Raw genomic sequence first — 72,089 nt, 5'->3', positions numbered from 1 at the left:
ATCATGGAAGGCTCTATTGATAAACAAGCTACTCTCTGTGTGTAGGATGGAACTGCAGATGCTGGTTTAAACCGAAGATGGACACAAAAAGCTGGAGTAACTCAGCAGGTCAGGCAGCATCTCTGTAGAAAAGGAATAGTTGATGTTTCAGGTTGAGACCCTTCTTCAGTGACGAAATTCACTGGAATTTAGAAGGATGAGAGGGGTACATAAAATTCTTAAGGGACTGGACAGGCCCGATGCAGGAAAAATATTCCCGATGTTGGGGGGAATCCAGAACCAGGGGTCACAGTTTAAGAATAAGGGGTAGGCCATTTTGGACTGAGATGAGGAAAAACGTTTTCACCCAGGGAATTGTGAATCTGTGGAATTCTCTGCCACAGAAGGCAGTGGAGGCCAAGTCACTGGATGTTTTCAAGAGCGAGTTTAGATATATATTTTAGATATAATTCTTAGGGCTAACGGAATCAGGGGATATGGGGAAAAGCAGGAACGGGGTACTGATTTTGGTTGATCAGTCATGATCATATTGAATGGCGGTTCTGGCTCGAAGGGCCGAATGGTTTACGCCTGCACCTATTTTCCATGTTTCTTTGACCCAAAACATCACCAAGACATGTGGTCGTACACCAAGATATCACCAAGATATTCTCTATATTGAGAAGAAAACTTGATGGCACTCTTTTCCTTCGGGAGGGTGGAATGGGCAGTTTTGAAAGTTGTGTCAAAAGCCTTGTAGTTTCTGCTGTGTATTATACAGGTTGCACAGAATGCATTTTACAATGCGCCTTTCATCATTCAATTCTTCCAGCAATCCTCCACAGCCAAGGGTCCTGCAAATTACAGTCACACTTGTAACCCAGGCAAATCTAAATTAAACATCATTTGCCTTTTGTTAGCACTCTCAACAGCTTATGTTATGCTATAATATTTTCCTTTTGTTAGCGAAAAGCAAACATATTTGTCAAGGACCGACTGAATTAAAATGTATTCACCAGCAACTGGCACGAATTTATATATATATATATATTTTGTATTAATCCCTTTTCCACATTGTTGTACTATGGTGTGTATAAATCTATGCAATTGATTCAGTAATAGCTTCCATCCCCAAACAAAACAAAACTAATTCAAATTGCGAATGTATTGTGATTGAGAAACAGTACCAGGGGTATTCTGATCGCTGCTGGCAGCCACAGAACGTGACAAGGTAATAGCTGATGAGAAAGGGAAAGAGATTTTAGGATTGCACTTTGTAAGCCTCGAAGGAAGATCTTAAACAAGAGAGGGAAGTGGACAAAGATGGAGAGGTTTGTGGAGATTGTATTTCCGGAGATTGAACAAAAGAACCGAGAGACAAAAGAACAGAACTCACATACGTTCATAAATGATAGGAGCAGAATGTGGCCATTCGGCCCATCGAGTCTACTCCACCATTCAATCATGGCTGATCTACCTCCCCCTCCTAACCCCATTCTCCTGCCTTCTCCCCATAACCCCAACGGACACCTGTACAAATTAAGAATCTATCTGTGGTACACAAAAAAGCTGGAGAAACACTGTATGATTCTATGACTCTATCTGCATTTCGCTGTTTTTGCTCAAAATCTCCTTAAAGTATTTAAGAAGGAACTGCAGATGCTGGAAAATCGAAGGTAGATAAAAGTGCTGGAGAAACTCAGAGGGTATAGCAGCATCTATGGAGCGAAGGAAATAGGCAACGTTTCGGGCCAAAACCCTTCTTCAGACCTTCTTCAGCCCGAAACGTTGCCTATTTCCTTCGCTCCATAGATGCTGCTGCACCCGCTGTGTTTCTCCAGTTTTTTTGTGTACCTTCGATTCTCCAGCATCTGCAGTTCCTTCTTAAACAAAGAATCTATCTGTCTCTGCTTTCAAAATACTCACTGACTTGGCCTCCACAACATTCTGTGGCAATGAATTCCACAGATTCACCACCTTCTGACTAAAGAAATTCCTCCTCATTTCCTTCCTAAAAAATCATCCTTTAATTTTGAGGCTATGATCTCCAGTCCTAGACTCTCCCACTAGTGGAAACATCCTCTGCACATCCACTCTATCCAAGCCTTTCACTATTCTGTACGTTTCAATCAAGTCCCCCCTCATTCTTCTAAATTCCAGCGTGTAGAGGCCCAGTGACGACAAACGCTCATCATATGTTAACACAATCTCTGGTGGGACAATAAGAGCAGAGAAGGTTAAGAGGTTATGATATAGAACATAGAACATAGGAAAGTACTGCACAGGAACAGGCCCTTCGGCCCATAATATCTGTGCTGATCATGATGCCAAGATAAACTACTCACCACTGCACATGATCCATATCTCTCCATTCCCTTGCATATCCATGTGTGTATCTAAAAGCCCCTTAAATACACCATTGTGTCTACCTCCGAACTCCTAACATTGCGATCCAGAACTCCACCACCCTCAGTGTAAAACCTTTGCCCCACACATCGCCTTTAAACTTTAAACCCCTGTACCTTAAAGCTATGCCGTATGTCTATAACTTTCCCACCCTATCTATACCTCTCTTAGTTGTATATGCTTCTATCAAGTCTTCCCTCAATCTCTGACATTCCAGAGAAAACAACCCAAGTTTATCCAACCTCTCCGTGTGGCTAATTCCGTTTAATCCAGGCAACATTCTGGCAAACCTCCTCTTCAAAATACATGCAATACTCCAAATGTCGACTAAACAAAGTCTTATAGAGTTGCATTATGACTTGCTGACTCCTATACAATGCTTCTCAACCACTCTCTCGATTTATGTTGCCACTTTCGTGGAGACATAAACCTGGACCCCTAGCTCGGCTCGAAGGGCCGAATGGCCTACTCCTGCACCTATTTTCTATGTTTCCTTGTTTCCGTCTGTGCATCAATGTTACCATTGCTACACAGGATGTAGCATTATAGCCCGCATTTGGAGTATTGCATGCGATTCTGATCGCCCCATTATAGGAAGGATTTGGAGGCTTTGGAGAGGGTGCAGAAGAGTTTACCAGAATGTTGCCTGCATTAGAGGGTGTTAACTGGAAGGGAGTTTGGAAAAACCTGGACTGGATTCTATGGAAAGGCTGGGGTTGGCAGGAGCCATGACAGATGTATATAAGATTACAAATTACATATAGATTGGGTAGACAGTCAGAACCTTTACCTCAGGGTGGAAAAGTCAAAGATTAGAGGGCATAGCTTTAAGGTGAGAAGGGTAAAACTTAAGGGAGATGTGCGGGGCAGGTTTTTTTACACAGAGGATGGTAGGTGCCTGGGATGTGGTGCCAGGGGTGGTGGGTGGAGGCAGGTATAACAGTGGCGTTAAGAGGCTTTTGGATATGCAGGGAATGGAAGGATATGGATCATGTGCTGGAAGATGAGATTAGTTTCTCTTGGCATCATGTTCAGCACAGATGTTATGGGCCAAAGGGCCTGTCCTGTGCTATACGTTACTATGTTCTATATTTTATATTCAAAGACTATTAACATTGCTGTTATTAATTAAAAATTAAATTAAAAATAGGAAATAGAGCAAATTAAATATTCTTAGAAATAATAAACATCGTGAGACAAAATTATCGGTGTACTAAGCTCCAGGCCAGAAAACCCCATTGAAATGAATGTGGACCATGACCCGATGTTAGGGTGGGAGGGGATTTAATGATGGGTTATTATTATCAAGTTAATATGTTGCCAGGTTACAGTGAAAATCTTTGTTCTGCGTGGTATCCAGTTAAATCATCCTGACTGACATCATTACCTTAAAACCATGCAGAATAAAGGGTCACAAGTACAGAGAAAGTGCAGATAAAAAGACAGAAAGTGCAGGGGATACAGAGGTGGACAAAAATGCTGGAGAAACTCAGCGGGTGAGGCAGCTTCCATGGAGCGAAGGGATAGGTCGAGGGTCGGTAGAGTTACTGGTGGAGGCCCGTGGGGGTCAGCGGGCGAAGCATCGGAAGTCCCGGACAGTGGGCGGGCGGTGAGGCGGGGAGGGTTCGGCGGTCCCGGTGAGGCGGCGATCGTCAGAGGTACCGGTGAGGCGGCGAGGTTTGGCAGTCCTGGTGAGGCAGCGAGGATCGGCAGTCCTGGTGAGGCAGAGGGGGACGGCGTTATCGGTTTGGCAGGTGAAGGCCGGCAGCAGCGGCCACGTGGAGGTCTGCAACCTCGGAGGTCCGGGCCTGAGATCGGTCGGGGAGGCGGTGAGTGTTGGTGCTGCTCCTTGTGGCAAAGATGGCGTTGCGGGACTCGGTTTGGTGGTGTTCGGGCAGGTGGTGTTCGGGCAGGTGGTGGAGCTGGTGGTACCTGCTTTCAAGCTATTGTATCTTCTGCCCAATGGGAGGGGGGGAGAGGGGAGAAGAGAGAAGGATACGGGTGTGAATGGTCCTTGATATTGATCTCCGCTTTCCAGTACAGACGGAGTGGAGAGGTGGTGTCTGGTTTATGCGATGGACTAGGTAACTCTCTTCACCTCCTTGAGTTTTATATTGAAATGAAGCAAGATTCATCTCCTGTCCCCATTCCTCCCTCCCACTGAACTCCACATGAAGCCTGCTGGTAACCGTGGATTTCCTGCATTTAAAAGTTGGTGGTGCAGTGCACAAACACAGATTTCCTCCATTTGTGGCCGGCACAGTGCAGCTTCAAGAGACATGGGTTCGATCCTGACCACGGGTGCTGTCTGTACGGAGTTTGCACGTTCTCCCTGTGAGCGTGTGGGTTTCCTTCCATAATCTAAAGACGCGCAGGTTTGTAGATTAATTGGCTTCCGGAAATTATCCCTAGTGTGTAGGATAGAACTAGCATAGAGTCATAGAGTCTTACAACATGGAAACAGGCCCTTCGGCCCACCTTGCCCACACCGGCCAACATGTCCCATCTACACTTGTCCCACCTGCCTGCATTTGGCCCATGTCCCTCTAAACCCGTCCTATCAATGTACCTGCCTAAACGTTTCTTAAACGTTTCGATAGTACCTGTACGGAGGTCAATCGCTGGTCGGCACGGTCTCATTGGGCCGAAGGGCCTGTTTCCATGCCATATCTCTAAGCCTACGGTAACTAAATAAATGCCCCTCTCGTGACCACGTCGTGCTGCTGATGATACCCAACACATTGACATGGCCTCCCTTGTAATGAATGCAGGCATCGCTGTCTGGCTGCAGTCAGAGGTCGAGCTTACATGAAGTGTTGACAGGACGGAGGCTGGCAGTGCTGACGGTGGGAGATTATTCTGCCTTCCCGACAATCTTGAGCGAGTGGATGATTAAATGGGCAGCGAGCTCGATCCAGGAGTAGGTGGCGGAATTAGCTGTCCCCAGTGAGACGCCAGTTCGATTCACTCTCTGATATTTCATTATCTTCCAAGATCTTTTTTTGTTTTGACAGCACAAAATCCATTAGCTTGTCGGAGACGGAGAGCATGGGATTCGCAAGTGACAAAATAACCAGAGGCAAAGCAATTATTCAGTAATGTAGAAGTAAAGAAGGGAGGGGGGTGGGGGGGGAGTGGGAATCTAAAACACGCCTCATCTTATCAAAGACTTGCGTCGCCTATTTCTGCATTGTGACCATCATCGAACACTATTTCCCCGTGAATTTTTGAAGACCAAAAAATAAAGCATTGTTTATCAGTTTATCCATTTGATTTACCTCGTGTGTAAAGAATATCATTATTCCGACAGAGCAAGGCTGCCCCGAAGCCAGTCGCAGTCCAACATCAGCAGAGATTCTTTGGAAAACGGAGGCAATGATTCTGCTCTGCCGGGAGGCGTGATAATATTTGGACAGGCGCGAGTCGGTTGATTTATTAGTGGTCCATTGTTTCCTCCCTGCGTCGATGAACCGTGATGGATGGAGTTTGATGGCCTGGAACGTCTCCATGGTGGGAAGGAGCAGGGAAGAATACAAAATAGACCATCAGGAGTCCTCACAATAACACACCGCCCATCCCTCGGTATCGAACGGGATCCGTTACACTGGCGACCGTTAGTTGATTTTGTCCGTGTCAGATATGGTGACCCTGCCTTGGTGATTGATCGATTGATCGATTGATCAATTGACTCTAGACTTTAGAGATACAGTAAGGAAACAGGCCCTTCGGCCCACCGACTCCGCACCGGCCAGCGATCACAAACACTATCCCACACACAAGGGACAATTTACAAATTTACTGAAGCCAATTAACTTACAAACCCATATGTCGTTGGACTGTGGGAGGAAACCAGAGCACCCAGAGAAAACCCACATGGTCACGGGGAGAACGTACAAACTCCGTACAGACAGCACCCGTAGGCAGGATCTAAACCCGGGTCTCTGGCGCTGTAAGGCAGCAACTCTACCGCTGCGCCGCTGTGCACCATTGATTGATTGATATGAAAGCAACAGCATTGAAACAGGCCCTTCAGCCCAATGTGTCCTCGCTGGCCATCAATCACCTTTCCACAATAGCTCTGCGTTATCACACTTTCGCAGCCACTCCCTGCACATTAGGGGGAATTAACAGTGGGCCAATTAACCTACAAATCCGCATGTTTTTGGGGTGAGGCTGTAAACCGGAGCCCCCAGAGGAAACCCACGCGATCACAGGGAGAACATGCAAACTCCTCGCGTTCAGCACTCGAGGTCAGGAACCCGGGTCTTTGGCACTGTGAGTCAGCAGCACTCCCAGCTGTGCTAGTGTGTTGCCCTTTAATGAATGGCACCAAAAGCATACAAAACTGATAAGAAAGAACAATTACTAAAAGTGGAGAGAGAGGGAGAGGGGGGATGGAGAGAGAGATGCTGAGGAGAGAGAGGAAGAGAGAGGTAGAGGTAGAGGGAGAGAGAGAGAGTGAGGGAGAGGGAGAGAGGCTGAGAGAGAGGGGGGGAGAGGATGGGAGAGGGAGAGAGAGGGAGAGAGGCTGAGAGAGAGGGGGGGAGAGGAGGGGAGAGAGGGAGAGGGAGAGGAGAGGGGGGGAGAGGGAGCGGGAGCGGAGGGAGAGAGAAGTAGTGAGTGAGGGAGAGAGAGAGGAGAGAGGGGAGAGGGAGGGGGAGGGGGGGGAGGGAGAGGGGAGAGAGGGAGAGGGAGGGGATAGAGAGAGAGGGGGGGGGGAGGGGAGAGAGAGGGAAAGGGAGAGGAGAGAGGGGAGAGGGAGAGGGAGAGGGAGAGGGAGAGAGAAGTAGCGAGTGAGGGAGAGGGAGAGAGGAAGAGGGAGGGGGAGAGGGAGAGGGAGAGAGAGGGAGAGGGAGAGAGGCTGAGAGAGAGGGGGGGAGGAGGGGAGAGAGGGAGAGGGAGAGGAAGAGAGAGGTAGCAAGTGAGGGAGAGGGAGAGAGGAAGAGGGAGGGGGAGAGGGAGAGGGAGAGGAAGCTATCTCTGTCATATATAGGAATTAATGTTTTTTTTTAACATGGGGTTTTGGAGTTTAATAATATTATGGGAGCATGTTCATACGTACAGTAAGGGTGTCCCTAAGTCGGGCGATCATAATGTAGGGTTGACCTGTCTTCTGGAAAGACAATGTAACTACAGGTACGACAATTGTCTGTGGGTGGGAGAGACTTAAGGTTTTAATAGTGGGAAGATGCCTGCAAGATATTTCCACCAACGGAAAGTATCCAAAACAAAAAGACAAAAATACAGAAGCTGAGGGATAACTTATTTACACAGAGGGGGTCATAAGGTCATGTGATAGGAGCAGAATTAGGTCATTTGGCCCATCGTCAACTCCGCCATTCAATCATGGCTGATCTATCTCTCCCTCCTAACCCCATTCTCCTGCCTTCTCCCCATAACCCCTGACACCTGTACTAATCAAGAACCTTTCTACCTCTGCCTTAACTGTCTGTAACGAGCTGCCAGAGGAGGTAGTTGAGGCAGGTAGTATCGCAATGATGATGAAACATTTGGACAGGTACATGGATAGGACAGTTTAGAGGGGTATGGGTCAATGGCAGGCAGGTGAGAGTTGTGTAGATGGGACATGTTGATAGGCGTAGGCAAGTTGGGCAGACGGGCCTGTTTCCATGCTGTATGACTCGCTGACACGTGAACAGGATTCCGTGGGATTCAGTGGGCCGAGTGGCCTCCTTCAGCGCTTCAGTTCAATTATTGTAGGAACCTGGGTTGAAAAGCAGGATTATAAACCCTTATGCCCCTGTCCCACTTAGGAAACCTGAACGGAAACCTCTGGAGACTTTGCACCCCACTCAGGGTTTCCTTGCGGTTCCAGGAGGTTTTTGTCAGTCTCCTCCAGCAACCACCTACAACCGCTGGGAACCTCACGGAAACCTTGGGTGGGGCGCAAAGTCTCCAGAGGTTTCCGTTCAGGTTTCCTAAGTGGGACAGGGGCATTACAGGACGGTTAGCATGTGTACGCTGAATTGCACAGAGTGATGTATCCTGTTTGTAACTGAATCTCAGGTACTGCAGGTAAATGAAGGCACATTTTCACTGGCTCTGTGGTGATCAAAAGTATCGCTGGCATTCTGTCACCAAGCCAAGTTAATTCTCATAATTGGACACGGCCCAACGTTCATCTTCAACTGACCTGATTGCAGCCGATAACCTTCACACATTCCGTAGGTTCTGTGGAAACAGAGCTAACAATTCAGGCCAAAACCTTTCATCTGGACACAAGGGACAACCTTTCCAGCCTTTGATATGGTCCCATACAACCTTCAACATCAGGTCTGTAGAGGAACATGGTGTGTGAGAGGGGCAAAATCCAGTTATTGTCCATTTGGGATCACCAACACAGCAGAGGCATAGAGTAACAGTTCATAGCAAAAGGATTTGAGTATAGGAGCAGGGAGGTTCTACTGCAGTTGTACAGGGTCTTGGTGAGACCACACCTGGAGTATTGCGTGCAGTTTTGGTCTCCAAATCTGAGGAAGGACATTATTGCCATAGAGGGAGTGCAGAGAAGGTTCACCAGACTGATTCCTGGGATGTCAGGACTTTCATATGAAGAAAGAATGGATAGACTCGGCTTGTACTTGCTAGAATTTAGGAGATTGAGGGGGGATCTTATAGAAACTTACAAAATTCTTAAGGGGTTGGAGAGGCTAGATGCAGGAAGATTGTTCCCGATGTTGGGGAAGTCCAGGACAAGGGGTCACAGCTTAAGGATAGAGGGGAAATCCTTTAGAACCGAGATGAGAAAAACATTTTTCACACAGAGGGTGGTGAATCTCTGGAACTCTCTGCCACAGAAGGTAGTTGAGGCCAGTTCATTGGCTATTTTCACCTATTTTCTACCTGTACCTATTTTCTAAGTTTCTATGTTTCTATGTAACGTTGGCTGAAGAAGAATGAGCAACTTATAAAGGGAACAAATTTAAAAAATATGTAAGAAAGTCAACAACCTCTGGATTATTACCTGGTTGACAATGCAAATTGGCTTGGGCTGCAGAAGGAATGTTAAAGATGATAGTAGATCAAAGAGGAGAGAGCCTGAGGATTGAGCGGAGTTGGAAATATAGGAGAAGTGGGAGAAGTGGTTTCAATGCAATGGGCATTGGCACATATACTGAGGACAGAGCCAGCTATCTTATCGAACCCATGCACGAGATTAGAAGTTGATCAGCCAAAGTCACACTTCTCGGCATCTGCATACAATGGTGTCTGCCTTGTCGCTGCTTGTGCTTCCTGTACGCTGTGGTGGAAAGATTGGTGGAAACAGGGCTGCGACATGACCCCAGCTATTCTGTTGAGGCACACTTCACTTCAATCTGGCTATCACAGCAGATCAAATAACCAGGGCTGTAGATAAGGTTTTAAATTAAACAGTGGGACTGGGAGGATGATGGCACTTTCTGGTGAGAAGAGTACAGCACATATTACAAACAACACAGCGCAGGGACAGGCCCTTCGGCCCACAATGTCCATGCCGTACATGATGCCAAGTTAAATAATCTGAAGAAGGGTTTCGGCCCGAAACGTTGCCTATTTCCTTCGCTCCATAGATGCTGCCGCACCCGCTGAGTTTCTCCAGCTTTTTTGTGTACCTTCGATTTTTCAGCATCTGCAGTTCCTTCTTAAACAAATAATCTCTTTGCCTGCACTTGATCCATATCCCTCTATTCCTTGCATTTCCCTGTAACTATCCACAAAGCCTCGCCAACTATCGTATCTGCCCCCACCACCAACCCTGGCAGCGTGTTCCAGGCACCCACCACTGTCTGTGTAAAAAACTTGCATCGCTCATCCCCTTTAAACTTTAAACCTATGCCCTCTATTATTTGACATTTCCACCCTGGGATAAAGGTTCTGACTGTTTACACTGTCTGTGCCTCTCATAATATCTTAGAAATACCTCAGGAAAGCAGGCAACTTAATCAAGGACTATTTTCACCCTGGGGTCCGAGCCTCTGCTATTTCCTCCCTTGCTTTCTCAAAACGGCCAAGGAGACAATTCCCCTGAGCCTGGGGGTGTATCTACTTCCAAAAGATCACAAACTCTCAGCATCGCTCTCACAATGTTTATCTCACTCAATACTTCACATGTTTCTCCTGGACCGAAGAACTGCAGATGCTGGAAAAATTGAAGGTAGACAAAAATGCTGGAGGAACTCAGCGGGTGAGGCAGCATCTATGGAGCGAAGGAATAGGCGACGTTTCGGGTTGAGACTGAAGAAGGGTCTTGATCCGAAACGTCACCTATTCCTTCGCTCCATAGATGCTGCCTCACCCGCTGAGTTTCTCCAGCATTTTCCACTAAGTTGTCTTCTTGCTCTTGTTCTCTTTGATTTAACGTCCCAAAAAGGCAGCCGGCATCTTCGGAGACCCACACCACCCTGGCCACAAACTCATTTCATCCCTGCCATCGGGAAGAAGGTACAGGAGCCTGAAAACTATATATATATATATATACACACTGAACTTTTTTTCTCATTGATTATATTGTTTACCATGTACTATGTTTAAATATCATCGGTTCTGACCTCCCCACCATCGAGGGGATCTACCACAGTCGCTGCCTCAAAAAGACTGGCGGCATCATCAAGGACCCACACCATCCTGGCCACACACTCATCTCTCTGCTGCCTTCAGGTAGAATGTGCAGGAGTCTGAAATCTGCAACATCCAGGTTTAAGAACAGCTTCTTCCCCACAGCCATCAGACTATTAAATTCAACTCAAACGAAAATCTGAACTTTAATAGCCTACTGCACTTTATATGCTTATTTATGTGTGTGCATATATATTCAATGGTATATGGGCAAACTGATCTGTTCTGTATTTATTTATGCCTACAATATTCTGTTGTGCTGAAGCAAAGCAAGAATTTCATTGTCCTACCTGGGACACATGACAATAAACTCTATTGAATCTCCTGAATATTCTGTTTGTGCTGCTGCAAGTAAGAATGTCATTGTTATATCTGGAACATATGACAATAAAACACTCTTGACTCTTGACACATTTTTTCCCACCCTCTCACTTTACTGCCTTAATTTCAATCCAGAACTTGCACCTTTTTTTAACCATCAGCAAGCCCCTCACATCAACCACCAAACGGAGGTGGAAATATAGACCAGGATGGTGCACGGATAGGAAAGTGGCAATCAGTGCCAATGGGTTAAAAATATCAATGTCCGCGATACAATTGTGCCGGTAAGTGATTTAAGCTACTTTCATCCCTGCAAATTAATTGTTAATATACACAAAATAATCCATTAATATATACAAAATAACCCAAGAGAAGGTCACTGTGCTGTGCAGAATCCTGCTCCAGTAACGTCCAGGTAAATAAACTGCCATCAATTATATATCAACATAACCCATCCTTTGTAAAGGAGGAGCCGGAGTGGTGGGACTGCGGAGGGGGAGGGGGGGAAGAACAATGGTGGACCTGGCGGGGGGGGGGGGGGGGGGGTAGTTTGTTACTTTGTCGCCGCCCTTTGTGTAGCGAGATACAGCTCCACCAAGATGCAGGACAGAACCCCACAGGAGATCCTTCTTCCCTGTGGCTATCAGGCTTTACAACTACGCCCCTTCTGTCGTGGCGTAGACTGAGACTGAGACTGACTCCCCCACCTCCTCAATCTTTGCACATCCCCAAAGCCTTAAGGGCCTGTCCCGTTTGGGCGTCTTTGGCGCATCGTGCAGATGGCGCGTAAAGATTTTGTACATTCCAAAATCCTGGGGCGCCGCGCGCAACCGCGCGTCACTGCCCACGTCACCACGTGCGTAATGCGTAATCCATGATTGAATGGTGGAGTAGACTTGATGGGCCGAATGGCCTAATTCTACTCCTATTACTAATGACCTTATAACCATACACTAGTTCTATCCTACACATTAGAGACTGAGTTATTCCACTTTGTATCCTACACGCTGGGGGTGGGAGATTGCAACCTTCACGTGGTCCGCCCTGTTTCGACAAATGCAATCAACCTGGTGTGCACAATCAAATAAGATCAAATAGAACAAGTTGTCCGACAACTTTAGGCTGTGCACGCCATACGCAAGAAGAAGGTCCTACACACTAAGGGCAATTTACAGAAGGCAATAAACGGCAAACCTGTACATCCCTGGGGCTGTGGGGGGAAACCAGAGCATCTGGAGAAAACCCACAAGGTCACAGGATTAGCGTACTAACTGCATACAGACAGCACCCGCTGTCAGGATCGAACATGGGCCTCTGGCGCTGTAAGGCAGCAACTCTACCAAAAATGGCGGCACCAGCATGTGCAATATATGTAAAAAGAATTTAACTTTGTAGTTGCATGCGACTTCTGCAGTTGTACAGGGCCCTGGTGAGACCACACCTGGAGTATTGTGTGCAGTTTTGGGTTCCCTAATTTGAGGAAGGACATTCTTGCTATTGAGAGATCGCAGCGTAGGTTTACAAGGTTAATTCCTGGGATGGCGGGACTGTCATACGCTGAGAGAATGGAGCAGCTGGGCTTGTGCACTCTGGAGTTTGGAAGGATGAGAGGGTCTCTCATTGAAACATATAAGATTGTTAAGGGCTTGGACACGCTAGAGGCAGGAAACATGTTCCCGATGTTGGGGGAGTCTGGAACCAGGGGCCACAGTTTAAGAATAAGGAGTAAGCCATTTAGAACGGAGACGAGGAAACACTTTTTCTCACAGAGAGTGGTGAGTCTGTGGAATTCTCTGCCTCAGAGGGCGGTGGAGGCAGGTTCTCTGGACGCTTGCAAGAGAGAGCTAGATAGGGCTCTTAAAAATAGCGGAGTCAGGGGGAGAAGGCAGGAACGGGGTACTGATTGGGGATGATCAGCCATGATAACATTGAATGGCGGTGCTGGCTCGAAGGGCCGAATGGCCTACTCCTACTCCTATTGTCTATTGACAAATTGAACGGTTGAACGTGAAACATTGCAAGGTCATGACAACCAGCCTAGTGCAGGCGAAGGCCCATTAGATAGCTCTTTCAAACAGCTATCAGAAACACAGTGGGCCAAACGGCCTCCTCCTGCGCTCTTTGAAGTTCTGGCACTGGACAATTACATCAAACCCAACCTCCCCAGGAGTCTCCCCACTCTGCCTGCAGACTAGCTGCCTAATTAACCTTGTTGCAAAGTTGGACGCTGACCTTTCAGTGGAGGAGTACCCTCAGGGTCATTCCAATCACACCAAAGCAAATTACCTTTCTGAGATCGCTTCACTTATCTCAAGGATTTGATGCTGAGCCATTTTGTTTCGCAACCACCTTCCACCGGGACTCCCGAACGAACAACAGAAATCAGCACATTGCCAAAGAGAAGCCCTGAAATACCTTTGAAAAATACGTTAGTAGATCATCGAACGAACACACTGCAAGGCTCCTTCGAGCTTTGACTGTGATCGCCTCTGTAAGGGGATAATTATGTTGCTGATGTGAGTTCGTACGGTCCACAAATAGCTGCGTGCAGTTACTGTGGATCTGAACCCCGGGCTCGCTCTCGCCACGCACTCTTCATATGCTTTCATATCGGATTTCTCATTTGTGCCTCTTTTAATTTTCCGTTTTGTAGGACTCCAATTTCTTTTCCCCAATTTCCCACTGCATCGTGTTGCAGCCGTGGGTACAACAAGGTCAGATTTCATTTGCTTCAGTTTACACTGTGATACAATAGAGGGCTGAAATTCTCATCCAAAAGATTCCCCCACGACTGAACTCAATGTCACAGACGCAGTTTCATTCTCTTGTGATTGATGAGCAGTTGATGTTCACTTTCCCTGGGTGGAATGTTCTAGTTTAGCTGAGTTTCACGAATTTTAGTTTAGTGACACTTTTGTACCCAGTGAAAAGCTTTTGTTGCGTGCTAACCAGCCAGCGGAAAGACAATAAAATGAGTGGGTTTGCATATGATGAGCGTTTGACTGCCCTGGGCCTCTGCACGTTGGAGTTTAGAAGGTTGAGGGGGGACCGCATTGAAACTTACAGAATAATGAAAGGCATAGATAGAGTGGATGTGGAAAGGATGTCAGATTCAGATTCAGATTCAATCTTTATTGTCATTGTGCAGTGTACAATACAGAGACAACGAAACGCAGTTAGCATCTCACCCAGAAGAACGAACATAGAATAATGGAACATTAAAATATATATATATATGTACATACAGTAGCAGTAGTACAATTTTTCTGGGGGAAGGAGTGGCCGGGTGACTGGCAATCACCAAGGTGCAGAGTTAAGTTGTGTAACAGCCGCAGGGAAGAAGCTGTTCCTGAACCTGCTGGTCCGGCAACGGAGCGACCTGTAGCGCCTCCCGGATGGGAGGTGGGTAAACAGTCTGTGGCTGGGGTGAGAGCAGTCCTTGACGATGCTGCACGTCCTTCGCAGACATCGCTTGTTTCCACTGGTGGGGTGTGTCTGGGATCAGATGTCATAGCCTCAGAACCTAAGGGCGCTCTTTTAGAAAGTAGGTGAGGAGGAACTTATTTAGTCAGAGGGTAGTTAATCTCTTTGCCACAGAGGGCGGTGGAGGCCAAGTCAGTGGATATTTTTAAGGCAGAGATAGATAATTTTTTTTATTAGAACCAGTGTCAGGGGTTATGGGGAGAAGGCAGGAGTGTGGCAGGAAACTGGAGCACCCGGAGAAAACCCACGAGGTCACAGGGAGAACGTAAAGCTCCATACAGGCAGCACCCATGGTCAAGATTGAACCTGGGTCTCTGGCGCTGTAAGGCAGCAACTCTACTGCTGCACCACTGTGACACCCTTCTGAAGCCGAATAACCATGACGTGCTCATGGAAGGGAGTTAGGCTCTGGCAAAATGGTCTTATTGTAGAGTGATAAAATAGAGGACAGAATTCTCATCCAAAAGATTCCGCCAACCACTCAATATTTTTAATACAGTTTTGATAGTCCCCTAGAATAGAACCCTGTCCAATACTGTATCACATTGCAAACTCAAGCAAAATAAATCTGACATTATTGTACCTGTGGTGGCATAACAGTGGCAAATTGGAGAAGAAACTGGAGTCCTCAAAAAATTATAACTGCACGAAAAATTTAAATAATGAAAATTGGAATTCTATTTAGTGAGCGGCTGCTTTGAGGTATCAGTGCGACCGGTGGGTCAAAGTGTGGGCTTCAGGGAGGCATGGTGGCCCAGGGGTAGGGGTAGAGTTGCTGCCTTACAGCGCTTGTCCCCGGTTCAATACCGACTACGGGTGCTATCTGTACGGAGTTTGTACATTCTCCTCGTCTGCGATCTTTGGTTTCCTCCCACACTCCAAAGACGTATAGGTTTGTAGGCTAATTAGCTAAGTGTAAGTGTAAATTGTCCCCAATGTGTGTAGGATAGTGTTATCCCACTTAGGAAACCTGGACGGAAACCTCTGGGGACTTTGTGCCCCACCCAAGGTTTCTGTGCGGTTCCCGGAGGTTCCCGGTGGTTTTTGTCAGTCTCCCTACCTGCAACCTCCGGCAACCACCTGCAACCTCCGGGAACCACACGGAAACCTTGGGTGGGGCACAAAGTCTCCAGAGGTTTCCGTTCAGGTTTCCTAAGTGGGACAGGGGCACTGGATAGACTTGGTTTATACTCTCTAGAATTTAGGAGATTGAGAGATCTTATAGAAACATACAAAATTCTTAAGGGGTTGGACAGGCTAGATGCAGGAAGATTGTTCCCGATGTTTAAGAGGGAACTGCAGATGCTGGAGAATCGAAGGTTGCACAAAAAAAGCTGGAGAAATTCAGCGGGTGCAGCAGCATCTATGGAGCGAAGGAAATAGGCAACGTTTCGGGCCGAAACCCTTCTTCAGACTGATCGGGGGCGGGTGGTGGGTGGGGACAAGAAAGGGAAAAGGAGGAGGAGCCCGAAGGCTGGGGGATGGGAGGAGACAGCAGGGGGGCTGAGGAAGGGGAGGAGACCCCTTTTCCCTTTCTTGTCCCCACCTACCACCGCCCCCGATCAGTCTGAAGAAGGGTTTCGGCCCGAAACGTTGCCTATTTCCTTCGCTCCATAGATGCTGCTGCACCCACTGAGTTTCTCCAGATTGTTCCCGATGTTGGGGAAGTCCAGGACAAGGGGTCACAGCTTAAGGATAAGGGGGAAATCCTTTAAAACTGAGATGAGAAAAACTTTTTTCACACTGAGAGTGGCGAATCTCTGGAACTCTCTGCCACAGAGGGTAGTTGAGGCCAGACCAAAATACTGAACACCAGTGAAGAGGGCGCAGAATCGAGGTAAGAACTGGGTAAGGTGTTTAATGTCTACTACTGCTTGGTCTGCCAGATTTAGTTTATTATCACATGTACCGAGGTACAGTAAAATGCTTTTGTGACGTGCTAACCAGTCAGCGGAAATCCCGTACAGTACATGAGTACAATCGAGCAGTTTACATGTATAGATACAAGACAAGGGAATAACGTTTAGTGCAAGGTAAAGCCAGTAATGTCCGATCAAAGTTAGTCCGAGGATCAACAATGAGGTAGATAGTAGCTCAGCACTGCTACCTAATTGTGGTAGGATGGTTCCGTTGCCTGATAACAGCTGGGAAGAAACTGTTGCTGAATCTGGAGGTGTGCGTTTTCGCACTGCTATACCTTTTTGCCCGATGGGAGATGGGAGTGGCAGGGTTTCAGTGACCAGGGTTCAATCCTGATGTCGGGTGTAGTATGTATGGAGTTTGCATGTTCTCCCTAGGACCACGGTGGCTTCTTCCAGCCACTCACAAAACTATCCAGAGAGTGTCGGTGATCGAGAGAACCTGGGGGGAATGCTTAGAGAATAAAAGGGTACGAGTGTAAATGGACACTTGATGTTCAGGACAAACGGAGGGCTGTTTCTGTACTGTGTGACTCTGAAGTTCTTATTGCATTCCATGTCACACAAGCCTGTTGCATTATTCAGGTCTTGATATCCAATCCATAGCAAACTGGAGATCCACCATGGAAGAATAGAAGCTTATCTGGGTTACTGCACCAGCGCTGTTCCAGTCCATTAATCCAACGATGCGAGTTCAAACCGCACCATGGCAACTGGGGAATTTAACTTCAAGTAATTAAATAAATCTGACCGCAGTAAGTAACGTGGCAAGTTACATGTAACTAAAGGGTGGCACGGTGGCGCAGCGGTAGAATTGCTGCCTCACAGCGCCAGAGACCCGGGTTCGATCCCGACTAAGGGTGCTGACTGTACAGAGTTTATACATCCTCCCCGTGACCTGCGTGGGTTTTCTCAGAGATCTTCGGTTTCCTCACACACTCCAAAGATGCCCTGGTTTGGTTTGGCATAAATGCAAAAATTACCCCTAGTGTGTGACGGATAGTGTTAATGTACGGGGATCGCTGGTCAGTGCGGTCCCGATGGGCTGAAGGGCCTGTTACTGCGCTGTGTCTCTAAAGAGTGAACATAAATTTACTGCATTGTTGCGAAACCCCACCAGCTTCTCCAATGACCGACCCTGAGGGCTCCTTGACCTCTGACCCTGCGAGGCTGCCTCCACTTGTAGGAGAATCTAGAACGAGCAGTTATAAAAACACAAATAGTTGGGGCAGAGAAAGGCCACTCAGCCCATCAAGCCTCTCCTATAATGTAATATGATCTTGGCTATTTGCATCAGACCTCAATTACTCGTTTGTGCCAGTTCCCTCTTGCCCTCAATTAAATGATGGGACAGACTCGTGGGGCCGATGGGCCTACTCCTGTACCCAACTACTTGCGTTCTTCCATACACTCATCGACTTGGTCTTTAAATATCCTCAACGATCTAGCCTCGACAGCCCCACAGGCTTAGAACATTCTAGAAATTACACAAGCTGATTCCTGGCCACCTCAGTTGTAAATGGCCGTGCAAGTTAATCTTGTTAGTAAGTCTCCTGGTACAATGTTTCCCCACTAGTGGAAACACCAATGGACTCAGCCCAGTCTACCGTGAGCACAGTGTGTTCCTCCATCGAGAACCTGAAGTGCTTTCTCAATAAGGTGACGTCTATCATCAAGGACCCCCACAATCCATGCTCTTCTTTCACTATTAGCATTGGTATGGTATCATACTCCATTTATCACATGTACCGAGCACACTAAAGGGCCTGTCCTACGTGGACGACGTTTTAGGCGAGTGCAGGAGACTCTGCGCTTGCCTCATGATCGCCACATGTTCGCTGATGGTCTCTGGTGAGTCTCCTTCATGGTCGCGAGGAATTCCCGCATTCTTGGAACCAAAGATCCTATAGCAAGCAAGATAGCCCACTCGACGGTCATGGGCAGGTTCGTGGGTAATTTTCACCCCCATTTCCGTAACCGGCTTCCGTCTCCGCACCAAAGATCCCATAGCGGAGCGAGTGCGGAGACGGAAGCAGATTACGGAAACATCCTCGTAAAAATAAAAGTTATTTGGTAAAAATCTTCTCCTCATTTTCAGAATTATAATTATAAACAGTTCCCCTGCAACGTTGATTACATTGCAAGTCGGGTCGGGTTGAGTCGGGTCGGGTTACTAAAATGGATGAAAAAAAGGCCCACGTTCCGCTCCATTGCATACTACATGTCAGCCCATTGCATTTAGAAGGAGTGGTCTATCTTGGATCTTTGCTTGGAACTAGAAGCGACCTCAGTATGGTCGCTATAAATTTTTCAGCCTGTTGAAAATTTTTCTGCAACCAAAAATTGGTCGCAATGGAGAAAATCGATAATCATGTAGTCGTAGGTGCAGTGGTAGTGCGGTTGTCATGTAGTTATGGGTAGTCGAGGTAGTCGTAGGTAGTTTTAGTTAATCACCTTTGCTGACGGGGCATTTTCCATTGGCTCATTGGGGAAACAAAATGTCTGCACGAGTTTTCAGAACCAAGGATATCCGACCAGTTAAATGCCCGCCAAACTTCACAGCTGTGTATGGCTGGCATTAAAAGTTGTCTGGCTTCTTAAATGTGTCTCCACTACTACCCCCCCCCCCCCTTCTCCCTCCCTCCCCCCCCCTTCTCCCCTCCCCCTCTTCTAAAGGACTTACCGTACACTTAACCTTCTTAACCTTCCTGTTCATCGCAGTGTGTGGCTGTATTAACATGGCTTTGCACCGTGTGAATTTCAGACAGCGCTCCCCCGCTTTCCCTGGCCCCCGCCTTTGTGCGATGTGTTTGTGCGATGTGTTTGTGTGTTCCACTCTGACAGTCGCCGTTTCAGTTCCTGTTTTTTCCGGCGAGTGCCGTGAACTGGACAGTCGCTGGCAGTCTGCTGAAAAATCGCCTAAGTGGGACAGGCCCTCATCACTGCCCCGTGCACACTAGGGAACCAATTTACAATTTTCCCAAGCAATTAACGTACAAACATGTACATATTTGGAGTGTGGGAGGAAACTGGAGGAGATCGCGGCGAAATCCCACGCAGGTCACGGGGAGAACGTACAAACACCATACAGACAGCACACGTAGTCAGGATTTTTTGCGCTGTAATGCCCCTGTCCCACTTAGGAAACCATAATGGAAACCTCTGGAGACTTTGCGCCCCACCCAAGGTTTCCGTGCGGTTCCCGGAGGTTGCAGGCGTTGCCGGAGGTTGCAGGTAGTGGAAGCAGGTAGGGCGATTGACACCTCCGGGAACCTCTGGGAACCGCACAGAAACCTTGGGTGGGGCGCAAAATCTCCAGAGGTTTCCATTCAGGTTTCCTAAGTGGGACAGGGGCATAAGGCAGCTACTCAACCACTGCGCCACTTGCCGCACGTTTTATGACACTATGTGTGGCGTGGCCCCACCATATACGATCGTCATTTCATATCTCAGACACTCTTGCAAGAAAAAGGCCAATACACCATTCACCTTCCCAACAAATTACTGCACCTGCCTGCTAACATTTTGCAGTTCATCCACTACACACCTGGGTCGCTCTGTGTTCTGCTCAGCTGCTGACTTGCTCCATTTGGATGTTCATCTGTTTTGTGATTAATTCTTCCGAAATAGATGACCTCACATATTTCCACACCGAACTCCATTTGCCAATTCTCTCACCCACTCACTCAATCTGTCTACATCCTGTTGCAGTGTCCAAAAATGCCTATGGCAGCCAAATCTCCCACCGAGGTAGATGTCAACAGCAAACTTGGATACTTACACCCTGTTCCATCCTCCAGGATATTAACATAACAATTATAAATATTTGAGAGCCAAGAACTGATTATTATTACATTACATTAGAACATAGGAGATAGTACATAAAAAACAGTACAGCACAGGAACAGGAACTTCGGCCCACCATGACCGTGCAGAACCTGATGATAAATTAAACTAATCCCATCTGCTTGTACATGCTGTCTAAAAACCTGTTAAATGCCACTAATGTATCTGCCTCACCACCACCCTTGGCAGTGTGTTCCAGGCACCCACCAGCCTCTGTGTGTAAATCAAATGGCCCCACACATCTATTATCATATCTATCTATCTATCTATCTATCTATATATAAAACTCAAATCAGTCCGTCTGCCGTCCGGCTGCAGTACGGCTGCATTTCTTCCTTTGATTCATTGCCACGCCCAACCCAGACGCTCAATCTCCGAGATATTTTCCATTTCGGTAGAGATTTCGCTTTTCTTTCTAAGTATCTGCTCCTCATTTCATTTCGTCGTGTTGAAGTACATGTTTTTAATCAAATCCCTTCCCCCCCCCCCCACACCCACCCCCAAGTATTTCAAAAATAAACAGGCTTCTCCATTTACATGTCAGCTTCCAACACACTTCGAAACAAAGTTGCAAGAGAGGAACACTGAACTTTTCACTGCTGCAGCAGGCAGGGGAGGGCTGCAATCTTACATTTGGGAACGGGCTCAGTTCCAATGGAGGAGACGGGTGCATGGTGGAATATTGGGTTGGGGGATCACACCATTGGGGGAGCAGATCCCCTCGGGTCTGCACTTGGTCTAGTTAATATATAAAACTCAAATCCGTCCCCCGTCCGCCTGCAGTACGGATCCCTTCCTGCCTTTTGATTCGTTGACGGCTGCTCCTTCCTATCAGCTTCCAACACACTTCGAAACAAAGTTGCAAGACAGGAACACTGCACTTTTCACTGCTGCAGCAGGCAGGGGAGGTGCAATTGAGGGAGGCAGGGGAGTGCTGGAAACTTACATTTGGCAACGGCTTCAATTCCATTGGAGGAGACGGGTGCATGGTGGAATATTGGGTTGGGGGAATCACACCATTGGGGGAGCAGACCCAACGGGTCTGCACTTGGTCTAGTAATATATAAAACTCTCGTGCCATCCGACCGGCTGCCGTCCGGCTGTCTTTCTGCCTTTTGATTCGTTGATGGCTGCTCCTCCCTATCAGCTTCCAACACACTTCGAAACAAAGTTACAAGACAGGAACACTTTGAACTTTTCACTGCTGCAGCAGGCAGGGAAGTGCAATTGGATTTTTTTTAAATCGACTGCTGAGGGAGGCAGGGGAGTGCTGGAATCTTACATTTGGGAACGGCTTCAGTTCCATTGGAGGAGACGGGTGCATGGTGAAATATTGGGTTGGGGATCACACCATTGGGGGAGCAGACCCAACAGGTCTGCACTTGGTCTAGTATCCTTTAAACTTTACCCCTCTCACCTTAAAGCTATCCCCTCCAGTCTTTGATATTATCACCCTGCGAAAAAGATTCTGACTGCCTACGTCATCTATGCCTCACCTAACTTTATAAACTTATATATCAGCCTCTGACACTTCAAAGAAAACAATCTGAGTTACATCTTTCCCAACTGAGAAAGACCCATTTATTTTGATTAAAATTGATTCCCTTGATTCCAACTGTTTAAAAATAAGGCATCCTCTATTCAAGACTGATGAGATGATTTCTCGAACTGCTCATTCCTTCCCCCACAAGAGGGTCATGTGTATGACCTCAGCATTCTCTTCCTTAATGGGAAACAGAGGCAGATGTAGATAGATTCCTGACAAGCAAGTGGGTGAGAGGTTATTAGAGGTAGATGAGAACAAGGTGTTGTGGTCAGTTGGATCAATCTTGGGGGTGGGAGATTGCAACCTTCATGTGGTCCACCCTGTTTTGACGAATGCAATCAACCTGGCGTGCACAATTAAGATCAAATAGAACAAGTTGTCCTACAACTTTAGGCTGTGCACGCCGTTACGCAAGAAGAAGAAGGATCAATCTTGCTCTCATTGATTGTTGGAACAGGTTCAATGTATCAAGGGGCCTCCTTCCCCTCATACTTCATACACACACATATGGAAATCTGCCACATTCATCTGGTCTGGCTTACATATTGACTGAGGTCTCACAACTCATAACTCCTGCCTCAGTACAGGGGTTATTATGGATGGACAATAAGTACTGGCTTTCCCCGCGACAGCAGCATTGTGTTAATAACGCACACCTCCAGATTCAGCGACAGATGCTTCCCAGCTGTAGTCAAGCAACTGAATCATCCAATCACCAACTATAGAGTGGGCCTGAACTACCATCTACTTCTTTGGAGACCCTCAAATTATCTTTAATTGGACTTTTCTGGACTTTAACCTTCACTAAATGTAATTTATTTATCTTGTACCTGAACGCTGTGGGCGACTTGATTGTAATCATGTATGGCCTTTCCGTTCACTGGGTAGCACGCAACAAGATAAAGACGGGTTTTTTTCTCCGACCTGGTCCTGAATTATATTTGTTGGAGTGCAAGATGTTGCTAAAGAATCGTTCCTACGGCCGTTCTGTGTGTTTTAAAAAAAAATTTGCCCGACAAGTTAATCGCTGGAATGATTTTAAAATCAGCTTCTGAAGCCGTCAATGCCGACAACTGGGACGGATTTTATGGAGGACCAGGTAAAAGAAAGTAGTTTAATTTTATGTATAAAAGTGTTTCTTAAGATGTATTTAATTCACATTTTAAGTTGCGAAACGGTGATTTCCCCCCCCCCCCTCCCCCCGAAGAACCGGCAGTGTATTTGCTGCCGATATGGGGACTAAATTCACCGCATCCTGAACGTTCCAAATGGTCCCGTTCCAGAAAATCCCACTCGCAAGCTGATTTAAATGGCCATTAATTTACAGTTATTAAACATTAAATTGCTTCCATTTGGCCTATAAACCCATGACAATGAGATTTAAAAATTATGTTATATTCTGAATTCTTGTGTGAATGTTATTTGGACACTTAGGCTATTTAAAAATGTTAATCTATTCTTAAGAAATGGATAGATGTTTCGATCTAGTAATTGAATTTTCTAATTAGCTACAATTAGGTAACTAAATAATTATATGCTTTAATTCACAGTCATCCAAGTAAGATTGTTTAATATTTGTTTCAGAATGCTTTAATCTACAATAACTGAAAATTTCTTTCAGTTCTCTTAAATTTTAAGAAAGTTATCGGCTTTTAAATGTTCTCGATCACAACTTTTGTGTTAAGTCAATGAAAAAGCAATAGGGAACAAGATGCCAATTTCCGAGTATGAAAATGGCCATAACATTTTTAATACTAAAGATATGAAAGTGAATTAGGTGTCAAATTAAACTTCATTTTATGCTTAATCTGATGGGATAAATTAAAGACTTAATTTTTAAAATCTCAAAATTTTGTAACATTGCTACATGACCCAAAACGGCATCTGTCCGGCCATTCCCCAGATGCTGCCTGACCTACTGAGTTCCTCCAGCACTTTGTGTTTTGCACATTATTTCAAAGCGGTTACTCCCAGTGCTGTACTAACCTATGATCAGAAGATTTTGCGGCCCTACGGAAAACGTGGTCAATTTTTGTCCCGACATGTTGCCTAACCCATTGAGTTCCAGCAGCAGAAGATTCCAGCATCTGCAGTTTCCTGTCGACCGTTTAATTAGAGGCAACAAGTACTGCAATTCCCTGGTTCACCCACCCCTCCCCCTCCCATCCCTTCTCCCTGCAACCGTAGGAGGTGTAACACAAAGTGTACAAAATCACGAGAGGAATAGATCGGATAGACGGGCATAGGGGAGTAGGGGAATCAAGAACCAGATGACATAGGTTTAAGGTGAGGGGAGGAAAGCTAAATAGGAACCTGATGGGTGATTTTTTCAAAAGGTGGTGGGTGTATGGAATGAGCTGCCAGGGGAGCTAGTTGAGGCAGGTGCAATCGCAACTTTCAAGAAACAAGGATAGGACAGGTTTAGAGGGATATGGGCCAAATGCAGGCAGGTGGGACTAGTGTAGATGGAGCATGTTGGCCAATGTAGGCAAGATGGGCCGAAGGGCCTGCTTCTACGCTGTAAGACTCTATGACTATGACTTAATTCTGGCTACTTTCCCTCTTTCAGTCCAGATGATGGGTCTCAGCTTGAAACATTGACCGTCCAACTCCCTCCATGGATGCTGCCTGGCCTGTTGTGTTCCACCAGCAATTCTCTTTTTTTTCCCATAGTAAATTCTGTAATTTCTCCTAATCAAATCAAGCCTAATTTGTCCAGAAAAGTGCAGAGAGCGCGTGATATTGAGATTGTGAGCCAGATTGTGAGTAAAATCAGGCTCACTAAATGCGATAGACAAGACAATTACCCGATCATCTCTCCTCTGGCTCATTGCAATATCATCACTCAATTGAAATTGGATGAAATAAGAGAAAACTATTAATCGACCCCATCTCTCCTTCTTTGAAAGAATGTCGGGAAAATGTTTACATATGCTTGAAATGGCGAGCAGGAAACCGAGCTCTTGTTCCGAACCGCCCTGCATTTTTAGGGTAATTTAATGAGAAAACTAGTCATTTACTTAAATGACTTATTAAGGCAATTTCGAAGAGGGGAGGTGGATAATAAGTAAGAAAATTAAGCTACAAATCTGCACATCTTTGGAGTGTGGGAGGAAACTGGAACACCCGGAGAAAACCCACGTGGTCACAGGGAGAACATACAAACTCCGTACAGACAGCACCCAAGGTCAGGATCGAACCCGGGTCTGGATCGACTGGATCTAACGAATGGATCGACTAGGCTTATATTCACTGGAATTTAGAAGAATGAGAGGAGATCTTACAGAAGCATATAACATTCTTAAAGGATTGGACAGGCTAGATGAAGGAAAAATGTTCGCGATGTTGGGGGAGTCCAGAACCAGCTAAAGAATAAAGGGTAGGCCATTTGGGGCTAAGATGAGAAAAACCTTTTCACCCAGAGAGTTGTGACTCTGTAGAAATCTCTGCCACAGAAGGCAATTGAGGCAATTCACTGGATGTTTTCAAGAGAGAGTTAGATATAGCTCTTAGGGCTAACAAAATCAAGAGATATGGGGAGAAAGCAGGAACGGGGTACTGATTTTGGATGATCAGCCATGATTATATTGAATGTCAGTGCTAGCTCGAAGGGCCGAATGGCCTACTCCATCACCTACTTTCTATGTTTTCTGTCTGGCGCTGTCAGACAGCAACTGTGCCACTGCGCCACCGTGCTGCCTTTCCCACGCTGCATCTTTCAATCAATCAATTCAATCAATCAATGCAAAGCCTTTCTGACATTCCATTCCTTTGTGGCCAGTCTACATTGCTACTAACTACCAGCAGGTGATGGATCAGCATATTGGCATTACTGCCCCAGTGGATACCTCATTGCATAGACAACCTTACTACACAAGTATGGCAAACAACAAGCCAACAATAATGGGCATCAATTATTAAAGAAAGCCTGACAGTCATAAATATTTGATGCTAACTTACCCAAGCTCCCTTGATAATTGCATCTGAAAATGCCATAGTCTATCCCTATCACCACCTCCCTGCCGTTTCCCACTGCAACTGCGCTGGTATAATCAGTCTTCCACGCAATGTACTGTAAGTAGGTCTGTAGAAGTGGAGTGAGAGCAATGTATTTTGTGCCATTGTGCATGAACGTAAATGACATGACTAATGAGAATTACAGGAAGGCTCACTCTTTCAGTATGCTGTGAATAATATCGCTCTTCAAGAGAATTGAAGCAAAGACTGCATTAGGTTTTTCCAACCCTGCCAATAATCCGTACTCTGGGCGATGGTGGGTGAGCATTTAACTTGGTAATATTTGGAAATTTAGCAAAAAAAATACTGAATATCCCATCAACTATTTTTATATTTCATCAAACTTCACTGGCAGTTGTAAATGAAAACCAGGTAATTCATTCCAATGCACTTAGCTGACAATAATTGAAATAAAAACAGAAAATGCTGGAAATGCTCAGTAGTTCAGGCAGCATCTGTGGAAAGAAAAAAAAGTTACCACTTCGAATCAGAACTATTTTCATTTTCCAGCGTCCGCAGTATATTAAATTTTCATTTTAGTATGATAATTAATAGCCCTTTATGTATAATGTGTAAGAAGGAACTGCAGATTCTGGTTTAAACCGAAGATAGACACAAAAAGCTGGAGTAACTCAGCGGTAACAGGCAGCATCTCTGGAGAGAAGGAATGGGTGATGTTTCGGGTCGAGACCAGACGAAGGTCTCGACCCGAAATGTCACCCATTCCTTCTCTCCAGAGATACTGCCTGTCCCGCTGAGTTACTCCAGCTTTTTGTATCTATCTACCCTTTATGTATTACATCTGTAATGTATCTAAAACATATGAATGAGGTTTTCTAAAGGGCCATTCACAACTTCAGGACATGATCAAGTGCTTTATAGCCAAATGAAGTACAATCATTGATGGAGCATGGAAACACAGAAGTGAATTCACACAAAAAAAGCTGCCCAAAGCAACAATGAGGTAACAAAAAATACAACAGAAAATGCTGGAAATACTCAGCTGGTCCGACAGCATCTGTGGGAAGAGAACCGAAAAATTAACATTTCTGGCCTAATCAAACATTTTTTCTCATCTTTATTTCGGAATTCCAGCATCTGCAGTACATTATTTTTATTGCCAGCAAAGTTCAGTCACACTGAGTTTCTCCAGCACTTTTGTCGACCTAATCACGTGGTGATGGTGGCTGGGGGTTAATCGTTGGTCAGTGTGCCAGGAACAGGACCTTTGCAATTCATCAAAATAGTGGCAGAAACCTTTAATCCCCACCTTAGAAACCAAAAATGTTTTCAAACGACAATATTATCCAAACGTTGGCACCTTCTTCAGAGCTGTAAGCACACAACATTCCACTGGAACGTTAGTCTAGATATTTGGCTCAGTATATTTTTGTGCATTGTCTCTCCACAAGGGTGACAAATAAATGCACATAATATTAATTCCAGTGATCAAGATCACGATAAGCTAAAATAAGCAAAGATTTCATGGAATTTACTCTATTCCCTGCAGCGCAGGAGGATGAGTGGTAATCTTACAATTGCAGTTGAATTTTACATTAAATTTATCTTTGGTTTGGCTGATTTTAGTTTAGTTTAGTTTAGAGATGCAGCGCGGGAACAAGTTCTTTGGCCCCCACTGAATCCGCACCGGCCAGCGATCCCCGCGTATTAATACTACCCTGCAGATTACGGGGAGAAGGCAGGGGAATGGGGTTAGGAGGGAGAGAAAGATCAGCCATGATTGAATGGCGTAGACTTGATGGGCCGAGGAGTCATGGAGTCACATAGCACGGAAGCGGGATATGCCGACCAAGATATCCCATCTAAGCTAGTTCCATTTCCCTGCGTTTGGCCTACACTATATCTCTCCAAACCTTTCTTATCCATGTACTTATCTAAATGTCTTTTAAATATTGTTTTACTTGCCTCAACAACTTCCTCTGACAGCTCTTTCCAGATACCCCCCCCCCAATGCATGAAAATGTTGCTTCTCATGTTCCTATCTTTCAGATACAATTTGGTTTTGGGCGGGAAGATGACGTTGTGCATCTTTTGGGGGCCTACTTTTTAAAAACGTACACGCTAACTCCAGATGAAAAAAAGAAAAATATCTTGCAATATCGGCACTATGACACAGCGGTAGAGTTGCTGCCTCGCAGCGTCAGAGTCCCGGGTTCGATCCTGACTACAGGTACTCTCTGTATCGAGTTTGTACGTTCAATATGATCAGCCATGATCATATTGAATGGCGGTGCTGGCTCGAAGGGCCGAATGGCCTACTCCTGCACCTATTTTCTATGTTTCTATGTTACGGAGATAAAACTAAGCACAAACATAATTCAGTTTAAAAAGATGTACAAAAACACTTGGGATGAGGATGGGTGAGTGGGATATTTGTTATACTGATTGTATTGGGAAGGGTGATTATAAGGTGATGGGTTGTATATATGACTAAGATACTGTATAGTATATGAGGGTTTTGTCTTTTATTTTTTCTTTTTTTCTTTTTTGTCTTTGTAAATATTTGATTAGTGTATAAATGTAAATAATTTGGTGTACATATAGCTGCTGGTGTACATATGGTGTACATATAGCTGCTAAATTTGTATAAGATAATTACAAGCAGTTGAATACGTGGTGCAAAATAATAAGCTTTGGCTTCTTCCTGCTCCTTTTCGGACACATACGATTTCATTTATTTATAGATATTGTTTATGACACTTTATAAATATTCTTGTTTGGTTTATTGCATGATGTTTCACACTTGCTTTTTATTCTTTTATTCTGTTAGAAATATAGAATCAAAATTTTTTTAAAAAATAAATAAATAAATAAAAATAAATAAATAAATAATGGATAGATAAATAGATAAATAAATCAATGAATGTTTCTCCATGGTCTGCGTTGGTTTTCTCCGAGATCTTTGGTTTCCTCCCACACTCCAAAGGAATACAAGTTTGTAGGTTAATTGGCTTGGTGTAAATATAAAAATGATCTCTCGTGTATTTAGGGTAGTGTTAATGTGCGGGGATCGCTGGTCGGTGCGGACTCGGTGGGCCGAAGGGCCTGTTTCTGCTCTGTATCTCCAAACTAAACGAAACTAAACTAAAATCGGACAAACCAAAGATTCATTTATTATAAAATTCAAACTGCAAATGTATTAGGAAGAAGACACAGTTCGGAACAGGCTCCTAAGCTTAATTAATGACAGGAATGTATTTGGAATGCATCAACACTCTCAATGATTAATATATCTTAACAAAACTGCATCTTTTATGGTTCTGCTATTTTATCGGGAAAAAAATCGTATTAATCATCAAATAAATAACTAATTAATCAAATAGTAGCTCGCATTTAGTAAAGAAAACACTTAAAAATGGTTTAGTCATAGTCCTTCCTGTGAGAATGCTAATTTCAGCCAGAAACCATATTCCAGACTTTGCAGTTTGTGAATCTAGGCTGGCTGTTGGTGCAGTGTGGAGGGAAAGTTATATCACCCAAGGTGTTGCCTTTCAGACAAGCAATTAAACCCTGGGTACACAAAAATTCTGGAGAAACTCAGCGGGTGCAGCAGCATCTAAGGAGCGAAGGAAATAGGCAACGTTTCGGGCCAAAACCTTTCTTCAGACTGACTGATTAAACCCTGGACCTGTCTGTTCTCCCATCTGGACATAAAAGGCTCTAACACTATTTTGTAAAAGAACATAAGTTTATGAAAGAAAAGTGATGGAAATCTAAAGGGCCTGTTCCACTTGGGTGACCTAATCCGCGAGTTCTGGTGAGTTTGCCCTCGACCCATACTCACAGCCTGGTCGACACGAGGTCGTAGGAGGTCTTCGTAACTCTGTTTCATGCTCGAGTGTAGTCCCCGTGAACTCGAGGCCTCAGCTAGGTTGCGGCGTTTTTTTCAACATGTTGAAAAATGCCCACGAGTAAAAAAAGGTCGCCATGGAAAAAATCGATACTTTTTTTACTCGTAGGTTTAGTCGTAATAGGTCGGCATGTTAGTCGTCGGTAATCAGGGGTAGTCGAAGGTAGTCGTAGATAGTCTTCATCATAGTCGAAGGGAGATCGAAGGAGGCTTTCTTCACTCTCCACTATTCAGTGTCCAATTTTCCCAACGTTGGTCGCAGCTAGTCGAAGCTAGTCTTCAACCTAGTCGAAGGAGGTTGAAGGAGGTCTTCTACATAGTCGAAGGACATCTTCAACATGACATTTTTTCAAACTCTCCTAAACGCTTCTAAACTCGCCAATTAGGTCGCCCAAGTGGGACAGCCCCTTAAGCAACTGCAAAAACCTGCTGCAATTTCATTGAATCATAGGTTTGTAGGAGGATTGAAGCCTAGAAGGAGGCCATTTGGCCTGTCAGGTTATAGAACATATAACCCGACAGGCCCGACATCGGGTTATAGTACAGTATAGGAACAGGCCTTTCGGCCCACAACGTCCATGCTGAACATGATGCCGAGTTAATCAAGTTGCATCTGCCAGCACGTGATCCATATTATCATGCATCTGTACACTGTGAGTGGCTTGATTGTCATCATGTATTGTCTTTCCGCTGACTGGTTAGCACGCAACAAAAGTTTTTCACTGCACCCCAGTATGCGTGACAATTAACTAAACTGAACTATGATTCCATTCCATGCATTTCCATGTGTATGTCTCACAGTCTCTCCAATGGGACTATTGTATCTGCCTCCACCACCACCCCTGGCAATATGTTCCATGTATCCACCACTCCCCCCCCAAGGTGTGGTCAAGTTTGATGTGGTTGCTATCAGCAACCTCCAATAGTGATAGGAGCAGAATTAGGCCATTTGGCCCATCAATTCTACTCCGCCATTTAATCATCTCTCCCTCCTAACCCCATTCTCCTGCCTTCTCCCCATAACCCCTGTCAACCTTCGCACAGTACACTCGAACGGTGAGGAGCATACAGGGCAACTGGTAGGACCAGGCAAGCCATCATGACACAGAAACATTAACTCTGTTTCTCCCACCACAGGCGCTGCCTGACCTGCTGTGTGCTTCCAGCATTCTCAATTTCATTTCGGATTTCCCGAATCTGCGGCGTTTTGCGATTTCCATGTCAAACCCCCAACCCCCCCTTCAGTGCTACTTGAAAATACTTCACAATGTGGGATGAGGGGAGGGGAGAAAACGTGGGAAATATTGGAACAATTTAATTCCAGACAGTGAATGAAGATTGGATGAGGCAGTGGGGACACAAGGTGAAGGGTAGCAGGGTCATTTTTACCTCCACTTTTTACCTCCAACTTTTACCTCCACTGTGTGCCCCCCCTCCCCCATCTCACTCCTTCACCTGTCTTCTGCAATGTAGAGTTGGGTTCACAGGGACGACAGATAGCACAATGGGCTAAGAGTTTGGCTGGCGACCGGAGGGTAGCCGGTTCAAATCCCGCTTGGAGTGCATACTGTCGTTGTGTCCTTGGGCAAGACACTTCACCCACCTTTGCCTGTAATGGAATGTTACGGCGGCAGGCGCGGGCACACCGCGACACCCTGTGTCTCCCTTTCAAGGGAGATGCTAAAAATGCATTTCGTTGTCTCTGTACTGTACACTGACAATGACAATAAATTGAATCATTTCATTTTTTTTTTTTTACAGTGGCTCAGCCAGAAGTACCCCAGCCTCCCAGCTCCCAGCAACGTGGGTTCAACCCATGTTCAACCCTGACCTCAGGGGCTGCTTGTGTGGCGTTTGCACGCTCTCCCTGTGACCCTGGATGCCCCCAGTGTCCTCCTACATCAGCGCGGTGGGTTAACTGTAAACTGCAAGCGGGACTATCTTAGATGGCAACTTGGTCGGCATGGACATGATGGTGCGAAGGGCCTGTTTCCGTGATGTAAGGCTCTGTGACTATATGCGAGTGTGGGACTTTATTTCCATCCACAACTCATTCAATTTGGGAATAGGATGATTTTAAAAAAAGCCTGTGGTGTGAGCACATTTCTATGACTAATTTTTCAAAGTGAGTCGACTATTTGAGAAATGGGAAAGGTTAGAAAATATTGGCCTCATGTCAGTTTGATTCATAGCAGCTGATTAAAGACGGGAAGGTGAGGCAGGAGAACCATTTTCCTAATCACCAATTAGCCCTGGTTTTCCCGTAAAAAAGAGGGCACATTTAAATATTATTGACTTTCTAATCAGGTCAAATGTAAAAAAAAATCCCAGGCCAGGCCTTTGTTGTTCAGACAACTCACTGATAGTACGATTGTTTAATTCCAAACTCTGTGAATCTCACAGCTTCCGAGCCCCAGCCTGGGACTAAATGGGCTTTAACCTGTCAACTGCTAGAAACCCTCCTAGTACTGGGAGATGTAAGCAATTGACAAATGTGTGAAAGAGAGAGGCTGGGAGAATACGGGGAAAGACGGCATTTAAAATGTAAAGACGATGGCGTGTGTGTTCTGCCGAGCCTTTTAACATCCTTTGAGGAGGCGCCAAAAATGCTTTTACAATCAATAAAATGGCTCGGAAAGTTCCATTGTTTCCATGCAAGAGACAAAGCAGGAAAATGACGTGCAGCAGACTCCCAGAAGCAACTGATGTCCACATAACCTGCTGTGGAGATGCTGATGAAGGTCAATATTGTCCAGAACACTTATGCCCCTGTCCCACTTAGGAAACCAGAACGGAAACCTCTGTAGACTTTGCGCCCCACCCAAGGTTTCCGTGCGGTTCCCAGAGGTTTTTGTCAGTCTCCCTACCTGCTTCCACTACCTGCAACCTCCAGCAACCACCTGCAACCTCACGGAAACCTTGGGTGGGGCTCAAAGTCTCCATAAACTCTACCACTGCGCCACAGTGCCGATCCTTTGGAATTCTGAGGAATCCACGGATATAAGGATGAGCTGAGGCAGTAGATCTGTCAGGACCTCAGTGGTTGGGACAGAAACCTCATAGGACTGAGATCAGTGGCGGACTGGCCAGGGTGTCAGCTTACCCGATGGCAAGTGGGCCCCTGATGAAGTGGGCCCCCTATATCAAGTGGGGCCCCTTTGTCTCCTGGCAACCAATATTTTTAGACCCAGTCCGCCACTAACTGAGATTGTGACTTACTCCCTTTCCTTACTTTTTCTACGTTCCAAAACATGGGCTTGAATCCTGGCGACGTTTCAAATATTGATGGAAGATAACGCAGTCATTAATTACGGTGGACAAGATATTGAATTTGGATGTCGGCTCAGGGGTTTCTTGTTATCAGCAGTAAGGAACAAGAAATGGTGCTGGCGACTAAGACACGGTTTCCAATGCCATTCAGACAGGCGTTTGGAAGTTCTTAAGCAAAAAAACAAAGTGCTGGAGGGCCTCAGCAACAAGATGGTGGTCCGTGGAGGGACGACAATGACGTTTCGGGTCGGGCCTCTTCTCAGTCAAAAGTGTTGTTGGGGAACCATTGATTCAGGGAGTGGACGGAGTAGCAGAACCCAGGCCGTCAAGAGTGGTGATGCTGACTCAGTATTTGGTGTCAGTGTGCATGTAGAGAAGGTGAAGTCACAGGTGGGAGGAACATGGATGAAAATAACTGCAACTAAAGAACGGGGTTTGGCAATGCTTTATTTTTATGCTTTCACGGGATTTGAGCATCTTTAGCAAGACCAAAAATATGTCGCCCTTCTTACCCAATCTAAGCCTCTCCTCATTTTATACACAAATGCAATGGAGTCATGGAGCCATACAGGATGGGCATTATAGCACATGCAGCGCCGGAAGCACGGGTTCGATCCCGACTACGGGCGCTGTCTGTACGGAGTTTTGTACCTTCTCCCCGTGACCTGCGTGCGTTTTCTCCGAGATCTTCGGTTTCCTCCCACACTCCAAAGACGCACAGGTTTGTAGGTTAATTGGCTTGGTGTATGTGTAAAAAATTGGCTTGTGGGATTGTGTTAGTATACGGGGTGGCGCTGTTCGAAATTGAAGAATGGCTGAAATCTGAACAATTCTGATCAATGGCCATGCTCTGAACTTGATCTTGAGCTGATTGTAACTGCGCTGTTTGACGAGCTTCCGAAGGGATTAATTGGAACACTACAAGAAAATGAACACTGAGACCTTGGAGCAGGAGAGGGAATCAGATGGCAAATTAAAATGCCAAACCGTTACACAGTTTGAGCTGAACTGTCGAGGTGATGGGAGCAGTCCATGGCAGTAAGGGGCTGTGCAATGTATTGCATTTGCCCCAATCTCAATGCCTGCCCATCACACATCGCCTTAAGTACTGCCCAATTTTACCTTCAGAAATGGTTTCCAGCTCGTGACTGTGAATTCTACTTCACCCACTCGCCTCTGTTTAAAAAAATTAATTCTAAACTGTCTCTGTGGTATATCTACATCCCCCGTCTCTAGAATTTACAGCAATCTCCAACTTGCTACGGGGATTTACCGCAACAACCTTGAATACTTCAGTAATACCTCCTCTAAAACCTCTCTTCCCCAGAGTTAAAAACACAGCCTTTTTCTGCCTCTCAAAGCTCTTGAATGCCAGTTGCCTGTCAACCACTCACTGTGTTTTTCTCCCCACTGTTAACTCTGGAAAATATTTAGCTTCTCTCCAGGTGCTCCGGTTTCCTCCCACACTCCGAAGACTCACAGGTTTGTAGGTTAATTGGCTTTGGTAAAATTGTAAATTGTTCAGGTGTGGAGAGTGTACGGGGAGATTGTGGGTCAGTGCAAACTCAGTGGCCTGAAGGGCCTATGTCTGCTCTGTGTCTCTGAAGTCTAAAGTGAAAAGTCGAAAGAGATATGATCAGCCATGATCATAGTCGAAAGCACCTAATTTCTATGTTTCTATGTGGGGGACAAGTTTTAACACAGCGGGTGGTGGGTACCTGGAATGATTTGCTGAGGGTAGTGGTGACGGCAGATTTGATGGTGCGTGTTGAAGAGGTCTTTAGATATGCACACGGACATGCAGGGAATGGAGGGATATGGATCACATGCAGGTGGAGATTAGCTTATCGTGGCATTATGTTCAGCACAGATATTAATGAGAGGGGACCTAATTGAAACTTACGGGGTGGGAGATTGCAACCTTCACGTGGTCCGCCCTGTTTCGATGAATGCAATCAACGTGGCGTGCACAATCAAATAAGATCAAATAGAACAAGTTGTCCGGCAACTTTAGGCTGTGCACGCCATATGTAAGAAGAAGAAGAAGAAGAAAAAGAAGAAAATAGTGGAGTCTGGGGATAAAATAGCGGAGTCTGGGGATATGGGGAGAAGGCAGGAACGGGGTACTGATTGGGGATGATCAGCCATGATCACATTAAATTGCTGTGCTGGCTCAAAGGGCCGAATGGCCTACTCCTGCACCTATTGTCTATTGTCTATTGTCTATTGAAAGTTACCAAATAATGAAAGGCCTGGATAGAATGGATGTGGAGAGGATGTTTCCATTAGTGGGAGAGTCTAGGACCAGAAACCGTATCCTTAGAATAAAAGGACATAGCTTTAGAAAGGAAATGAGGATGAATTTCTTTGGTCAGAAGGTGGTGAATCTGTGGGATTCGTTGCCACAAATGGCTGTGGGGGACATGAGAATGAATGTTTTTAAGGTGGAGCTTAATAGATTCTTGATTAGTGCGGGTGTTATGGGTTATGGGGCTGAGAGGGAGAGATAGATCAGCCATGATTGAATGGCGGAGTAGACTTGATGGGCCGAATGGGCCAATTCTGCTCCTTTAACTTATGAACATGAATTTATATTATGGGCCAAAGTACCGTTCCATGTTCTACGCTGTTGCAGATGGAATCAAATAGTTTGTGCTGGGAATAATAATGGATGAATTCTCTGCTCCAGTGTGCTGCAGCGCTCACTCTTCAAGGTTCAGTGAGCGGTTCACTGACACCCTCCGAAACACATTGTCATTTTGCCAGTGAGAACAACAGGAATGAAAGCAGAACGAGTTGTATCTGAGGCACGACGCGGGTTGCTGTGGCAGCGAGATAACTTCCTTTCTCTTCTCTGAATAGCAAGGTTTTCTCTGGCTGAAGGGGAAGGTAGATTCCTGATTGAAAACCTCAAGCAAAAAGGCAATTTTACCACCTCCCAAAACTGTCAGGAGCTGTCGCTGCAAGTAACTAGCACTGTGTCTTACACAGTTCACAACCACAGAGAATAGGTCGCCATGGTGGGCTGGTACATTAGGCCAGGATCAGGCAATGGAGTGGAATCCGGGGAAACATCCCAGATCGGGGGAATCCCTATCAGTTCATAGCCGCCACCGCAATGGATAGTTTTAAGGCAGAGATTGATAGATTCTTGATTAGTACGGGTGTCAGTGTTTGTGGGGAAAAGGCAGGATAATGGGAATAGGAGGGAGAGATAGATCAGCCATGATTGAATGGCAGAGAAGCCTTGATGGGTGGAAAGGCCTAATTCTACTCCTATCACATGACCTTATGACCCCCTGGAAAATAAATAAACCCATGCCCAGACATGAGCCATTCCATTTGACTTTAGCTTTGAAACAAATATAACATTAACAATGTTTTGAAGATGAGAACTTGGGGGGGGGGGGGGGGGGGGGGGGGGGGCGGCATGGTGTCGCAGCGGTAGAGTTGCTGCCTTATGGGCGCCAGAGACCCGGGTTCGATCCTGCCTACGGGTGCTGTCTGTACGGAGTTTGTACGTTCTCCCCTGTGACAGCATGGGTTTTCTCCGGGTGCTCTGGTTTCCTTCCACATTCAGGTTTTTCCACATGCAGGTCTGTTGGTTAATTTGGACTCTGTAAATTAACCCCCCTAGGTTCTAGAATAGAACTAGCGTACGGGTTATCGCTGGTCGGTGTGGAATCGGTGGGCTGAAGGGCCTGTTTCCACGCTATATCTCTAAACTAAACTAAACTAAACTAAACTAGTTTTGGCCCACCGTGTCGGCACCAACCAGCGATCCCCGCACATTAACACTATCCTGCACACACTAGGGACAAATTATACCAAGCCAATCAAACTACAAAACCCACACGTCTGGGCCCCAAACTAAACTAAACTAAACTGAAACTAAACCTCATGAACAAATTGAAGAAGGGTTTTGGCCCGAAACGTTGCCTTTTTCCTTCGCTCCATAGATGCTGCTGCACCCGCTGAGTTTCTCCAGCTTTTTTGTGTAACCTCATGAACAAATTGTTCTCCAGAGACCAGCTGCCTCGGGAGACATATCACTTAGCAATACTTTACATCGTCTGAATTATACGGGCTTTTGTAATTGTGCCTGTCTATCAGTAACGTTTACACACGTGTCCTTGTTTTCCAATAGAATCCAATCTTTACTGCGCTCAGCCACTTGCCTGTGTTAGATGTCACTGGACATAACAGACTGAAATTGTAAAATTGCTCAAGTTTCTGGGTGGAAAGTAATTTAACATGCAACGTGTCCATCATTCAAAGAAAATCCCGCGAGTCTGCCAGTTTTGGTAAGTGATTAACCTTTAAGAGTGTCAGTCATTGCGTGTCAGGGTCTATATGTGAGGAGAAAACACAGAGGCAACCACTTTGCAGATTTTGGATGCAACATTCAAGATTGGATTGAATTCGGATCACGAACATGGGTCACTCAATGCTCCAGCTAAACAGCCATGATAATGAATGTTGGCGCAGCGGTAGAGACACGCCAGAGACCCGGGTTCGATCCTGATGATCCTACTGAGTCCGTACGTTCTCTGAGTGACCGCATGGGTTTTCTCCGGGTGCTCCGGTTTCCTTCCACATTCCAAAGGCCGACGGGTTTGTAGATTAATTGGCTTCGGCAAGTTGTAAAATTGTCCCTGGATAGAGCTAGTGTACGGGGTGATCGCCGGTTGGCAAGGACACGGTGGGCCGAAGGGCCAGGTTTATTCCCATGCAATTATTTTTCGTGCTGCATTTCCAAGCAATTATTTTCTCATTGATCTAAATGATTTCTCAGTGTCTGAGCAGCAGATGGATATGCCTAAATATGAATTAAAAGCAATTTTTGGTGAATTCACTAATTATGTTAATATTAAATAATATTCATTAAGAGTTGTTTTGTTGATACCATGTTTAGTTGACATCCATCCACTGCTCTGACATTGAAAGATCACTGGTGTAACATGGTCACTGTTGTAAAATAAGCCAAACAAGTATTTTTAAATGATATTTGAAGAGGAACTATGCGATAAAGTGGGTCTGATCTCTCTCTTTCAAAGTGTTTCAAAGTGTGCTGTAGAACAGAGAGATCTGCGAGTACAAGTACATTATTCCCTGAGAGAGGCGTTTCAGATATACAAAGTGGTGGAGAAGGCTTTTGGGTATGTGGAACAAGCTATCAGAGGACAGGTGCTGTCTGGACGGAGTTTGCACGTTCTCCCTGTGACTGCTCCGGTTTCCTCCCACATTCCAAAGATGTGCAGATTTGTAGATTCATTGGCTTCCGCTGTAAATTGTCCCTAGTGTGTAGGATATTGCTAGTGTACGGGGATGGCTGGTCGGCACGGACTCAGTGGGCCGAAGGGCCTGTTTCCACACTGTCTCTAAACTAAGCTAAATTCGAATAGTTTCCCTTGCCCCAGACTCTCAGTCTGTAGAAGGGTCTCGACCAGAAACTTCACCTGTTCCTTTTCTCCAGAGATGCTGCCTGTCCCACTGAGTTACTCCAGCATTTTGTGTCTATGCTCAGCTTTTTAAATTAGGGGGGGGGGGGGGGGGCAATATGGGCCATGAGCAAATAGATGCACAGGGAAACAATGAGTTTATTTTGAGCCGGATTGTTATTGTGGATGCACAGATAGCACACTGTCAGATTTTGCCAAGACATATTTTTAAGTGGCCTTTCTGTTGGAACAGCAATCTCAGACCACTTGAAGGGCTTGCGTCATTTCATGGTAGCTGTAAAGCTTGTTTGGACTCCAGCGCCGTGTACAAAGGAGGTTTTCCCAGGATGGTGATTACCTGAGGCCACTTTATTTATCAGATTCACAGAAAGCATTGTATCTCTCTGCGTGAGAAAAACCTTTTATTGCTGCCATTTCGCAGAAATTTCATAGCCCACACACACTTGTAATGCTACCGAGTCCGTGCCTAAGAAGCACTTCTGTTTGTGCTCTCTGCCACTTACGAAGTACAATCCTGCTAAAAGGAACACAGTTTCATCTTGCGAGCAATTCACCGTTCTGTTTCGAGGAGCCAGAGCACTTCAGCCAATGGCTTTTGTTCAAGTCAGTTCGTCAACGGATCACAAAACCTGCAAATGCTTTTAAATGGACGCATGATGAATGAACAGCCACCCTCAGATATACCAGGATGGCAATCTTGCTTTATGTCAGAGATGCATTTACATTCTGTCTCGGTAACGTCAAGAGCCCTGTGATAAAACATGAAAACATAAAACACAACAAAAAGTGCAGCACAGGAACAGGCACTTGGGCTCACAATGGCTGTAGAAAACTAAACAAATCTCATCTGCCTGCAAATAAGTTCATAAGTGATAGGAGCAGAATTAGGCCATTCGGCCCATCAAGTCTACTCTGCTATTCAATCATGGCCAATCTATCTTTCCCTCTAAACCCCATTCTCCTGCCTTCACCCCATAACCCCTGACACCCATACTAATCAAGAATCTATCTCTGCTTTAAAAATATTAATTGACAGCCTCCACAGCCTTCTGTGGCAATGAATTCCACAGATTCACCACCCTCTGACTAAAGAAATTCCTTCTTATCTCCTTCCTAAACAAGGGGTCTTCCAGAACAAGGGGTCACAGTTTAAGTATAAGGGGGACATCTTTTAGGACTGAGGTGAGAAATACATTTTTCACACAGAGAGTGGTGAATCTCTGGAACTCTCTGCCACAGAAGGTAGTTGAGGCCAGTTCATTGGCTATATTTAAGAGGGAGTTAGATGTGGCCCTTGTGGCTAAGGGGATCAGGGGGTATGGAGAGAAGGCAGGTACAGGATACTGAGTTGGATGATCAGCCATGATCATATTGAATGGCGGTGCAGGCTCGAAGGGCCGAATGGCCTACTCCTGCACCTATTTCCTATGTTTCTAAAGAAACGTCCTTTAATTCTAAGGCTATGGCCTCTGGTGCTAGACTCTCCCACTAGTGGAAACATCCTCTCCACAACCACTCTATCCAGGCCTTTCACTATTCACTTGATCTATACCCCTCCATTTCCTTGCCTATGTAAGAGCGATAATGGAACAATTTTGTGTGCTCTTAGAGTGCCCGTCTAAAAACCTCAAACGTTTCCGTGCTGTATCTCTAAGGTCAATAGTCTGAAGTAAAGTCTAAAAAGCGTGGTATTCGAAACGTATGCGAGTGCATCTTGTGTAAGCACATGCAACATTGGACAAATCTCTACCCAGTCTTGCAACTAACTGTTCTTCATTAGTCATCTCAGGCAGCTCAGCTGAAGCGATGATGTGCTTAAGCACCATGTTCTGACCTAAAAGGTGATTGTGCTGGCTTGCACATTCTGCATTTAGACAGGAACAAATCCTTGGAGCGCACAGTGAAAAGTAGACTGTACTTGAAAAAAAAAAATCTGTTTTCAATCCGTGCTATTTAAGTTTGATTATGATCTAAGATTCCCAGATATGAGTAATAGCCAAACCGGAATGCATAATGTAGCCTAAGACCACACAAAATCCTTCCATTATCGCTCTTACATTGAATGAAAAAATTTTAGACACAAATCTGCATCTGCTACTTTGAAAGCAATCTTATCATCTTAAAATTATTATGAATTATAATTGGTAATTATTTGAAGTTACCAGCGCCATCAAACAGAATTGTACCTGTTCTGCTTACTTGAAGAAACACACCAATTATTCCCATTGCTCTGCTCCTTCCCCAAAGCTCCGTTATTTATCATTTAAAATATGTGACTGAATTTGCTACCAAAACCCATCAGACAGTCCATTCCATCTTCCTAAAGAAAAGAAAACAACATCCACTTTTCTGGTCCTTTTTGTCAATTAACTTAAATTGATGTCCCCTAATTACCAACCCACTAGCAAGTAGAAATGCTGGAGTAACTCAGCGGGTCAGGCAGCATCTCTGGAGAGAAGGAAACCCATTCCTTCTCTCCAGAGATGCTGTCTGTCCCGTTGAGTTACTCCAGCATTTTGTGTCCTTCTTGCTAATGCTCTCCAAGTCCCATGCCATTTTGATGATTTTCAACAAACCTTTGTTTAAGCCTCCCTCCTCTATGCAGTGCAGTCATGGTCAGGTCAACAGTGGCAAACTGCTGGACAGGTAGCCTTGACCTTCTCAATTCCAGGTGGAGGAGTTCAAATCTCAGCATGGATTGTTGGAGAGTCGTTGCCTCACAGGTCAATAGACAATAGACAATAGACAATAGACGATAGACAAAAGGTGCAGGAGTAGGCCATTCGGCCCTTCGAGCCAGCACCGCCATTCAATCTGATCATGGCTGATCATCCCCAATCAGTACCCCGATCAGTATATGTTCCAATGAGATACCCTCTCATCCTTCTAAACGCCAGAGTGTGCAAGCCCAGCTCGCAGCATATGACAGTCCCGCCATCCCGGGAATTAACCTTGTAAACCTACGCTGCACTCCCTCAATAGCAAGAATGTCCTTCCTCAAATTAGGACCGGAATATAATCCGGACCTCTGATAACCTCCACGTGGAGATCACACTTTCCTGCGTGGCTGTACGGATTTCCTCCGGATGTTCCAACTTCCTCCCACGTCCTAAGGATGTACCGATTGTTTGGGAACTGCAGATTGCCACTAGTGGTGGAATCCGCCGCAGGCAATCAAAGGGAATATAGGGAAAATAAAATGGGAACGGAGTAAACTTGTGCTCGATAGCTGGTGTGGATACCAAGGGCAGGAGGGCCTGTTTCCATGCAGTGTGACCTCATGAGAACCAGATCAGATGGAGAATTTATATTCAATTAACTAAATAAAAGGAAATAAATATCAGTGGCCATGACCATAATTGAAATGCCAATGTCCAAGAGTGAGAGTGTTTTATTGTCATATGTTGCAGATAGAACAATGAAATTCTTACCAGCACAACCGGATATGTAAACCTAGCCAGGCAGCACCTCTGGAGAGAAGGAAGTCTGAAGATGGGTCTCGAACTGAAACATCATCCATTCCTTCTCTCCAGAGATGCTGCCTGGCCTGTTGAGTTACTCCAGCTTTTTGCATCTATCTTCAATCTAGATTTAGTTTAGTTTAGTTATGAGTTGCAGCGCGGAAACGGGCCCTTCGGCCCATCGAATCCGTGCCGACCACCAGGGACAAGTTACAATTTTGTTTGCTGAAGCCAATTAACCTACAGGCCTGTATGTCTTTTTTGTTGTGTGGGAGGAACCAGAGCACCAGAAGAAAACCCACACAGCTCACGGGGAGAACATGCAAACTCCGTACAGACAAGCACCCGTAGTCAGGATCGAACCTGGTTCTCTGGCGCTGTGAGGCAGCAACTCTCCATTCCCATTCACAACTCTCCATGTCCATAGATGTGTGCATGATACACCGGCTGAGACCTAACCACTAATTAGCAGAGGTTTGGTGTGACTTCTTCAGCTGAAGGGCACCGACGAGATTTGCCCAGCACAGTTCAAAAGATATGTGCAGAACAAGTTTTTTCACACAGAGAATGGTGGGTGCCTGAAACCCGCTACCAGGAGCGATGGTGGAAGCAGACACAATGGGGGCATTTAAAAGGCTCTTACAAACATGCGGATAATATAGATCAGAAGGCAATTAGTTTTAATTTTGCATCACGTTCCCCATTGAGGGCTGAAGGGCCCCGTGGTGGACTGGCCAGGGTGTCAGCTTGCCCGATGGCAAGTGGGCCCAATATATCAAGTGGGCACCTGATGAAGTGGGCCCACTTTGTCTCCTGGCAACCAATATTTTTAGACCTAGTCCGCCACTGGAAGGGCCTGTTTCTTTGCTGCATTCTCCTATCTTCTGTGTTCCATGTTATACCCTGCCTTTACTTAACAACTTAGGATTTATTTATTTTTTCAAATTGTCATATCGCCTTCAAAGACACGAGGATGAAGTAATTTTGTGCGTGTTTGGCTGTGGATTCAAAATGGATCATCAGTAGGCCGAGGTTTAAGGTAAAAGGCTGATGTGTAACCATGGTAACTATCATCGTGTCACTTTTTTATAATAGAGAGTTGTCCGTGTTATTAATGTTTCCCATCTCCTGATGGTGAATGGTTATATCATATGCATCATGTTATGCAGGTGATGTCCTCGATGCTGCAAGATTAACATCACACTATTCCTCTCACACCCTCGATTAGACACCGTGCTCATGTATTAGGTGTTCACTTCACATTCCTGTGTACGAATCCCAAGTATTTTTACTAATGTGAAAGCTGATAACAGTCTATAAATATTAAGTGGAGGAGGTGGCTCAGAACACAATATGTATACAGATTTTTTTTAAACTGTGGCGCAGCGGTAAGGTTGCTGCTTTACCACGCCAGAGACCTGGGTTCAATCCTGATTACGGGTGCTGTCTGTGTGGAGTTTGTACGTTCTCCCCATGATCGTGGGGGTTTTCCCCTCGTTGCTCCCACTTCCTCCCACAACCCAAAGATGTACAGGGCATGCAGGTTTGTAGGCTAATTAACAATGCCCCGAGTGTGTAGGACATAAAACTAATGCGGGGTGCACGGCCTGGCTGTAGGGTCTGTTTTTACACTATATATTTTTTAAACAAAGCTACACTAAACTAAACCAGCTGTTTATGAGGCAAGTGAACCATCCTTTCATCAGCTTGAGTACAGTCTTGACTTTCCATCTACCTCAATGGAGTCCATTGAACTATCGATAAGCGGACTTACAGCCCTGTCCCATGGTACAAGTTAATTCCAAGAGCTCTCCCGAGTTTTAAAAACATCAAACTCGTAGCTAGCACGGAGAATGAACGTAGCGGGTACGCCGGAGCTCGGGGACATCTCTTAGTGGCTCGTAACACTAACGGCAGGTACTTGGGAAGACTCGCTAACGGCAGGAAAGCACGAGATTTTTCAACATGATGAAAAATGTCCATGAAAGCCCCGAGTACCGACGAGTGGCCATTACCGTAAATCTCCGAGTTCGAATCAGGGCAAACTCGGGAGAACTCTTGGAATGGACTCGTACCGTGGGACAGGGCTTTTAACAAACTTCATCTTGCACTCAATGTTGTACTCTTGATTGTTTATCTGTACTCTGTGAACGACTTGGTTGTAATCTTGGAAGATAGACACAAAATGCTGGAGCTATAGCCCTGTCCCACTGTACAAGTTCATTCAAGAGTTCTCCCGAGCTTGCATAGGTTCGAACTCGGAGATTTACGGTAATGGTTCTATTTCCAGTGCTCCCTTGAAACTTTCCAGACTCACAGAAAATCGAATTATTCAATTTGGTTTAAAAAATAAGTGAACTAAAAGTGTAATGGATTTTGGGAAGATCAGATTCAATAGTGTGGAAAAATCAAGGATCCCCACCATCCAGGTCATTCCCTCTTCTCGCTGCTACCATCGGGCAGGGGGTACAGAAGCCCGAAGTCACACATCCCCAGGTTCAGGAACAGATACTTTCCTACAACAAGTGATGGGGAGAAGGCAGTAGAATGGGGTTGAGAGGGAAAGATAGATTTTAGCTATGATTAAATGGTGGCGTAGACTTGATGGGCTGAATGGCCTAATTCTGCTCCTAAAACTCATCAACTTATGAATGTCTGATCCTTGAACTGACTTACACAACCCTAATCCTATCGTGACAATGGAACACTACAAACCTGCTCTTACACGGCCACGGACTTGGTTTCCAATAGTGTTTTGCACGACTATCTTGGCTTTTTGCACACTTTTTCTTTTCATCATCTTTGTATAATTTATGGATCATTTACGTTTATGTTTTATGTGTTGTGTGAGTCCATGCTGATATCACACTTCAACGTTATATCTTGCACGAAATATCATACCTATATTCTGTGCTTATTCTATTATTTGTGCACTGTGGACAGCTTGATAGTACTCGAGGACAGTCTTTTTTCTGACTACGGATAGCACACAAACAAAAGCTTTTCACTGTACCTCGGTACACGTGACACTTGACACTAATAAATTAAAAACAAATAAACTAAGTCTGAAGAAGGGTCTCGACCCAAGACGTTAACCATTCATAGAAACATAGAAACATAGAAAATAGGTGCAGGAGTAGGCCATTCGGCCCTTCGAGCCTGCACCCGCCATTCAATATGATCATGGCTGATCATCCAACTCAGTATCCTGTACCTGCCTTCTCTCCATACCCCCTGATCCCCTTAGCCACAAGGGCCACATCTAACTCCCTCTTAAATATAGCCAACGAACTGGCCTCAACTACCTTCTGTGGCAGAGAATTCCAGAGATTCACCACTCTCTGTGTGAAAAATGTTTTCCTCATCTCGGTCCTAAAAGATTTCCCCCTATCCTTAAACTGTGACCCCTTGTTCTGGACTTCCCCAACATCGGAAACAATCTTCCTGCATCTACCTTGTCCAACCCCTTAAGAATTTTGTAAGTTTCTATAAGATCCCCCCTCAATCTCTAAATTCTAGCGAGTACAAACCGAGTCTATCCAGTCTTTCTTCATATGAAAGTCCTGACATCCCAGGAATCAGTCTGGTGAACCTTCTCTGTACTCCCTCTATGGCAAGAATGTCTTTCCTCAGATTAGGAGACCAAAACTGTACACAATACTCCAGGTGTGGCCTCACCAAGACCCTGTACACCTGCAGTAGAACCTCCCTGCTCCTATACTCAAATCCTTTTGCTATGAAGCTATCCTTCTCTCCAGAGGTGCTGCCTGTCCCGCTGAGTTACTCCAGCATTCTGTGTTTATCTTCGGTGTCTATAAACCAGCATCTGCAGTTCCTTCTTACACAAACTAAACTAAATGCTGCTGCAAACAAGATTTTCATTGTCCCTGTACATCACTAAACACGTGCATTTGACAATGAACTTGACTCGACTTGAGGTAAGGAAACAGAAACTAAAGTAATGAAAGCAAAGGTAGACAAAAATGCTGGAGAAACTCAGCGGGTGCTGCAGCATCTTTGGAGCGAAGGAAATAGGCAACGTTTCGTGCCCGAAACGTTGCCTATTTCCTTCGCTCCATAGATGCTGCCGCACCCGCTGAGTTTCTCCAGCATTTTTGTCTACCTTCGATTTTCCAGCATCTGCAGTTCCTTCTTAAACACAGTAATGAAAGCAACATCTTTTCTTGAGAAGAAAATAAAGTGGATGGAACATAGTCACACAACAATCAAGTGCGCAAAATCAATCTAGTCTTTCATTCTCATTTTAGATTCGGTAGTCACGATCTTATTGCCCCCTTGGTGTATCTGACTCATCTTATTGCAGCAATGAAGTATCCAGTTGCCTCTACTCTAATGGGGGAATAGCATTGTCACAATGAACAGCCTAAATAATTGCCATCCAGGGGAATATGTTACATGGAGGAGCCTCAGGAGCTGGCTGGTCGGTAGCATCTTCAGTGCTGCATGAAATTAAAGTATTTGTATTTTTCTATTTGCTTCCAGACCGTTCCCCCGCAGGTTGGGGTGAAATGGGTAAAGGCAGCCTCGTAGTGTCTGCTGTACAAAGCCTCGTATATGACGGGCAGCCGGAGCCTGCAGAGTCCGATTGTGAAAGGCCGCTGCCCGGTGCAGGGATGCTGCCTGTCACACAGTGGGTTTAAGTGAACGAGATCACTGACAGCAGAGCTGTTGTTGGTCGGCTCGACGGGGAGAAGGCGGAGTGAAATTAAACTCAATAACGTGGGACAGGCGACTCGCAGGTTCAATTTGCAGAACCCTCGGGTAACATAGAAACATAGAAAGTTAGAAAATAGGTGCAGGAGTAGGCCATTCTGCCCTTCGAGCCAGCACCGCCATTCAAGATGATCATGGCTGATCATCCAACTCAGTATCCTGTACCTGCCTTCTCTCCATACCCCCTGATCCCTTTAGCCACAAGGGTCACATCTAACTCCCTCTTAAATATAGCCAATGAACTGGCATCAACCAAGAGCGGAACTCGCTATCAAAACATGGAGGGGACGGGGGACACAATTTTTTTGGCGGCCACGCGCGCATGCGCACACTCACACACGCGCGCGCGAGGCTTCGGAGGCTCAATCCAGCGCTAAAAGCGGAGATTTTAAAATTGGGATCACAAAAACTTGGGGAGGATGTCCCACACCTCTCAAAACATGGCGGGGACACTCTGCCCCCCGGGTGTTCCGCCCCTGGCCTCAACTACCTTCTGTGGCAGAGATTTCCACAGATTCACCACTCTCTGTGTGAAAAATGTTTTCCTCATCTCAGTCCTAAAGGATTTCCCCCTTATCCGTAAACTGTGACCCCTTGTTCTGGACTTCCCCAACATTGGGAACAATCTTCCTGCATCTAGCCTGTCCAACCCCTTAAGAATTTTGTTTCTAAAGTTTCTATAAGATCCCCCCTCAATCTTCTAAATTCTAGTGAGTACAAGCCGAGTCTATCCAGTCTTTCTTCATATGAAAGTCCTGACATTCCAGGAATCAGTCTGGTGAACCTTCTCTGTACTCCCTCTATGGCCAGAATGTCTTTCCTCAGATTCGGAGACCAAAACTGTATGCAATACTCCAGGTGTGGTCTCACCAAGACCCTGTACAATCGCAGTAGCACCTCCCTGCTCCTATACTCAAATCCTTTTGCTATGAATGCTAACATACCAGTCGCTTTCTTCACTGCCTGCTGCACCTGCATGCCTACTTTCAGTCTGAAGAAGGCTTTCAGCCCAAAACGTTGCCTATTTCCTTCGCTCCATAGATGCTGCTGCACCCACTGAGTTTCTCCAGCATTTTGTGTGCCTACTTTCAATGACTGGTGTACCATGACACCCAGGTCTCGTTGCCTTTCCCCTTTTCCTAATCGGCCACCATTTAGATAATAGTCTACTTTCCTGTTTTTGCCCCCAAAGTGGATAACCTCACACTTGGTGGTGACCAGCGATCACCAGTAACGTTGCAGCCCAGACCAATTCCAATCTCAGCACTTGGAGTACAAGGAGGTTTAGATCTGAAGCAATTCCGGGCAGCACAGTGGCACAGCTGGTGGAGCTGCTGCCTCACAGGACCCAGGTTCGATCCTGACCTTGGGTGTTGTTTCTGTGCGGAATTTGCGCTCTCTCCCTGTGACCGTGTGGGTTTCCTCTGGGTGCTCCGGTTTCCACCCACATCCCAATGACGTTAATTGGCCTCTGTAAAATTTCTCCTAGTGTGCAGCGAATGGATGGGAAAGTGGGACAACATAGAGGTTTAGTTTAGCCTAGTTTAGAGATACAGCATGGAAAAAGGCCCTTTGGCCCACCGAGTCCGCGCCGGCGAGCCATCACCAGTACACTAGTTCCATCCTGAACACGAGGGGCCGAAACGTCGACTGCTCATTCCACCCCCTCACAGATGCTGCTCATCCCACTGAGTTCCTCCAGCAGATTGGTTCTTTGACTATAGAGGCAGGGGATGAAGATTCAGTCAAGTCAAGTCACATTTATTTATATAGAACATTTAAAAAACAACTCTCGTTAGCCAAAGTGCTTTACATTTGTTATAAGAATAGCACAACAAAACAGACTACATACATATATACATGTAGCCCTCACTCAGAGGACATCAGGAAAGGCTTGGGAGTATAGATAAGTCCTTAGTCTTGACTTAAAAGAGTCGATGGAGGGGGCAGTTCTGATGGGAAAGGGGATGCTGTTCCACAGCCTAGGGGCTGCAACCGCAAAGGCGCGGTCACCCCTGAGCTTATGACTAGACAGTGGGATATTCAGCAACCCCAAGTCCGCCGATCTGAGGGGCCTGGAGGTGGAGTGGTGGGTGAGACTAGTTGTAAACTTGCTACAGCTTTTGAGTTACTCATGGAAACACCACATCAATGTGGGTACAACAGATTGGTCCCTTGAGGGTCTTATTATTGCAGAGGAATAGACAACAGGGAGCCAATACAGTAAATGAGATGCCCAATGTAATGACATTAAAGGACACTCCAATTTAATGGATATTTGAAAAATGTCCACAGCAATAACTTCGGATGTGGTTTGTAAATTGACTCTTTTTATTACACTTGAACTTGATCGTTTTTTTGTGTTTCTTTTAAATTCTGTGGAGCATGTTGTCAGAATGTCAGACGTATGCTAAAGTGATATTCTCTCCTGAAATGTAATAACCAAAATCAACAGCCAATGCTCTGTGACTTTAATAAAGACAGGGTGGGAGTTAAAGTGTCTATCTGGAGAGCCGATAACAACAGATTGTAATTAAAATACATTGAAAGCATTTTCAGAAAGTAGGGGAAATTAAATTTCAGTCTTAACACCAGCACTGCCGTCACGGAGACTTCAGGGTCTTGAGGTGATCTGCTATTGTGATTTGCATCCTTCTCATTTGCAAACGAATCATTTTAAATAGCAAAATGTTTTTTTTTTTTTAAATCAGTCGGTTTTCAAAATAATCTACACAATGCGGCTGAGGCAAATCAGAAGCAATTCCGGTAAATGCTGGAAAATTATTTTCTGATTCCGATCTCTCTTCCCATGAAAGCTGTCTGCATCTGACAGCATGCGGGCTTATAGTAAAAGAGATTTGACAAAGCTGGAGAAAGAAGGGTGGTACGGTGGCACAGCGGTGGAGTTGGGAGACCCGGGGTTCAATCCTGACTACGGGTGCTGTCGGTACGGAGTTTGCACGTTCTCCCTGTGACCGCGTGGGTTTTCTCAGAGATCTTCGGTTTCCTCCCGCGCTTCAAAGACGTACAGGTTTGTAGGTTAATTGGCTCGGTATAAATGTAAAATTGTCCCAAGTATATGTAGGATAGTGTTAGAGTACGGAGTGATCGCTGGTCAGAGCGGATGCAATGGGCCGAAGGGCCTGTTTCCGCGCTGTATCTCTCAACAAAAAACAAGGAACTGCAGAAGCTGGTTCACGCAAAAGGATACAAAGTGCTGGAGTAACTCATCGGGTCAGGCAGCATCTCCAGAGAACGTGGTTAGGTGACGTTTCAGATCTGGACCCTTCATCAAGGACCCCAAGTCGAAACGTCACCTATCCTTGTTCTCCAGAGATGCTGCCTGACCCACTGAGTTACTCCAGCACTGTGTGTCCTTTTTTGGACCACAATGGAAGATTTTCCAGCGATCACGATAGGTGGCGTTTGAGGTCGGAACCTTTCTTTGACAGTCCGACAAAGATTCCTGACCTGAAACGTCACCTATCCATGTTCTCCAGGGATGCGGTCTGACCCGCTGAGTTACTCCAGCGCTTTGTGTCCATGTTTTAAATAGGAACTCATTCGCTTTCAGAGTAGTATCCAAACTGATCTATCGTTTTCACACCTTACCCTTCCATATCTCTCTGTCTCCCTATAACCATATAACCATATAACCATATAACAATTACAGCACGGAAACAGGCCATCTCGACCCTTCTAGTCCGTGCTGAACACATAATCTCCCCTAGTCCCATATACCTGCGCTCAGACCATAACCCTCCATTCCCTTCCCATCCATATAACTGTCCAATTTATTTTTAAATGATAAAAACGAACCTGCCTCCACCACCTTCACTGGAAGCTCATTCCACACAGCTACCACTCTCTGAGTAAAGAAGTTCCCCCTCATGTTACCCCTAAACTTCAGTCCCTTAATTCTCATGTCATGTCCCCTTGTTTGAATCTTCCCTACTCTCAGTGGGAAAAGCTTTTCCACGTCAACTCTGTCTCCCTCTCCCCTGACTCTCAGTCTGACGAAGGGCCTCGACCTGAAACGCATTCCGAAATCACACCAAAATTCTTGTACTTGTACTAGTAATATTTGATTGCAGTAAACCAAGATAAAAAATGACTAGACAGATCAACTGATTGTGATGAAAAATAAATTACTGTTTTCTGTCATCAACCTATCTCTGTTCTCCCTCATTGACCAAATAACCTTGTTTATGGCAAATCCCCCAAACCAACCAGGTTTTAGCTCATCAGAGACATTTCCGCCCCCCCACCCACCCTTCAACTACTTTTGTCTCCTTCCAGTTCTGACGAAGGTTCTGTGACCTGAAAAATTGACGTGTAGGAAGGAACTGCAGATGCTGGTTTACACTGAAGATGGACACAAAATGCTGGAGTAACTCAGCGGGACAGACAGCATCTCTGGAGAGAGGGAATGGGTGATGTTTCGAGTCGTGTTTCTGATCTTCTTCAGACTGAGGAATGGTCTCGACGTGAAACATCACCCATTCCTTCTCTCCAGAGATGCTGACTGTCCCGCTGAGTTACTCCAGCATTTTGTGTCCATCTTCGGTTTAAACCAGCATCAGCAGTTCCTTCCTATGCATATCCCTTTCCACAAATGCAGCTTGACTGACCCACTGAGTGTTTCCAGCATGTTCTGGTTTTATTTTCTATTTCCAGGCTATGCTAGTGTTTTGGATTCCAAAACGGATTCTGTTTTGTTTTATTCAGTAAAATACTGGCTGCAGACAGCGGATGAACACCGGAGAGATACTTCCAGCATCCAACAGCAAGAACGAACGTAACTTTATACCCTGTGGGCTCTGCTGTAAAAACCTGGATGCAACATAATTTCCTCAAACTCAACAGCGATGAGACAGAATTCCTCCTCATAGACTCCAAAGCCACACTCAGCAAAATCAATAACCCCACTCTCACCATCGACGGCACCACTGTCTCCCCATCTCCCCAGGCCCGCAACCTTGGCGTGATCTTTGATTCCACCCTCTCCCTTGAGCCTCACATCCGTCATGTCATTAAAACCTCCTTCTTTCACCTCCGCAAAACCGACAAACTCAGACCCTCTCTCACACCTCCCGCTGCTGAAAGACTCATACATACCTTCATCTCCTCCCGACTGGACGATTGCAACTCACTTCTCCTTGGCATCAGCTCCACCTACATCAACCGACTCCAACTGGTCCAGAACGCAGCCGCCCGACTCATCACCCACACCAAATCCTGGCATCACATCACTCCAGTCCTCAAACAACTTCACTGGCTTCCCATCTCTCACCGGATCAACTACAAACTCCTGATCCTCACCTACAAAGCCCTCCACCATCTGCCCCCCCCATATCTCACTGACCTCCTCTCCCCCTACCAACCCTCACGGTCCCTCAGATCCACATCAGCTGGTCTCCTCTCCATCCACAAGTCCAACCTCCGCAGTTTTGGGGACAGAGCCTTCTCCAGGGCAGCTCCCAGGCTCTGGAACTCCCTCCCCCAACTGATCCGCAATTCCGTGTCCCTCACCATCTTCCAGTCCTGCCTCAAGACCCATCTCTTCACCTCTGTCTATCCTTAGCCCCACATCCCCCTCCCTTTTCATCTGTGCATTAATTGCCTCATATTGTGTTTTGTATTGAATTCTGTCTCTACTTTGTGTACTAGTCATGTCTCTACAATTTATTTCATTCCCCTTACATGTTTTTCCTCTACCTGCTAAATTTTTGTAAGGTGTCCTTGAGACTCTTGAAAGGCGCCCATAAATAAAATTTATTATCTATATTACTAAAAGTCTGTTCTTGACCGGTTTTGGCCATCTTTGCTGCGATTTCCGAGAGAACGCCGCCACCTACGGCCTTCATTTTTGGCCACCTCGCTCAGAGCCCCCCTCCGCCGTATGTGTGCCGAGGATTTTTCCCGTAGATGAATAATGACAGAGATATTAATGATTTTACAAAATTCCCCATTCTCTCTGCTGCCCCTGCTGGCGGCAGGGGGGAGGGACTATAAAACCAGGAAGTGGTGTGCCTCAATCAGTGTCTGCAAGCTGGAGGAAGGCAGAGGGTCACGTTTCTCTGAGCTGTGAATAACACTGAACACATGTCTACTCAAATGTAAGTGTCCTTAGTGGTTCTAAAACGCTTGCAGAATGTGTCTATTGGTTCTAAAATGTTTGCAAAAAGTGTGTGATGCTGCATGCCGCCTCCCCCCCACAACCGCACGTTGGGGGAACAGACCCAACTGGTCTGCACTTGGTCTAGTTATTATTATTACTGTATAATCCAAGTTGACATTCCCACGGTATAAACTGATGTGACCATAAAAGAATCAATAGGACATTTCTGTTGGATCAGGAGGGCTGTGTGGGGATGGGAAAGTGCAGGTCATTGAAGATACATTATGAAAAACCTTGGAGAGGATTAAGAATTTGCCAAATCGTTGCCGCTTTAATCTCGTACTGTGTCTTAGAAGATTAGTTTAGTTTAGAGATGCGGCGTGGAAACAGGGCCTACGAGCGACGGGCATCCATACACTACTTCTATCCAACATGCCAGGGAATCATAGAGTGATACAGTGTGGAAACTGGCCATTCGGCCCAACTTTCCCACACTGTAAAAATGTCCCAGCTACACTAGTCCCACCTACCTGCATTTGGTCCATATCCTTCCAAACCTGTTCTATCAATGTTCTCCTTTAACTGTTTCTTAAACGTTGGGATAGTCCCTACCTCGACTACATCTGCCATATCATACATGATATAATGCAGATGTAGCTTGTTCCATACACCCACCACCTTTTGTGTGAAAAAGTCACCCCTCAGATTCCTATTAAATCTTTTCCCCTTCACCTTCAACCTAAGTCCTCTGGCCCTCAATTCACTTACTCTTTGCAAGAGACTCTGTGCATCGACCCGATCTATTCCTCTCATGATATACAGAGATACAGCGCGGAAACACGGCCTGCGGCCTGCAGAGTCTGCATCGACCAGTGATCCTCGCATACTAACACTATCCTACACACGCATGAGGGTCAATTTACCATTTTAACGAAGCCTATTAACCTACAAACCTGTACGTCTTTGGAGTGTGGGAGGAAACCGGAGATCCTGGAGAAAACCCACGCAGGTCACGGGGAGAAGGTACAAACTCTATACAGACAGCACCCGCGGTCAGGATCAAACCCAGGACTCTGGCGCTGTAAGGCAGCAACTCTGCCGCTGGGCCACCGTGCCTCCCCGCAGCTAAGGAAGAGACGGCCAAGAATCAGATCGTGTTGCTGCCCGACCTTTGTGAGGTTTTCCTGCAGCTTTTGCTTCTCTCTGAGTAACTATTATTCATTAGCAAATGTTCCTTCCCTGCCATTCCAACCCCAACCTGTCGAAGGAATAATGCAGAGCTTGTTCCCTGGCATTTCCAGTGGAACCTGAAAGCCAGCCACCCTTCCGATGACTAATTCTGCCCAATTAATTCTGCAGTTGGATGGCTGCAGGTTTCGCTGAGCAAATATTGTGTGAATCACTGAATAACAGTGACTCAAGTCCGACATTGCTCTCTGAAGGACAATTCTCTTCTGTTTGTAGACAATAAATGCTGGAGAAACTCAGCAGTGAATCAGCATCTATGGAGAAAAGGAGTAAGTGACTTTTTGGGTGGAGACCCTTCTTCAGACTGATGTCGGTGGGGGGTGAGATGGGTAAGTCAAGTCAAGTCAAGTCACATTTATTTATATAGCACATTTAAAAAACAACTCTCGTTGGCCAAAGTGCTTTACATTTGTTATAAGAATAGCACAACAAAACAAACTACATACATATATACATGTAGCCCTCACTCAGAGGACGTCAGGAAAGGATTGGGAGTAGAATGTGGGAGAGCTGGGAAGGGGGAGGGGAAGGAGGGAGCAAGCAAGGACTACCTGAAATTAGAGAAGTCCATGTCCATACCGCTGGGGTGTAAGCTACCCAAGCGAAATATGAGGTGTTGTTCCTCCAATTTGTGTTGGGTCTCACTCTGGCCGTGGAGGAGGCCCAGGACAGAAAGGTCAGATTCAGAATGGGAGGGGGAGTTGAAGTGCTGGGCCACCGGGAGATCAGGTTGGTTAGCGTGGACTGAGCGGAGGTGTTGGGTGAAGCGGTCGCCGAGCCTGCGCTTGGTCTCGCCGAGGTAGAGGAGGTGACGCCTACAACAGCAGATGCAGTAGATGAGGTTGGAGGAGGTGCAGGTGAACCTCTGCCTCACCTGGAAAGACTGTTTGGGATGGAGTCAGGGGGGATGTAAAGCGACAAGTGTACTCCTTATCTCCATAGATGCTGCCTCACCCGCTGCGTTCCTCCAGCATTTTTTGTCTACTTTCGATTTTTCCAGCATCTGCAGTTCCTTCTTAAACATTCTCATTCTGTTGTGTATTCTGTGGTGTTGTGGTCTCTTTTCACTAGCCTCTGGGGTAAAATACAAAGTGCTGGAGGAACTCAGCGGGTTTAGTTTAGTTTAGAGATACAGCACGGAAACGCACGCCAACTAATAATCACTGGTTCACGCTAGTTCTATGTTATCCCAATTTCCACATCCTTCACACAGAGGCCAATTTATAGAGGCGAATTAACCTACAAACTCACACGTCATTGGGATGTGAGAGGAAACTGGAGCACCCAGAGGAAACCGATATAGTCACACGGAGAATGTGCAAACTCCACATAGACAGCACCCGAGGCCAGGATCGATCCCGGGTATCTCGCGCTCTATCAGCCACCGTGTTGTCAGGAAGCACCAATAGAGGAAATGGAGAGGTGACGTTTCAGGTCAAGGCACTTCTACAGACTTCTTCATTTGATTTGATTTGATTCCTTTATTGTCATTCAGACCTTTTGGTCTGAACGAAATTACGTTGCCTGCAGTCATACACAATAATAATAAGTAACAAAACATACAATAAACACAAATTAACATCCACCACAGTGAGTTCACCAAGCGCCTCCTCACTGTGATGGAGGCAAAAGTCTTAGTCTCTGTCTCTTCCCTCCTTGTTCTCCCTCTGCGCTGAGGCGATCGATCCAGGCCGAAGATGCCGCCCTCCAGTCCAGCGGACCTCCGTAGTGATGTCGCCGCTGCCGAAAGCCGGAACGCCGTCTCCGCTCCGAGTCGGCCCGCCACAGCCTCAGCTCCGAGTCGGGCCACTGCCGAAAGCTGGAACGCCGCCTCAGCGAGTCGGGCCACCGCCGCCTCAGCTCCGAGTCCCGCCGCCTCAGCTCAGCTTCATCGGATTCCGCCTCAGTTTTCTTACTTTGATAGTAATGTGGCTGAAATATGGAACTCCATATGTGTGTGTTGGTGCATTGCACATGCAGCACGCATGTCAGAAATTGGGGAGCATGTCTGCAATGTGGAACACACTAGCTGAGTGCACGGTGATGGAGGCAGAGAATCCAACATTTACAGATCACGGGGAGAACGTGCAAACTCCGTACAGACTGCACCCGTAGTCAGCATCAACTCTACTGCTGCGCCACCGTGCTGCCCAACGGCCATGGAAGGTTGTGGGTCAGGTGCTGATGAATGTGAGGGAGATGGGAACTCGATGGTGGGTAGGGACACGGTGAAGTCTTCCTCTTCTTGCGTATGGCGTGCACAGCCTAAAGTTGCAGGACAACTTGTTCTATTTGATCTTATTTGATTGTGCCCGCCAGGTTGATTGCATTCGTCGAAACTGAAGGTTGCAATCTCCCGCCCAACAATGAAGTGAAGGGCTGGTTTCAGTCCTCTGAGACCCTTCACCTTCCTGGAATTTAACTGAGTGAGTTTATTTCAGGACTACAGCAGAAGGCCTTTGAAAAGCGGGGATGAATCTTTGATGCATATTTATCTTGCCCAGCCCACGCAGTCACTGCGAACACGGGAATCAACGAGATCAAAGAGTTCTCTTGTGGTATCGACGGCTGTTGTGTGAGATTGTCTGAGAGGTGTGTTTGTAATCCCCAGAATTACCAGCTAATGAAGGACTGCTGGGAATTAGGCTGAAAGTCTTACATGAATTAATGAAAGTAACACTCTCAAACACTCAGGTATTTTCTAAATACATTGTTTGACCACCTTTAGATCTTAGTTTTCGTCATAGAAATGCAGCGCGGAAACAGGCCCCTCGGCCCATCGTGTCCGTGCCGTCCAGCGACCCTATCCTACACACTAGGGACAATTTACAGAGGCTGATTAACCTACAACCATGTACGTCTTTTGGGGTGTAGGAGGAAAACCCACATGTTCACAGGGAGAGCGTGCAAACTCCATACAGACAGCACTGCTGGAGAGGTGGTATTGAGGGAGTGCCGCACGGTGCGAAGGAGGAGCATCCTTTGTGTAAAGATATAATTCATGACATCATGCTTGAATAACTTTGTTCTAATCTTAAATGACACTCGACTAAGTGGGACCCGTTGGGTCCCTGTCACACGTGAGGCCTGGTCCCCCAACACAACCCGTTCCCCCAACGCAATATTCCACCACTCACCCGTTCCCCCAACGCAATATTCCACCACTCACGACTATCCCCCGTCCCATCCAATCCCTCCCTGTCCCCCTCTCCTCTCTCCTCTATCCCACCTTGCCCATCACCCCGGACCGCTTCTACCTCCCCTCCCTACCACCCTGCACACCACCACCCCCTCTACCCCAACTCCCCCCCTCTCCTTTCCCCCTCCCTCCCTCATCCCTCTCTCCCCCCCCTCCCCCGTGCTGTGGGCCGGGCTGCAGCGCTCCCTCGCTCCGTGTAACGCTGCGGTGCATTCGGGCCGCATCCGGTGTCCATGCCCGCGCGCAGGAGCCTTTAAGCGTCTCCGCCCAAAACGTCACCCATTCCTTCTCTCCAGAGATGCTGCCTGTCCCGCTGAGTTACTCCAGCATTTTGTGTTGAACTTATCTTCGGTTTAAATCAGCATCTGCAGTTCCTTCCTATACGAGCTATTACCCCATACACATTACACACAGAGGGCCTGGGCAGTTGTGGGGACAGGGGAAATGGCAACAGGTGGGAAGGGGGGGTTGGAATTTGAAAAGAAAGTTGAGAACATTGTTTTCAAACCAGTAAACTCTCCAGTGTATCTCTGCAAACTCTGAGATGAGTTCTAGTTGATGTTAGCCTCACATGAACTGTAACTTCCTTAAGTGAAAGTTTAAGTGAAAATAAACAAACTATTGAAAGTTGTGAGCTTTGAAGCTATTGACAATTGAAGGGATTGAAAATACACAAACTTTCTCCAGAGAAGCTGCCTGGCCCGTCGAGTTACTCCAGCACTTTGTGTCTATCATCGGTACAAACCGGCACCTGCAGTTCCTATCTGCAGATACTATTGAAAGCAATTGGAATAAAGTCATTTCAACTGCGGCAAGTTGCTGGAGTCATTAAATATTCATCATTCAGAAATTAGAGTTAATGTATGTTTCAAACCTGTACAATTTGAAGTTTAATATAGAACTTAGGCATCAAACCCAATAACATCCCATGGATTTTCCGTTTGATAGAAATCGGTAGAGGTGATAGGATTAGTTTGCTTCTCAAAGTGTGGAGAGAGAATTGTTTTATTTCACTCCACCACTAATTAAAAACGTTGAGAGTGCACGGGGGAATGAAGGGTAGGATTATAATGAGTATCTAGTTTACATATCAAAAGATGCAGATGTTAACAATATAATCCCAGGAGATTCACTACAAGCCTGCACTTGGAACGTTCCCAGCTTCTTCAAGCACCGACATGAAAAAAAAAAGGGGAATTTAAAATATTGTCTGCACGGCTTCGTGTAGTCCCTTGTGCAGGGTCCAGAGCAACCTGTTGTCAATGACTCTCAGAGGCCCCGGAGAAACGGGAATCAAGTCATTGGAAATTAAAATAAATTTAAGACCTCAGGTTCTGCGTTAAAAAATTTAATATTCAGCAGATTAATATTTGACTGAGATTAAATATTCATGGAAAGTAGGCGCAGGGGGAGGCCATTTGGCCCTTCAAGCCAGCACCTTCCTAACATGTTTCTGCTGATTCTTTCTTTTGCAGCGACTGTTCCAAAAAGCTGCATTTTGGGCTAAATCAGGAGTAAAGACCAGAGTAAAGCATTAAGGAATTGGAGCCTGGGATGTGAATCTCGGACCAAGAGGCAACACAGCGCAGTATTATTCCAAGGCTTGAAAGAGTGAGAAATGTTTGCAAAGGAACGGCTTGTTTTCCTTGGAGTATGGTTGAAAGGGTTATCCAAATTGAGATGTTTAGGAAGATTAAGGGATGGATGGTGAGAGCTTTTCCCCTATGCTGATCCAGTACAATCTATCTATCTATCTTATATCTCTCTATCTATCTATCTATCTTCTATCTATATCTATCTATCTATCTATCTATCTATCTATCTATCTATCTATCTATCTATCTATCTATCTATCTATCTATAAAACTCTGATCTTGTTATCTTTCGGTTTGGCAGTCATTCTATTTGTGCAAAAATGGTTCACGATAGCGCTGCTATTTTTTGTCAGTTCACTCACCGTTCTCCTATGCTGCGATTGCACCAAGTTTCATTCTGATAGGTTGAATGGCTTAAACGTTAGCGAGGTTTATAAATTGATCCCTGCCTTCCAGCACCGCGCGGATTAGTCTCTTCTGCTGTCACTCCTCGGGACGGTCCGCCCCTTTCTGCCCCATCGCTTCTTTACTGGAGTGAGGGTGGCTGGCGGAGGTTTCCAACCGGACTTTCGGAGGGACCCGAAGCAGCCCCGCCCCAAGCAGCACAGCCTCCACTTCCTGCTCTGCGGGCAGCTCTGACTCGGCCACCTGCCACCCTCATCCCAGTCCCCGGCACAGTGAGCACCGCTCCGTCGAGGCCTAGGTCCGCGAGTGTTTCGGCCGCCTACAGCCAGGGCCGGGCCTAGTACGAGAACCAGGCCGAGTTCCAGACCCTGGCGCTGCTGTACGACCTGGGTAGGTGCTGGGGCAGGGAATGGGAGTGAGGGGAGGAGGAGGAGGGAGATGTGGTGGTAGAGAGAGATGTGGGGGGTGGTGGCAGCGCCGAGCCCCTCTGATTACCCGCCAGCGAGGGACACCAGCATTATGGGTATAGGTTGTAGCTCACTGGAGTGTTGATAAGATTCAGGCATGGGGACTTCCAAAAACGTTCTTACTCTAGTAGAACATTAAGAAACGCCCTGTGTTTGCTGTGTGTTGTGCCATTTTATTCTATATTACAGATCTTAACGATTGATTGAAAGAAAGCAGGGAAACAGGCCCTTCGGCCCACTGACTCCACTCCAACGATCGATCACCCGTTCTCACTAGTTCCAAGTTATCCCACCTGCATCCACTCCCTACACGCAAGGGGCAATCTACAGAGGCCAATTAGCCTATAAACCCACATGTTACAGGGATGTGGGAGGAAACTAGAGCACCCAGAGGAAACTCAGGTGGTCACAGGGTGAACGTGCAAACTCCACACAGACGGCATCCAAAGTCAGGATCGAACCTTGGATCTCTGGCCATGTGAGGCATCAGCCCTACCAGCTGCACCACCGTACCACATATTTACATTTCATTCATAAATACACCACACTGCATTGTTTTTTTTAAAACAAGTATGCAAGTTCTCTTCAAGATATAGACACAGTCATTACCGATTCTATCTGTAGACCGACTTCTTCAGTTAGTTTGACCTCCTCACACGTGGACTTGTTACGTATCTTGTGTCAGCGCATTGATCTGTCAACCTATTGCCTCAATGCACTGCAGTTCTGTGACGGTTCAACAGCACCAGTGCCGGGTAGACCAGTGCCGCCCGCAGCTGTTACTACCGCTGCTGTATGAAGTTTGACAGCCTCACGCCACCCTGTTTTCTCCTCTGGGTGCTCCAGTTTCCTCCCACATCCCAAAGATGTCTGGATTGGTAGGTTGATAGGCTCCTCCCGCCTGGCAAGGGGACAGTGAGGGAAGTTAATGGGAAAATAGGCTGCATGGAAATAAATAGAGGAATGGAATAGGTGAGGATTTAGTTTAGTTTAGAGATACAGTGTGGAAACAGGCCCTTCATCCCACCGAGTCCATGCCGACCAGTGATCACCCCGTACACTAGTTCTATGCTACACGATAGGGGCAATTTAACCTATAAACTTGCACAATGTGGGAGGAAACTGGAGCACCCGGAGAAAACCCACAAGGAGAACGTACAAACTCCACACAGACAGCACACAAGGTCAGGATCGAACCTGGGTTTCTGACGCTGTAAGGTAGAAACTCTACCACTGCTCCACCATGCTGCCCCATCAATGGACACTTTGATCTTAATTTCCAGTGCATGATAAATACATTTTCGATGACTTTACCTGGTAACTGTTGTTGAATCTCATACTAGCTCACAGACAATATTAAACATTTAAAATATTTAAAAGTTAATTAAATACATGTTTTTATTATTTTTTCTGAATGGCAACATCATTTGCCAGCATTCATCTTCATCAGCAGCTGGTATGTCTGGGCAAAACTTCACTGCTATCAAAAGGCTGTCAAGGATGGAGGCCGTGACTCTCAGCTGGAGATACATTGATCTTCATCACACTGCACTGGGCTTCCCAGATCAGCTGGAGCTCCTCTCACTGCCCTGGACCTCAGTAGATGGAGGAGAGTGGATTGAGTCCAAACCACCACAGATCTCAGGGTCAGTGGAAGATCTGCTCCACTGCTGATCAAAGCAGAAACTTCAGCACATTTGTCTTTCCCCAGCGGCTGGTCTGTCAAGTGTTACCGATGATAAAAAAGAAACCACATCTTGATCGGTGGATATCTTAGTTGCCAGGAAGTGTTCAGATTCTGATCCTCAATTAATGATAGAACAGCAGCAGTTCACCATCGATATTGGCATCAGGTCATTATGTTCTTGTGTAGCGAGTTTAGTTCACAGATGTGGCCCTTCAGCCCACCGGGTCCCTGCCGCCCAACGATCACCTGTTCACACTCGTTCTATGTTATACAACTTTCTCACACACGCGTTACACACTAGGAGAAATTTACAGAGGGCTCATTAACCTGCAAAGCCGAACGAACGTCTTTGGGATGTGGGAGGAAACCAGAGCACCCGGAGGAAACCCACGCAGTCACAGAGAGAATGTGAAAACTGCACAGACAGCACCAGAGATCAGGATTGAACCTGGTCTCTGGTACAGTATGGCAGCTAGTACTCTACCAGCTGCTACTGGCCCGAGATACAGCATTAACCCTGTGTTTGAATGCTATCCAGTTAAATCAGATACTACTGTAGATGAATACAATGCAAATCCAACAGGAGAACGAAGGGAAAAATACAAGAGTGTAGAATATAGTTTTCAGCATTGTAGCATTGCACTTCCAGAGAAAAAGTGCAATGTCCAAGATGAGGTAGGTTGGAAGGTCAGGACCACACCCTAACTTATGGAAGGACCATTCAGAACTCTGATAACAGAGGAAATGAAGCTGTTCCTGAATCTGGTTGGTGTGCCATTTCAAGATTTTATCTCTTCTTCCCAGCGAGAGAGGAGAGTAGGGAAGATCCTTGATTATGTTGGCTGCTTTCCTGAGGCAGCATGAAGTGCAGATGGAGTCAGTGGTGGGGAGGCAAGTCTGTGTGTGGACTGAGCTATGAACTCTTTTCCCAATTTCACCAGAAAAAATAACCATAAACCAGGCAGGTATTTATCCAAGCCATATTAGTTATAGAAATTAGAATGTCCTAAACACTTTAATATAATTAATAGAAATGAACAGCTAATACTTTTAGTTCTTAATTTCCACCATAGGTTTTTCATTGTATGTGTTCCCTAAATATGTTTTGACAGAATCAATAATTGTTTCAATAAGGTGTGGAGATATATCAATATAGTAATTGAGTTAGTCCTTGCTTTCTCTCTTTCCCCTCCCCTTCCCAGCTCTCTCTTAGCCCACTGTCTCCGCCTATTCCTTTCTTCTTCTTGCCCCCCCCCCCCACCCCCACATCAATGTGAAGAAGGGTCTCGACCCAAAACGTCACCTATTCCTTCGCTCCATAGGTGCCGAGTTTCTCCAGCATTTTTGTCTACCGTAGTAATTGAGTTTGTAGCCAATTCTTAATTTGACCTTGGGCAAGATCTAAACATACGGTGATGGACTTGTACTCATCCACAGGACTGTCAATTCATGCCCAGGGTTTTTTGTTCAGATGACCGTGTGTTTTTAATTCATTCCGGGATGAGGCTGTCTCTAGCGAGGTCAGCATTTGTTTCCGATCTGCGGTTACCTTTTACAAGGCAGTGTTGATCTGCCTCCTTGAATCGTTGCTCTCCTTGAGATGAGTGCACTCCGACTGTGCTATCGTGCAGCAAGTTTGAGAACTTTCTCCCTACGTCGACAAAGCAACGACCACAGGTTTTGAATTGGATGGTGTGTGAATTGGAGTGGATCTGAAGAGTTGAGTGTACTCTTCTAGGTTTTCCTCTGGGGCAGCAGAGTGGTGCAGCAGGTAGTGCTGCTGCCTCGCAACTCCAATGCCCCTGGTTTGATCCTGGCAGTCTTGAGTTTGAATGTTCTTCAAGTGATCGTGTGGGTTTCCCTCTCCCCTCCCCTCTCCAGGAGACACAGTGGTTGGAAAACTCTTACCTCCAGATCCACGTGCAGGAAGGAATTGCAGATATTGGTTTAAACTGAAGATAGGCACAAAAAGCTGGAGTAACTCAGCAGGACAGAAAGCTTCCCTGGAGAGGAATGGGTGATAGTACCATAGAAACATAGAAAATAGGTGTAGGAGTAGGCCATTCGGGATAGATAGATAGATAGATAGATAGATAGATAGATAGATAGATAGATAGATAGATAGATAGATAGATAGATAGATAGATAGATAGATAGATAGATAGATAGATAGATAGATAGATAGATAGATAGATAGATAGATAGATAGATACTTTATTAATCCCCTCAGGGAGCCAGTACCGCCATTCAACATGATCATGGCTGATCATCCAAAATCAGTACCCCGTTCATTCTTTTTCCCCATATCCCTTGATTTCGTTAGCCCTAAGAGTTAAATCTAACTCTCTCATGAAAACATCCAGTGAATTGGCCTCCGCTGCCTCCTGTGGCAGAGAATTCCACAGATTCACAACTCTCAGGGTGAAAAAGTTTTTCCTCATCTCAGTCCTAAATGGCCTACCCCTTATTCTTAAACTGTGACTCCTGGTTCTGGACTCCCCCAACATCGGAATTTTTTTCATCTAGCCTGTCCAATCCCTTAAGAATTTTATATGTTTCTATAAGATCCCCTCTCATCCTTCTAAATTCCAGTGAATACAAGCCCAGTCGACCCATTCTTTCATGATATGTCAGTCCCGCCATCCCGGGTATTAACCTGGTGAACCTACGCTGCACTCCTTAAATAGCAAGAATGTTCTTCCTCAAATTAGGAGACCAAAACTGCACATAATACTCCAGGTGTGGTCTCACCAGGGCCCTGTACAACTGCAGTAGGACCTCCTTGCTCATATTGATGATGTTTTGATGGGTGATGTTTCGGGTCGAAACCCTTCTTCAGAATGAGAGTTATGCCCCTGTCCCACTTAGGAAACCTGAACGGAAACCTCTAGAGACTTTGCGCCCCACCCAAAGTTTCCGCGCGGTTCCCGGAGGTTGGAGGTGGTTGCCGGAGGTTGCAGGTAGTGGAAGCAGGTAGGGAGACTGATGAAAACTTCCGGGAACTGAATTATCAGGCAACTGAACCGTCCTCTCACCAGTTAGAGCGTGGCCCTCACCTCCCACCTACCTCATTGGAGACCTTAGGAAATTTCTTTAATTGCACTATCGGACTTCAATGTTGTTACTTTGTACCCTTTATCCTTGATCTTTGCACTGTGGACGGCTTGATTGTACACATGTACTGTCTTTTTTTCTTGACTGGATAGCCGTAAACAAAAGCTTTTCACTGTCTCTCGGTACATCTGGCAATCATAAATTAAACTAAAAACTAAGTTGGTGAGAGAGAATGGGTCACAGGGAAAATAAGTTGGGCAATGAGATTACTGATATTGACTCAGTGGGTCAAGTAACTTCCTACGTTATAAAGAAATATAAAGATATGAAATTGGAGATGAAGAGTTTCTAACTGAGGCACGGCACAATCTGACACACACTGGGAACAATTTACCATTTACAGAAGCCAATTAACCTCCAAACCTGCATGTATTTGGAGAGTGGGAGGAAACCTGGAGAAAACCCACGCGGTCACAGGGAGAACGTACAAACTCTGTACAGACAGCACCCATAGTCGGGATCGAACCCAGGCCTCGGGCGTTGTTAGGCAGCAACTCTGCCACTGCACGACAATAATATGATAATATGATAGTAATGGAGGCACGGTGGTGCAGTGGTGGAGTTGCTGCCTTTTATGTCCCTGTCCCACTTAGGAAACCTGAACGGAAACCTCTGGAGACTTTGCGCCCCACCCAAGGTGTCCGTGCGGTTCCCGGAGGTTGCCGGAGGTTGCAGGTAGTGGAAGCAGGGAGGGAGACTGACAAAAACCTCCGGGAACCACACGGAAACCTTGGGTGGGGCGCAAAGTCTCCAGAGGTTTCTGTTCTCGTTTCCTAAGTGGGACAGGGGCATTACAGCGCTTACAGCGCCAGAGACCCGGGTTCGATCCCGACTATGGGTGCTGCCTGTACAGAGTTTGTACGTTCTCCCCATGACCACGTGGGTTTTCTCCGAGATCTTCAGTTTCCTCCCACACTCCAAAGACATACAGGTTTGTAGGTTAATTGGCTTGGTATAAATGTAAATATTCCTTAGTCTGTGTAGGATAAATGAGCGGGGATCGCTGGTCGGCGCGGACTCGGGGGGCTGAGGGGTCTGTTTCCGTACACCTATCTCTAAACTTAACTAAACTAATATGATTATTAACGAGTTAAAATGGAGCCTTTTAGGCACAATATTGACGTGAACTATCTACCTCATCGGAGACCCTCAGACAATATTTGATCGGACTTTATTTTGCACTACACTACGCCATTCCTGAGGATTGGCGGGTAGCAAACGTAACCCCACTTTTTAAGAAGGGAGGGAGAAAGAAAATGGGGAATTACAGACCAGTTAGTCTAACATCGGTAGTGGGGAAACTGCTAGAGTCAGTTATTAAAGATGGGATAGCAGCACAATTGGAAAGTGGTGAAATCATTGGACAAAGTCAGCATGGATTTACGAAAGGTAAATCATGTCTGACGAATCTTATAGAATTTTTTGAGGATGTAACTAGTAGCGTGGATAGGGGAGAACCAGTGGATGTGGTGTATCTGGACTTCCAGAAGGCTTTCGACAAGGTCCCACATAAGAGATTAATATACAAACTTAAAGTACACGGCATTGGGGGTTCAGTATTGATGTGGATAGACAACTGGCTGGCAAACAGGAAGCAAAGAATGGGAGTAAACGGGTCCTTTTCACAATGGCAGGCAGTGACTAGTGGGGTACCGCAAGGCTCAGTGCTGGGACCCCAGCTATTTACCATATATCTTAATGATCTGGATGAGGGAAATTGAAGGCAATATCTCCAAGTTTGCGGATGACACTAAGCTGGGGGGCAGTGTTAGCTGTGAGGAGGATGCTAGGAGACTGCAAGGTGACTTGGATAGGCTGGGTGAGTGGGCAAATGTTTGGCAGATGCAGTATAATGTGGATAAATGTGAGGTTATCCATTTTGGTGGCAAAAACAGTACAGCAGATTATTATCTAAATGGTGGCCGACTAGGAAAAGGGGAGATGCAGCGAGACCTGGATGTCATGGTACACCAGTCATTGAAAGTAGGCATGCAGGTGCAGCAGGCAGTGAAGAAAGCGAATGGTATGTTAGCTTTCATAGCAAAAGGATTTGAGTATAGGAGCAGAGAGGTTCTACTGCAGTTATACAGGGTCTTGGTGAGACCACACCTGGAGTATTGCGTACAGTTTTGGTCTCCAAATCTGAGGAAGGACATTATTGCCATAGAGGGAGTGCAGGGAAGGTTCACCAGACGGATTCCTGGGATGTCAGGACTGTCTTATTGAAGAAAGACTGGATAGATTTGGTTTATACTCTCTAGAATTTAGGAGATTGAGAGGGGATCTTATAGAAACTTCCAAAATTCTTAAGGGGTTGGACAGGCTAGATGCAGGAAGATTGCTCCCGATGTTGGGGAAGTCCAGGACAAGGGGTCACAGCTTAAGGATAAGGGGGAAATCCTTTAAAACCGAGATGAGAAGAACTTTTTTCACACAGAGAGTGGTGAATCTCTGGAACTCTCTGCCACAGAGGGTGGTCGAGGCCAGTTTCATTGGCTATATTTAAGAGGGAGTTAGATGTGGCCCTTGTGGCTAAGGGGATCAGAGGGTATGGAGAGAAGGCAGGTACGGGATACTGAGTTGGATGATCAGCCATGATCATATTGAATGGCGGTGCAGGCTCGAAGGGCGGAATGGCCTACTCCTGCACCTATTTTCTATGTTTCTATGTTTCTATGTTACACGTTATTCATATTTTGCCTTTCCGCTGGCTGGATAGCGTGCAACAAAAGCTCTTCACTGCACCTCAGTGCATGTGACAATAAAATAAACTCAAATTTCAAACTCAAACTGTACAATTTTGCCTCTGTGCTGCCCCTTAGAAATATACCACTGTTCCTCCATTCTCACTTGCTCTCAATCCTGCAACTCACTAGCCTAAAACAGCATGGATGTATCTTCACAGGAGCAACTGAAGTGGTTCCAGAAATTGACTCAGTCATTGGCTTCTTAGGAGCAACAGAGAGTGGTCTATATTTGAAGGTCATGCCAGCAGCTCCCACACACAGTGATGTGAATTAAGTAAAACTGCTTTGTTTTATCATTAAACCAGCCTGGTATATTCACACATTAAGGCCATCTATTCCCAGCAGATGGCACATCTGAAAACCTGGACATCTCCTCAATGCTTTAAAAGCCAAACCAATAAAAATCATGTCTCATCATGTCTGAGGCTGAGATATTAGATTCACATCTCCTACTGGCCAGAGAATATATCTTTATTTCTGTCGGAAAGTGAGGGTTTGTTCTGAAATTGTAGCAGTAATTTAATACTTGACTTTCTACACAGACCTAAACTACTATGAAATATTTTGTGATCGGATAAATATAATAAATATATCTCCCGTCTGTACAAAATGCTTATGGGCTACTTCATTTACCTTCAGTCAGATGAAAAGTTTACTCAGTAATTTTATTTCAGTGTTGTGCTCGACATCAATCCATCTCTCTGTGCATTTGGATTCTGTGCTGACATTGAACAAGGACTCAAGGAAGGCCAGCAGTATGATGAATGAAAGATGCCAGCAAGGCGCTGGTTAGCTCAGGCCAACTGAAGTCAGTTTATTTATGAGAGAGAGAGGAGACTTAGTTAAAGCATTTGCAATCTTGAGGAGTCTTCATTGAGTGAAAATGGAGAGGATAATTCATTGTGTGAAGGAATTTTCAATCACAGGTTACCCACTGAGAGGCAAAATAACTTTCATTCAGTCATAGTCAAACTGTGTGGAAACAGGCATTTTGACCCAACCTGCCTACACCGACCAATATGTCCCATCTACATTATTCCCACCTGCCTGCGCTTGGTTCGTATACTTATAAACTTATCCTACGCATGTACCTGTCTAAATGTTTCTTAAATGTTAAGATAGTAGCTGCCTCAACCACCTCCTCCAGCAGCTCGTTCCATTAACTTACCAGCCCTTGTGTAAAAAGGTTGCCCCTCGCATTCCTGTTAAATCTTTCTCCCCTCACTTCAAACCGACGTCCTCTGGTTCTTGATTCCCCTACTCCAGGTAAAAGGCTGTGAATTTACTCTATCTATTCCTCTCATGATCTTGTACACCTCTATAATATCACCCCTCATCCCCCTGCGCTCCCAGGAATAAACTCCTAGCCTTTCTTTATAGAAATTAATTCTAAACTGTCCCTGTGGTATATCTACATCCCCTGTCTCTAGAATCTACAGAAGGCTCCATTAATGTTGCAGCATTCCACGATTTCAACAAGATACAAGATACATTTATTTGTCACATTCCCCTTCACAATTGGTGAATGCATCTAAACTCGGACTCTGTAATCCCTCAGATAGGCATGTGCTGGAGTAACTCAACGGGTCAGGCAGCATCTCTGGTGAAATAGGATGGGTGACATTCAGACTCGAAGAAGGGTCCGGACCTGAAACGTCACCCACCCATTTTCTCCGGAGATGCGGCTTGGCCCGCTGAGTTACTCCAGCACTTTGTGTCTATCTTTGGTGTAAACCCGTATCTGCAGTTCTTTGTTTCTATACTCTGTAATTCCTCTCTATTCTTCCCACGTTGCTCCTTTTCTCACGAACAGACTCAGTCCACTTCTTTGGCTCTAACATCTCCATTGCTTCCACGTTCAAGAACAGTTTCTTCCCATCGACCATCGAGCTCTTGAACCTTTCTGTACGCCCTGACTACAACACTTGCTCAACACCAAACTCCTTTACACTGAGCACTACTAAGGGTTGCACCACATACCTTTGGCTTGCACTGTTGTGGTTTGGTTTAGCAAGAATAACTGATCATTTAATAATGAGAGATACAGCGTGGAAACAGGCCCTTCAGCCCACCGAGTCCGCACTGACCAGTGATCCCCACACACCAGTGACAATTTTACATTCGTAACGGGCCAATTGACCTACAAACCTGTACGTCTTTGGACAGTAGATAATAGACAATAGGTGTTTAAGAAGGAACTGCAGACTGAAGAAGGGTTTCAGCCCAAAACGTTGCCTATCTCCTTCGCTCCATAGATGCTGCTGCACCCGCTGAGTTTCTCCAGCACTTTAGTGTACCAAAAGACAATAGGTGCAGGAGTAGGCCATTCGGCCCTTCAAGCCAGCACCACTATTCAATGTGATCATGGCTGATCATCCCCAATCAGTACTCCGTTCCTGCCTTCTCCCCATATCCCCTGACTCCGCTATTTTTAAGAGCCCTATCTAGCTCTCTCTTGAAAGCATCCAGAGAACCGGCCTCCACTGCCCTCTGAGGCAGAGAATTCCACAGACTCACCACTCTCTGTGAGAAAAAGTGTTTCCTTGTCTCAATTCTAAATGGCTTACCCCTTATTCTTAAACTGTGGCCCCTGGTTCTGGACTCTCCCAACATCGGGAACATGTTTCCTGCCTCTAGCGTGTCCAACCCCTTAACAATCAATGAGATGCCCTCTCATCCTTCTAAACTCCAGAGTGTACAAGCCCAGCTGCTCCATTCTCGCTCTGCAATGCACATATATTAAGAATGCCATATATAAAAGCAACCTGTTGAATATGTTAAGTTAGAAAATATACACTTTTGTAGATACAATGTCTATCTTCGGCAAGGGAATAACAAGGAATTGATTATATTCGGAGGCCACAAAAGCCCATGGGATCTATCACCAATTTCCATTTATTTCAAGACTCAAGAGAGTGTTTTATTGTCACAACTCCCAGATAGAACAATGAGATTCTTCCTTGCATTTCCTTACAATACAGAAGGTGGTTTATCATCCATGAAGTTTGCGTTAGCTCAGAGAGCAAGGCCAGTGCCCCACTATTTACTACTGTAACTTTTCCCCTGCCTCTGCTGGAAGCACATTCTTATGGCCCATGGGAGGCGAGGACTTTATTCCTTGTAGCCAAGGCGGCTGACGGATGATCTTACAGAGATGTATAAAATCCAAAGGGGAATAGACTGGGTGTGTGGAGGGTCTTTTACCCAGGATAGGATGAATCAAGAAGCCAGAGACATGGGTTTAAGGTGAGAGGGGAAAGATTTAATACAAACCACCGGAGACTTGCAGGAAACATGTTCCCGATGTTGGGTGAGTCCAGAACCAGAGGCCACAGTTTAAGAATAAGGGGTAAGCCATGCAGAAGCCATGGAGATGAGGACACACTTTTTCTCACAGAGAGTTGTGAGTCTGTGGAATTCTCTGCCTCAGGTGGAGGCCTGTTCTCTGGATATTTTCAAGAGAGAGCTAGATAGGGCTCTTAAAGATAGCGGAGTCAGGGGATATGGGGAGAAGGCAAGAACGGGGTACTGATTGTGGATGATCAGCCATGATCACATTGAATGGTGGTGCTGGCTCGAAGGGCCGATTGGCCTACTCCTGCGCCTATTGTCTATTGTCTATTGCCCCGAAGCATCGTCTGTCCAGTCCCTCCACAGATACTGCCTGACCTGCTGGGTTACTCCTGCACTTTGTGTTTTGCCCAAGATTCCAGCATTCTCCATGCCAGAGGAGGAAGTTGAGGCAGGTACTATCACACCATTTAAAAGACCCTGGACAGGTTCAAGGTGGGAAGGATTCCGACAAAATGCATAAGGAGGAACTGCAGATGCTGGTTTATACCGAAGATAGACACAAAGTGCGGGTCAGGCAGGACTGCTGATGTTGAATATTTGGGATCATACAAATGAACAAACAATGACGGCCTCATATTTCATCAGGGAACAAGCCCCAGCTCAGCACTGAAGTCACAGCCAATGGCTGGAGCCATAATGCTGCCAAGAGCCAGCACGGTGACACAGCGCCGGGGACCCGGGTTTGATCCTGATCACAGGTGCTGTCTGTACGGAGTTTGTACCTTATATAACCATATAACACGGAAACAGGCCATCTCGGCCCTACAAGTCCGTGCCGAACACGTATTTTCCCCTAGTTCCATCTACCTGCACTCAGACCATAACCCTCCATTCCTTTCCCGTCCATATACCTATCCAATTTATTTTTAAATGATAACATCGAACCTGCCTCCACCACTTCCACTGGAAGCTCATTCCACACCGCTACCACCACTCTCTGAGTAAAGAAGTTCCCCCTCATGTTACCCCTAAACTTCTGTCCCTTAATTCTCAAGTCATGTCCTCTTGTTTGAATCTTCCCCACTCTCAGTGGGAAAAGCTTATCCACCTCAACTCTGTCTATCCCTCTCATCATTTTAAAGACCTCTATCAAGTCCCCCTTAACCTTCTGCGCTCCAAAGAATATAGACCTAACTTGTTCAACCTTTCTCTGTAACTTAGTTGCTGAAACCCAGGCAACATTCTAGTAAATCTCCTCTGTACTCTCTCTATTTTTTCTTC

Source organism: Leucoraja erinacea, chromosome 18 (genome assembly GCF_028641065.1).
Source record: "Leucoraja erinacea ecotype New England chromosome 18, Leri_hhj_1, whole genome shotgun sequence".
Lineage (NCBI taxonomy): Eukaryota > Metazoa > Chordata > Chondrichthyes > Rajiformes > Rajidae > Leucoraja > Leucoraja erinaceus.
The sequence above is the reverse complement of the archived record's forward strand: the minus strand, read 5'-3'. Positions refer to the sequence as shown.